General features: G+C 45.1%; 1 protein-coding gene and 3 pseudogenes across 3 annotated transcripts; 3 read left to right on the top strand and 1 right to left on the bottom strand.

The window, feature by feature from the left end:
* Positions 1 to 4,369: 4,369 nt before the first annotated feature.
* LOC118601860 lies at positions 4,370 to 4,488 on the bottom strand (annotated as a pseudogene).
* A 7,596-nt stretch (positions 4,489 to 12,084) lies between these two features.
* Positions 12,085 to 12,631, top strand: LOC107505418 (annotated as a pseudogene).
* An 8,013-nt stretch (positions 12,632 to 20,644) lies between these two features.
* LOC118602557 lies at positions 20,645 to 20,762 on the top strand (annotated as a pseudogene).
* A 2,387-nt stretch (positions 20,763 to 23,149) lies between these two features.
* On the top strand, positions 23,150 to 45,536 carry HDAC11 (histone deacetylase 11). Of its 3 annotated transcripts, none has more exons than XM_016129583.2 (10): positions 23,150 to 23,288; positions 24,241 to 24,389; positions 26,433 to 26,533; positions 38,038 to 38,154; positions 39,100 to 39,142; positions 40,091 to 40,167; positions 41,182 to 41,244; positions 42,252 to 42,348; positions 43,210 to 43,388; positions 43,597 to 45,536. In XM_016129583.2, coding segments are annotated over exons 1-10 (1,044 nt in total). In that variant the 5' UTR covers positions 23,150 to 23,286; the 3' UTR covers positions 43,813 to 45,536. The 3 variants fall into 3 exon arrangements, with proteins under 3 accessions (XP_015985069.1, XP_036075282.1, XP_036075281.1); XM_036219388.1 differs by lacking the exon at positions 23,150 to 23,288 and adding an exon at positions 23,626 to 23,647; XM_036219389.1 differs by lacking the exons at positions 38,038 to 38,154; positions 39,100 to 39,142; positions 40,091 to 40,167.
* Positions 45,537 to 71,653: the final 26,117 nt, after the last annotated feature.

Raw genomic sequence — 71,653 nt, forward strand, 5'->3', positions numbered from 1 at the left:
GAAGAGACATTTCCCAGAAGAGAAAATCCAAATGGCCAATACATATAAGAAAATCTATTTATCCTTTTCAATAACCAGGGAAATGCAAATTAAAACAGCAACAGTGATCAGATTGGGAAAACTTTTTAAGCCTGACTATATCAAGTCTGGGCAAAGATGGGAGAAAATGAGCTCTCCTGTTATTAGTGGAAGGTAAATTGGTTCGGTCCATTTGGAAAGTCTTTTGGTCCATATGTTTGCAAACTCTTATTGAAAGTCTTTGTGACCAGGTGTGTTTCAGATTCTTGTTTGTTTGCTTGAAAGGTAAAAGGCGAAGAGACCAGTTTTACATTACCACTCCCAATGAGTTGAGGAGCATCCTACTTTAAGTGAAACATGAATCTTTACACTAAATGGGCTAACTACAGACTTCGAATAGCCTTAGTTCATTTTAGGTTAGTTTTCACTGCCAAAGGACTTTGTTGCAAACTTATGGAAAAAATGGTTTTAGAGTTTTTCTTTTGGATTTCAGAATTGTGAAGAAGGATCTTAGATCTGTATTTTGTTAATTTCAAAATGGTCTTACTCCACGACCTAGCAATTCATCTCCTAAGTCCAGACTTTGATATAATGGAATTTAAATTTTCTGAGTGTTATCCATAGTAAGAAATAAAATTCATATGTAACCCAATTCACATATATATTTGTATGACTGAAGTAAAAGTTTCATGAAACAGTGTCAACCCTTTCTACAGGTGATCACTCTGATATCTTATATTCTATTTGCTTTTTTTTGTTTGTTGAGTGTTTAACATGTGCCCAACACAGTTCTCAGCATTTCATATATTTTTTATTTTTTTAAGTTATTGGATTGTGACTCAACAATAAATAGGTAAATAACCCAATTTAAAAATGGGGAAGAGAAAGTATCTTAACATAATAAAGGCCATCTATGACAAGCCCTCAAACAACATTATACTTAATTGTGAAAAACTAAAAACCTCTCTTCTAAGATCAGGAACAAGGCAAGGCTGTCCACTATCACCACTGTTATTCAATTTAACATTGGAAGTCCCAGCGAGTGCAATCAGGCAAGCGAAAGATATAAAAGGCATTCGAATAGGAAACAAAGATGTCAAACTGTCACTATTTGCAGATGACATAATACTCTACGTAGAAAACCCTAAAGACTCCACAAGAACACTACTAAAAACAGTAAGCAAATACAGTTAAAGTCTCTGGATACAAAAATCAACATTCAAAAACCCATAGCATTCCTATACTCTAATAATAAAGTGTCAGAAAAAGAAGTGGAAAAATAATTCCTTTTGCAATTGCAACAAAAAGAAGAAAATACCTAGGAATAAATCTAATGAAACATGTGAAGGACCTATATAATGAAAACTATAAGACCGTATTAAAAGAAATCGAAGAAGATACAAAGAAATGGAAAGATATTCTAGGTTCTTGGATTGGAAGTATCAACATAGTTAAAATGATCTTATTACCTAAAGCATTATACAGATTTAATGCAATCCCCATCAAAATCCCATCGGCATTTTTTAAAGAAATAGAGCACAAAATCATCAGATTTGTATAGAAGCACAAAAGACCCCAAATTGCCAAAGCTGTCCTGAGAAAAAAGAACGAGGCTGGAGACATCACTCTGCCCGACTTCACATTATACTACAAAGCGACAGTAATCAAAACGGCATGGTATTGGCACAAAAATAGACACACGGACAAGTGGAACGGAATCGAGGGTCCAGAAGTAAACCCATGTGTATATGGGCAAATAATTTTTGACAAAAAAGCCAAAAACATACAGCGGAGAAAGGAAAGCCTCTTCAGTAAATGGTGCTGGGAAAACTGGAAAGCCACCTGCAAAAGAATGAAACTAGACCTTTGTCTATCACCACTCGCCAAATTAACTCAAAATGGATTAAGGACCTGAATATAAGACCTGAAACAATAAAATGCATAGAAGAATCAACATTGTTAAAATGGCCATACTACCCAAAGCAATCTATAGATTAAATGCACTTTCTATCAAAATACAATGGCATTTTCAGAGAACTAGAACAAATAATTCAAAAATTTATATGGAACCATAAAAGATCCTGAAAAGCAATGAATCTTGAGAAGGAATAACAAAGTTGGAGGTATCAAGTTACTTGATATCAAACTATATTACAAGGCTATAGTAAACAAAAAAGCATGGTACTGGCATAAAAACTGATACATAGATTCACGGAAGAGAATAGAGAACCCAGAAATAAATCCATGACTATACGTTCAGTTAATATAGGACAAAGGAGACAAGAATATATAATGGAGTAAAGACAATCTCTTCAATAAATGGTGTTGAGAAAATTGGACAGATATATGAAAAAAAAGTGAAACTGGACTACTTTCTTACACAGTATGCAAGAGTAAACTCAAAATGCATTAAAGACTTAAATGTAAAGCCCAAAACCATAAAGCTCCTAGAAGGAAAACATGGGTAGTAAACTCTCTAATATTGCTATTAGTAATTTTTTTTTCTGACATATCTCTCCGGGCAAGGGAAACAAAAGAAAAAATAAACAAACGGGCCTACATCAAACTAAAAAGTTTTTGCACAGCAAAGTAAGCCATCAATAAAATGAAAAGACAGCCTACTAAATGGGAGAAGATATTTACCTATGATACATCTGCTAAGGGGTTAATATCCAAAATTTATAAAGAACTCATACAACTCAACAACAGAAAAACAAACGACCTAATTAAAAAATGGGCAGGAGACCTGAATAAATATTTTTCCAAAGAGGAAGTACAGATGGTTAATAGACACATGAAAAGTTACTCAAGATCACTAATCATCAGAGAAATGCAAATTAAAACCTCAGTGAGATGTGATCTCACACCTATCAAAATGGCTATCATCAATAAATCAGAAAATGAGTTTTGGCGAGGATGCAGAGAAATGAGAACCCTTGTATTCTGTTGGTGGGATTGCAAATTGGTATAGCCACTGTAGAAAACAATCTGGAGGTTCCTCAAAAATTTTTAAATGGAAGTACCTTTTGACTTAGCAACTGCACTTCTGAGTATTTATCCAAAGAAAACCAAAATACTAATTCATAAAGATCCAAGCCCCCCATGTTCACAGCAATGCTATTCACAATAGCCAAGATATGGAAGCAATCTAAATGCCCATCAATAGACAATTGAATAAAGAATACATGGTTCATATATACAATGGAATACTACTCAGCTATAAAATAACGAAATCCTACCATTTGCAACAACTTGGATGGACCTAAGGTTATTATGCTGAATGAAAAAGTCAGAGAAAAATAAATGCCATATGATTTCACTTACATGTGGAATCTAAGGAACAAATGGAACAAACTAAATGAAAACGGACGCACAAAAGGAGAGGACAATCTGGTGACTGGCAGAAGAAAGCAAGGATGGGAGACTGGGAGAAAAAGAGGAAGGGTTAAAGTAGTACAAATTAGTAGTTAAAAAGTAGCCATGGGAGTGTAAAGTATAGCATAAGGAATATAGTTAATAGTACTATAATGGCTATGTGTAGAGCCAGATGAGTGATAGAGTAATCGAGGGGATCATATCATAAACTATATAAATGTCTAATCAATGTAATATATGCCTGAAACTAATAAAATTTTAAAAATATCAAATCTTCATTGTTTACTGAAATTCAAATGTAAATGAGCACTTGTACTTTTATTTGCTGAACCCGGTAACCCTAATTTGGGAGAGATTTTAGGGGTCCCTGAGGCCCAGAAAAGGATAGAAATTTACCCAAGATCACACTCAGAGTTAGTGGCAAACCCAGGATTAAACCTAGCCACCCTTTCCGAGGGTGATTGTGAAGTGCTCCCAAGTCTCTGGAGCAGGGGTTGGTGGTGAGAACAGACTCTCTCTCCAAAGACTGCCTGCGTGCCCCTATCCCTTCCCAAGTTGCCCTACTGGGAAAAACCCTGAAGCAAACTCTAGTGCAGAAGAGAGGAGAAGAGCGAGGTCACACCAATTTAGAGAAGATGGTATTGACTGAGAGTTCTAGGCAGGGAGCTCGTGCTGCTCAGGAAGCAGCTAATGAAGGTGGAAACTCCAATTAAGAAGCAATTTGAGTGTTTGCAGCAAATCCCAGCAGCAGTCCAATGTAGCAGAAAAAAACCACAGGCGTAGGTTCTTGCCTGCTGCACTCTGAGACCTCAAACAAGGCATTGAAGCTCCCTGGGCTTCTGTTTCATAGGCTATGAATGAAGAGGATTATGTTGGTTGCTATTTTTTTTTCTTTTTTTAGGCGAGGCAACATTTGGTTGACTTCACAGATTGCAAGGACCTTGTCAGCTTACAATCCCTTACTTTTTATTTTTTACACCTATAGCACCTGGTCTTCCTAGGTGGTCTCCTATCCAAGTACTAACCAGGCCCGACCCTGCTTAGCCTCCAAGATAGGATGAGCTTGGGCTTGTTCAGGGTGGTATGGCCATGGACTGGTTGATATTTAAAGACTCTGCTGGACCAAAAAATGAGCTTTTCCAAGTGAGTTGGAGAATTCTTTCCCTTCAACACTGAACTTTTTTTTCACAGTATTCTGGCATTTTATCTTCTTCTCTTCATTTCACCTAAGGCCAATTATTCTCTCATTTGTAGAGGACTCAAATTCTAGTCTATATACTCACATGTGAAAGAATTATACCTTTCTTGATTTTTCATACCCCAACTTAATTTTTCTTTCAAGATCCCATTTTTCTAGGGTGGCAATTCAAGACTTGCCTTCTTCCTATTCCCAGTATGCACATTTCAAGAGAATTAAATGTGGTACCAAATCAGCATTGGGGGAAGGTCAGCAGCCTCTACTGAGATTTCATTGTTATGTTGCCTGGGCCTCAGAAGTGGTCCTGCTGGTTGCCATGGAGATCATGTTCCCATATGGTGAGGATGCAGCTTGTAAGTTGATTATAATAATAGCCCCCAATTTTGTTTGCTTCCCAATATTCACATCCTTTGGTAGTACTATCGCATACCAGCTATAGGCTTGACCACGTAACTTTCTTTGGCAAATGAAATCGAAGAAGAATTCATACAAGCAGAAGTTTAAAAAAGGCCTTAATCATTTTAGCTGTGTCTCTTGGAATCCTGCCACTTATGAGGACATACCTGGGCTAGCTAATTAGAATGACATGAGAGGTACACTTAAAGAGTTAATGACAGACTAACTCAGTCAAGACATTGTAGCTGACCCCAACTATTATCAGCAGAGCTTGACCCAGATTAGCAGAACCACCCAACTGACCTATAGACTCACAAGAAATAATGACTGATTTCTGTTTTAAGCCTTTAACTTTTGGAGTGATTTGTTATGCAGCAAAGGCTAACTGATATAAGGCTTTTTCCTTACTCCTGTGCCACTCAGGAAATAAGCCCTTTTTCTTAGATCCACCTGGATTGTTGACATTTTTTGTCATGTGTAGGAGCAGCTCTCCTATCAGTTAAGAGCTGTGTAATCCAAGGCACAGAAGGTCCCACTGTAGTGATGGGCAAGGTCCTCTCATGAGGTTCTGGGAAGCGTAAATAGGTCCAGTATTTGCAGAATGTAGTTTGATAATATATGCCGAAGACTTTTAAATTGTTCATATCCTGGGTTTGGTTTAGTTAAGGAAATAATGGGAAATTCAGGAGAAGAAAAACCTATATACAAAAAGATTTTAATTATAGTATTATTTATACTAGCAAAAAATTATAAAATATCCAAATGTGTAGCAATATAGTACATACAGCTAATGATATATTATGTATATCCATTTAAAACAAAGTTAAAAAAATTAATAAACGACATAGGTAAATCTTATGCTATTGGCTGAAAAAAACAAATTATGTAATTGTATAGAATACAATCTCACATTAAAAGTAGTAGGGAATGGTAATGGTGGTTGAATTTAGGTGGTAGGCTATTGTGGCTGATTTTTATTTAATTTATATATGTTTCTGGATTTTCTATATTTTTCACAATAAGCACACACTGTATTTATGATCTAAAAAATAAAACTTCTTATTTTTATCTAGCAATATAAGCATCATCCTGGGTGTAGCCAGGAAAACATAAATTACTCTGACAGAAGCTAGAACTTTTGGAGGAACCTTCCTGATAGGAGCTAGAACCACAAAAGGTCTCAAGGAAGAGGAGAGAGCTGAAGCCAAAGAAGGGAACCCCTTCCTACTTCCAGAGAAGTCACAGAGAGCAGAGAGATGAAGAAACACCTTGGCTTCTCTTCTCTTCCCATCCTTCAATGTTCCCCCACTGCTGACCATTGACTGAATGTGAAGCCAGAGGGCAAGAGAAGAGTAAAGATGTATGTGAGCATACATACGCAGTTGGCTAACATGGTGTGAACGGTTTTTAAGTAGCAGTGTTCAGTGTTTATTTATAAACTTGGATTCCACTTAGTTTTGCTTGGTTAAGGTATACATTTCTAGAGGCATCATGGAATTCATTTCTCTTAACTGCAAAGTACCCCACTTATTGGCTTAACTATTTCTCTATTGTTTGGTATTTGGGCACCTTCCTGTTCTGTGGCTTGTAAAAACAAAACTGAAAACAGCATCTTGGTATTAATAAAGACTAACAGGGACTTTAAACCAACATATTCAGTTGGGAGGGTCTCTGAGAGGAGCTAGAACTTATGGAAGTTCTTGCACTCTACATAATCATGAGAACTCTACATGTGAGAACCCTATAGGAAGAACTCTATGTTTATAATAAAGCTCTATGGTTCTAACTTCTCCTTCCCTTAACTTCCTACTCACTTCTATAATACCCTTCCAACTTGGCGCACAGGTCCGAGTATGTACATGGCTTGCCATGTCTGCATGCACTGGGCAGCAACTCTTCCTTTTTCCTAAAAAAAAAAAAAAAATCCTTTCTGCTGAAAAAACACCTAGTTGCTATTGTTTTTCAGTTGATAGTATACAACGATTTTAATTTTCTCTTAAAGTATCTCTTTCAGCTCAATTCTCCAAGTATGGGTCATTGTATATGAGCAATTTAAAAAATATTTGTGTGCAAAAGTAACTTCAGTGTAGCAGAAAGAGTTCTGCATTTAGAATCAACTTGCTATGTGAGAATACCTCTGAGCTTAATTTATCTCATCTGTAAAAAAATATATCATTCCTGGCCCACCTTCCCTAGAACCTTTTGGAAGATGAAGGTAATGGCTTCTGCCTAAAATACGCACACCTGTGTGAATGGGATCCTGGTGACACTGATGATAGTGATGATGAAGATAATGAAGATTTGGCAGTTTTTGAATGAATGTCCCTGAGATAAGAACCAGTGGACATCACCACTGGTACCAGGAAAGGGTCAATTCTCACCAATTCCTCACCATTGCTGTGTTCCAGTAATCTGAAGAAAATCATGTCTAGGCCCTAACATGGTCAAGTGTGAGGTCAATATGGTCATCAATGTCCCTGAAGTCCACATACTTCTTAACCATGCATAACATGTTTTAATAATAAAAACTCAGACAGTAAAATGAGTGAAATACCTAAATATAAGACCTAAAACTATAAACTCCTACAAGAAAATATAGGAGGAAAGTTTTATGAAATTAGATTTGGCAATAATTTTTTTTTGCTACACACCAAAAGTACAGACAATGAATGCAAATAAATAAATAAATGAGACCACATCAAATTTAAAAAAATGCTGTGCATTAGAAGACACAATCAACAGAGTAAAAAGAAAACATATGGAATGGGAAGAAATATTTTAAAATCATATACCTCACAAGGGCTAATATCTAGAATGTATAAAATAACTACAACTTAGCCACAAAAATAATCTAATTGAAAATGGGCAAAGGACTTGATTGACATTCTTCCAAAGAAGATATAAAAATGGCTAACAAGCATATGAAAAGAAGCTCAACAACACTAATCATTAGAGAAATGCAAATCAAAACCACAATGACATACTTCCTCACACCCATTATGATGGCCATTATAAAAAACAAACCAACTCCCACAAAAGGGCAAATAACAAGTACTGGTGAGAATGTGGAGAAACGAATCATTGTGCATTATTGTTGGAAATGTAAGTGCAGCCACTATGAAAATTCCTCAAAAAATCAAAAATAAAATTAACATATGATCCAGCAATTTTACTTTGGGGCATATATCCAAAAGAATTGAAAGCAGGACCTCAAAGAGGTAGTTGAACACCCATGTTCTTAACAGTGTTATTCACAAGAGTCAAGAGGTGGAAGCAACCCAGTGTTCATCAATGAATAAAGAAGATATGGTGTATACACACAAATATTATTCATCCTTTAAAAAGAAAGAAATTCTGTCACATGCTGCAACATGGATAAAACTTGAGGATATTATCCTAAGAGAAATAAGCCAGTCACAGTAGGACAAATACTATATGATTCTACTCACGTGTTGGCTGAAAATAAGATCAGGGGGCCTAAATTTGAATAATATGCCTTTTTCCCCAAACTAAAAAGGTACTAATAAATCTGGAAAAATACATATGTGAAGAATGGCCAATCTTACTAAAATATGGTTTCTTTGAAGAGAAGATATAGCTAAATAATTCAATGAAACATACAGAGTGGTGGTTCTTGCCCCGGCTTCACATTAGAATCACTTAAAGTGCTTCTAGAAAACAAACAAAACAAAGCGAAACTTGGGTGCTACCTCCAGAGATTCTGGTCCAATGGTGTGAGACCTGACCTTGATATCAGTGTTTTCTTAATTCCACGAGATGATTCTAATGTGTGGCCAGCATTAAGAACCACTGTGCTGGAGAGTCCCGAACATGTAAAAACATGTAATTTGTGGTAAGATGACATTCCAAATAGGTAGTGACAAGAGGGTTCTTCATTAAAGATGTTGAAATGTTTACTTAACTATCTGGAAAGAACACTGGACATCTGCTCTGGAACCAGAATAAACTCCATATGAACCAAAGTCTTACATGTTACAAAAGAAGAGGGAGAAAAAGGAAAAACCATGAAGGTTCTTGAAGAAGTTTTGGATAAATTTATAATCATGATAAGAAAGACCTTACTAAACCTAAAGAGAAAAATTTACTAACTTTGAAAATATTTTAAAAATTATTTCTGAATATCACAAAATATCAAAAATCAAGTCTAAGGAAAAATGAAAAACTGGAAAAAATGTATTTACAACACATGTACTAGACAATGAACTACATTTTGTTGATTAACAAAGAGCTCAAATCAATAGTATGATTCTGACACCAGTTATAATTCTGTTCACCAGTTATAATGTGTGTGAGTTTTTCCCACACCACCAACCAATTCTGTGACATCAGCTGGATGACCTAAAATTCAGCTCAATTCTGACACTATCTACCCAGATATAATGTCAGATCCCATAGGTTACAGGCTCACCCCCACAACACTGATCTCACTTCAGACACCAATCATAAGTCCAGGTTGTCACCTGTGCTTCTGACAAACTGGCTGTAAATCAGAGGTTTCTAAGGCCCCTCCTTGGATTTGAATAATTTATTAGAGTGGCTCACGGGGCTCAGGAAACTACAGTACTTACTAGATTACCAGTTTATTATAAAAAGGATATAATTCAGGAACTGTCAGGTGGAAGAGATACATAGAGCAAGGTACATGGTAAGGGGTGTGGAGCTTCAGATGACCTCTGTGGGTTCATAATTCTCCACATGTTCTCCAACCTGGAAGTTCTCTGAACCCCATCCCTTTCAGTTTTAATGGAGGCTTTATTGCATACCATGGTTGATTAAGTCACTTTGCATTGGTGATTGAACTCAATCTCAAGCCCCTTTCCCCTCCTTGGGAGGTGCGGGTGGAGTGGGAGACTGAAAGTTACTAACTTGTCATCACATGGTTGGCTTTCCTGGCAACCAACCCCCATTCTTAGGTGCTCTCCAAAAGTCACTTCGTTCACATAACAAAAGATAACTTTATGGTCCTCTTCACTTAGGAAATTCAAAAGGTTTTAGGAGCTCTGTGCCAGGAAGGCAAGGAAGAACAAATATATATTTCTTATTAAAAATAACACGCAGGAAACACATAAACAATCCAACAGTAAAATAGGCAGGAGACTTGAACAGGCAATTCATGACATTGTTCAACCTCATTCAAAATGAAAAAAAAAAATGCCTATTAAAGCAATCCAGATTTCTAGGTGTATACCCAAGAGAAATTAAATTCTACATGCACATAAACACTTGTACACAAATGTTCATAGCAGTATATTCACAAGAGCCCAAAACTGAAAACTATCCACATGTCTATCGTCTGAAAAAATGTGGTCTATGCACCTAATGAAATATTATTCTTCCATAAAAAGGAATGAGATACTGACACATTCAACTACATAGATGAACCCTGAAATCATGCTAAGTGGAATAATCCAGATACAAAAGACCACATGATTTCATTTATATGTGATGTCTAGAATAGGCAAATCTATAGGTGCAGAAAATGGATTAATGGTTGCAGAAGGCAGGGAGTAGGGACTTCTGGTTAAGATGGCAGAGTAGACAAACTCTGAGATCACCTCCTCCCATGAGCACATTAATATTACAAAATGAATTCTAGAACAACCATCATTAAGAACCACCTGAAGACTAGATGAACAAAATTCATATAATTAAGGAGATAAAGAAGAGATCATGTTAAGACTGGCAAGAGAGGCAGTCAGCCTGAGAGCCAAACCTTCCCACTGACATGCTAGCAGCAATTGAGGCCCAACTACGACAGGAGGGAACACACAACCCACATAGGGGACATACTTGGAGCACCCAGTTTAGGTGACCAGGGAGACTGCCACTGAGCCCCACATGACACCTTCTATATAAAGCCACTATGTCAAGACCAAGAGACATGGCTGATCTAGCTAATACATGGAAACAAACACAAGGAATCAGTCAAAATGAGGAGACAAAGAAACAGGCCCCAAATCAAAGAACAGGACAAAACTCCAGAAAAAGAACTGAACAGAATAGAGACAAGCGGTGTATCACATACAGAGTTTATAATACTGGTTATAAGAATGCTCAACGAACTTTGGAGAAGACTAGATTAACTCAGTGAGAACTTCAACAAGAGATAGAAAACATAAATATGTAGATAAAAATCATTAAAAAGAATCAATCAGAACTAAAGAATAGAATAACTGAAATGAAGAATATACTAGAAGGCATAAACAGCAGATTAGATGAACCAAGCCAGCAAATCAATAATCTGAAAGACAAGGTAGTGGAAAATTTTCCTAACCTGGCAAGGGAAATGGACATACAAGCCCAGGAAGTGAAGAGCCCCAAACAAGATGAACTCAAAGAGGCCCACACCAAGATACAACATAACTAAAATGCCAAAGCTTAAAGACAAAGAGAGAATCTTAAAAGTAGCAAGAGAAAAGTAATTACTTACAAGGGAAAGCCCATAAGACTATGAGCTGATTTTTCAACAGAATCTTTGCAGGCCAAGAGAATGGCACAAAATATTCGAAGTGATGAAAAGCAAAAAGCTACAACAAAGATTATTCTATCCAGTAAGTAACATCATTTAGAATTGAAGGAGAGAGAGTTTCTCTGACTAGAAAACTGAAAGATGTTCATCGCTACCAAAATAGTATTATAAGAAATGTTAAAGAGACTTTTTAGGTATAAAAGATAAAAAATATGAACAAGAAAATATAGAAATGAAAAAAATCTCTCCAACAAAGCACTTAGAAAAAGCAGTGGATCAATGGATTATAAAGCTAGCACAAAAGTTAAAAGACAAAAGGACGAAGATCATATGTAAGTACAACAGTAAGTCAAGGGACATACACAAACACACACAAAAGAAGTAAAAAACGACAAAAACATATATGTGGAGGGAGTGAGTAAAAATTATAATGATTTTAGAATATGTTTGAACTTAAGCAAACATCAACTTAAAATGGACTGCTATAAACATAACTTGGATGTATATAAAGCACACGGTAGCCACAAATCAAATATCTGTAAGAGATATACAAGAGGGGGAAAGGGTCTTTCTTTTTCATCTGGCAGCAGCCATCAGGCAAGCGAAGATGGGCACTTAAAAGTACATCCAGGAGCTATGGAGGAAGAAGCAGTCAGATATAATGTGTTTTCTTCTTAGGGAGCACTGCTGGCAGTATCGCTTGCTCTCTGCACTCTACAGAGCCCTTGTCCCACCCAGTTCAATAAAGCATGTAGGTTGGGATACAAGGCCAAGCAAGGTTACGTCATATACTGGATATATATGTGTCGTGGTAGCCGCAAATGCTCAGTTCTTAAGGGTAAGACCTACAGCAAGCCAGTCCATCATGGTGTTAACCAGCTAACAGTTGCTCTAAGCTTTCAGTCTGTTGCCAAGGAGTGAGCTGGACACCACTATGGGGCTCTGAGAGTCCTGAATTCTTACTGGGTTGGTGAAGATTCCACATACGAATTACTTGAGGTTATTCTCATTGATCTATTTACTAAGCTATCAGACAGAATCCTGACACCCAGTGGATCACCAAACCAGTCCATAAGCACAGGGAGATACAAAGGCTGATGTCTGCAGGCCACAAATTTCAACACACTATTGCTAGTTCTCACTATACAGCTTGAAGAAGGTGCAATACTCTCCAGCTCCACTATTACCACTAATATAAATATTGTTTGTAAAATTCTTTCCTAATAAACAATTTAAGACTGTCAGAAAAAAAGGTATACAAGAAATAAAGAAAAAGGAATTTAAATATAACACTATAGAAAGTCACGAACATATAAGAAAGTGGGAGAATAAAAAAGGAACAGAGAAGAACTACAAAAACAATCAGAAAATAATTAATAAAATGGCAATAATGACATATCTGTCAATAATTACTTCAAATGTAAATGGACTAAATGCTGCAATTGAAAGATATACAGTGGCTGAATTGATACAAACAAACAACACTTGTATGCTGCCTCTAGGAGACCCACTTCAGATCAAAATGTCTATACAAGCTGAAAGAGAAGGGATGGAAAAAGATATTTTGGGCAAATGAAAATGAAAAAAAAGTGGGGTAGCAATACTTATGTCAGACAAAATAGACTTTAAGACAAGGGCAGTAACAAGAGACAAACAAGGGCATTTTATAACGATAAAGAGATTAATCCAGCAAGAGGATAGAACTCTTGTAAACATTCATCCACCCGATATGAGAACACCAAAATATATAAAGTAAATATTGATAAATAGAGGGAGAGATCAACAGCAATACAACAATAGTAGAGGACTTTAACACCTCATTGACATTGATGAAAAGATCATCTGAACAAAAAAAAATCAACAAGGAAACAGTACCTTTATATGACACATTAGCCCAGATAGATTTAATTGATATTTTTAAGACATTTCACACAAAAGTAGCAGAAGATATAATCTTTTCAAGTACACATGGAACATTTTTTTAGAATAGGCCAAAAGTCGGACCACAAAACAAGTTTAAATAAATTCACGAAAACTGAAATATCAAGCATCTTCTCTGATCCCAGTGGTATGAAATTAGAAATGAATTATAAGAAGAAAATTGAAAAACACACAAACACATGGAGGCTAAATAACATGTTAATAAACAATAAATGGGTTAACAATGAGATCAAGGAAAAAATTAAAAGGCACCTTGAGAGAAATGAAAATGAAAACACAATGACCCAAAAATGTATGGGACACAGCCAAAGCAGTTCTAAGAGGGAAATTCATAGCAATACAGGCCTCCCTTAAAAAAAAAAAACACAAGAAAAATTTCAAATAGAAAAATCTAACAAAGCCTTAACAGCAAACAAAGAAAAAGAACAAAAAACAAAGCCTAGAGTAATAGAAGAAAGGAAATAATAAAGGTCAGAGCAGAAATAAATGAAATTGAGAGGAAAAAACAATAGCACAGATCAATAGAACCAAGAGCTTGCCTTTAAAAGACAAACAGTATTGATTAATCTTTAGACAGACTCATCAAGAAAAAAAGAAGGAAAACCCAAATAAATAAAATCATAAATGAAAGAGAAGCCACAACTTATACCATAGAAATGCAGAGGATTATAAGAAAATACTGTGAACAATTATATGCCAACAAATTTGACAACCTGGAAGAAATGGATACATTTATAAAAATATACAAACTTCCAAGACCAAATCAAGAAGAAACAGAAAATCTGAACAGACTGATAACTACTAATGAAATCAAATTAGTAATCTACACAAACACAACAAACAAAAGCCTTGGACAGATGGCTTTACAGGTAAATTTTATCAATCATTCAAAGAATAATTTGCACCTATCCTTCTCAAACTAGTCCAAAAAAATTCTTCAAGAGGAGGAAAAGCTCCCAAACTCATTTTATGTGGCAGCATTATCCTGATATCAAAACCGGACAATGGCACTACAAGAAAGAAAGAAAGAGAGAGAGAGAGAGAGAGAGAGAGAGAGAGAGAGAGAGAGAGAGAGAGAGAGAGAGAAAAGAAAGAAAGAAAGAAAGAAAGAAAGAAAGAAAGAAAGAAAGAAAGAAAATTAAAATCCAGTATCCCTGATGAACATAGATGCAAAAATCCTCAACAAAATATCACCAAATTCAGTGATACATAAAACGGAACATACACCATATGAAATGGGATTTATTCTTGGAATGCAAGGTGGGTTTAATATCTGTAAATCAATTATTGCGATATACCACACAAACAAAATAGATGATAAAAATCATATGTTCATATCAGTAGATATGAACATTTTGCAAAATTCAGCATCCATTTATGATAAAAAAATGTTCAGGTAAGTAGGAATAAAGGAAACATATCTCAACATAATAAAGACCATGTATGACAAACCCACAGCTAACATCATAATCAATAGTGAAAAGCTAAAAGTCTATACTTTAATATTAGGAACAGGACAAAGGTGTCCACTCTCATCTCTTATATCAACATAGTGCTGGAAGTTCTTGCCATAGCAATCAGCCTAGATAGATAGATAGATAGATAGATAGATAAAAAAAAAGGCAGTCAAATTTGAAAGGAAGAAATAAAAGTTATTATTTGCAGATGACATGATACTACATATAGAGAACCCTAAAGATTGCATAAAAACCTATTAAAACTAATAAATGAATCAGCAAAGTAGCAGGATACAAAATTAATATTCAGAAATTGGTTGCATTTTACATGCCAGTGATGAACTATCAGAGAGAAATTTTAAAAACAATCCCATTTACAATTGCATCAAAAACAATAAAACACCTAAGAATCAAATTAACCAAGGAGGTAAAAGACCTGTTCTTGGGAAATTATAAGTTATTGAAAGAAGAAATTGAAGAAGATACAAGTAAATAGAAGCACATACTATGCTCATGGGTAGGAAGAATAACCATTGTTAACATGGCCATCCTACCCAAAGCAATCTACAGATTCAGTGCAGTCCCTATCAAAATACCAATGGCGTTTTTCAGAGAAGTAGAACAAATCCTTAATTTATATGGAACCCCAAAAGACCTTGAATAGCCAAAGCAATCTTAAGAGAGAAGAACAAGGTTAAGCTACCTGATATCAAACTGTACTAGGCTATAAGAATCAAAACAGCATGGTACTGGCATAATAGTGTTATACTTAGATCAATAGAACAGAATAGAGAACCCAGAAATAAATCCACAACTATGGTTAATTAATCTATGACACAGGAGGAGAGAATATACTGTGAGGGTAAAGACAGTCTCTTCAATAAATGGCATTGGGAAAACTAGACAGATACATGCAAAAAAAAAAAAAATTCAACTAGACCACATTCTTATACTATGTAAAAAAATAAACTCAAAATGGATTATAGACTGAAATGTAAGACCTCAAACCACAAAACTTATAGAAGACAATATAGGCAATAAACTTTTTGACATTGGTTTTTTTTTTTTTTTTTTGATATGTCTCATAGAGCAAAGACAACAAAAGCAAAAATAAACAACTGGGGCTACATCAAACTAAAAAGCCTTTGCACTACAAAGGAAGCCAACAAAACAAGAAGTCAACCTGCTGAATGGGAGAAGATATTTGCAAATGATGTATTCAATAAGGGATTAATGTCCAAAATATATAAAGAACTCATAGAGCTCAACATCAAAAACAAAACAAAACAAACAAACAAAAAACCCACAATGTAATTAAAAAATAGGCAGAGGACCTGAACAGATATTTCTCCAAAGAGGAAATACAGAAGACTAATAGACATATGAAAAAAAATGCTTACTATCACTAATCATTAGGGAAATGCAAATCAAAATCACAGTGGAATATGACCTATCACTTGTTAGAATGACTACTATCAATAAATCAACAAAATACCAATGGCGTTTTTCAGAGAAGTAGAACAAGGATGTTGAGAAAAGGGAACCCTCACAGACTGTTGGTGGGATTGTAAATTGGTGCAGCCATTGTGGAAAACAGTTTGGAGTTTCCTCAAAAAATTTAAAATAGAACTACCTAGCAATTCCACTTCAGAGTATTTATCCAAAGAAATCCAAAACACTAATTCAAAAAGATATATGTACCCCTATGTTCACTGCAGCTTTATTTACAATAGTCAAGTTATGGAAGCAACCCACATGCCAAAAATAGAGAATGGGTAAAGAAGACATAGTGCATCCATACAATGGAATATTACTCAGCCATAAAAATGAATGAAATCATGCCATTTGTGACAACATGGATGGACTCAGAGGTTATTATGCTAAGTGAAAATCAGACAGAGAAAGACAAATATCATATGATTTAACTTTTGTGTATAATCAAAAACAAAATAAACAAAACAGAAATGAACTCATGGAGAACAAATTGATGGTCACTGGATGAGAGTAGGGTGGATGGGATGGGTAAAAAAAGTGAAAGGGATTAAGAAGTATAAATTGTCACTTATAAAAAGAGTCATGAGGATGTAAAGTACAGCATAGGGAATATAGTCAGTAATATTGTAATAACTATGAATAGTGTCAGGTACTAGATTAATCTAAGTGATCCATTTGTAAGGTATGTAAATGTCTAATCACTGTGTTGTACACATGAAAGAAATATAATATTGTATGTCAACTGTAATCTAAAAATAATTTTTTAAAAAATTGTTGTCAGGACTGGAGTGTGGGAGGAAATGGGATAGTGTCTGTTAATGCATACAGGGTTTCTTTTGAGGATAATGAAAATGTTCTAAAACTGATTGTAGTCGCACGACTCTAAATATTCTCTTGACTAACTTACTTTAAATGGGTGAATTATATAACTGTATCATGAATTATTATCTCAATAAAGCTGTAAAGAAAACACTGAAATATTACTTTTTACTCTTTAGATTTGAGGAGAGTATAGGGAGGCAATGTGTCTTACACTTTGTTGAAAAAAGTGTAGATTAGTGCCATCTTTTAAAAGAGTGTTTTTGCAATCTCTACCAGAATTTTAAAAAACACATTCCCTTTTACCCAGTTCTTCCATTCCTAACTGACCCGATGGAAATACTTATAGTATGTCCAGGTACACCAAGTTGCTGTTGGAATATTATAAGAGCAAAGACACTGGAAATAAATACATATCAACAGAGAATGCAATCATACAATGGAATAAGGCACAACCATTATAAAGAAGGTGGTAGATTAGGCTTCGTTGATATGGAAAGGTCTGTAGAAGTCTATTTTAGGTAGAAAAAAATTGTGAGGTAAAAAACAGTGGGCAGAGTTTGATTCTCCTTTTCTCAGTAAATATGCTGGTATACAAAGTGTTTGGGAAGGAAATACAGAGTGCTCTCCAGTGAGAGGAACTGCCATAGGCAAGAAAGTGTTAGCTTTAGTTTTATTATCTTTTGAAACTGTCTCAATTTTCTAAATGTGTGCATGCATTAACTTTCTTTCTAAAATGCCACTGGGATTATCTGTGCAGCGGCATTACAAGTCATTTTTGTTTTCTTCATGCTTTTTTTATATTGAAAAATAAATGCTTTTAAAATCTCCTGCATTCCAGAAAAATGTGTGATGGTTCTGTGTGTGCATGCTATAGTGTGGTTTCCTAAGAAGACCCACATAAAGCCCATGCTCTCTCCCTTTGTGCCTGGGTCTCTCAACCTCAAGAAAAACAGTAGGATGGGCTGGGGTTGTTGCTGGCTCTGACAGCCAGAGGCCGATACTTCACTGAGTGTTGGCTTGAACCTCTCTCCAGAGGCAACTCCCACCTTCTCCCCATTCCTCCTTGTCCTGTTAATCTGGTGTGAAGGCAGCTGATACTGGGAAAGAGGGATGTGGGGTTAGGGGTCTGAGTGAGGAGGCAGGAGAAGGGTCCACTCCTCAGAAATAGCGAAGTGCACATACCAGCATGTGTCCCAGAAGATGCTCTATGGGTGTGGAAGCTGCTGGCTGAAGCTTTTTTTTTTTTTTTTAAATGAATGTATACACATTTTAATTTGTTCTTAACAATATGTTTATATTTTAAAAACAGCATACATATACATATGAGTAAAGAGCATGGTTCTTTACTCACTGACCTAGTCCACACTGGTAAGCACTTGAGAACTATTTACTGTGCTGACAATGTGAAGCCAACTTTCTAAGTGAGGGCTGCAGGGGTTTCCAAAGGCTGGTGCCTAGGTGGGCCCAGCTCCTGATTGCAGTTGAGGCCTGGAGCCACATGTGCATGCCTGTCTGGGAGTTAGTGGTACCTGTGTCTGTGCTCCCACATGCATTTGTGGGCTTACACATTTGTGTTTCATGTGACAGTAGCTTTACTGTTAAGCTCTCCAGGGCTCTCATTTACAAAGGCCCCTTTCAAGGCTCTGTCTTTAATTTGTATTCATGGTTTTAGTCTTCTGTTTTTGAGAAACAACTCCCTTTCCCATTGAATAAACATCAGGCCCAATAAAACCTTAATCTGTTCATGACATACTTATATCATACTGTCACGTATTTATCATATCTATATGTTTCCCTCCCTCCTTCCCTCCTTTCTTTCTTTCCTCCTTTAATATTTGTGTTTCAGGAACTTCCTCTCTGGGAAAGAGGTACAGCAATGAGAAAGACACCATTCCAGAGAGGTTCAGGGATCCGCAGGAGCATGTTATGGGGCATCTGACTTTCATCTAGGGACAATCAGAAGAACGAAAACTGAAAAAAATTAAAGAATCGGCAGGGGCAACCAGACCTGGGCTGAGGTGTGGTGGCAAGCACTGTGGGTGTGTTACTGTGAGCATCTGTGATATGTTCTGTGCCTGTCTATGCATTTATATATGTATTTGGATGTGATGAGGTTGGTGTGTGCCTGTGGTTGTGGAGTATTTGTGTCTCTCTCTGTGGGTGCAGCTGAGGGGAGGACCCAAGTGCATGTGTGCTGTTTGTTGTTGGCTTCACATGCCTTCGAGTAAGAGGCCTGGCAGCACCTTGGGCAAATGAGTTCCCTTGGCTGTGGAACTCCCTCAGGGCCAGTCTTTCCTGGTAGAGCAAACTACTGCTAGGAACCCAGAAATGGGAGTGATTATTTCATCCTGCCCAGGGCATACAAACATTCACACTGGTTCAAGAGGCCCTACCAACCTCTGCTGACTAAGGGGGTTCTAACAGATGCAGTGATTTCTCATCCTTTGGACACTAACTGCTCACAGGTTGGACTAGCTCTTTGATTTGGCATATGGTATGGATGATAGGCAGACACCAAGCCTGAGTATGAGGTTTCCACAGTGGCAGGCCCTGTGAGCGCTATGGGCCAATAAGATGTTTGTAGACAGTAGTAGGGATAGGGTCAGTTTTCAAGCCCAACTCACTTCTTTCATGAGAGTTGGCTCAGAAAGGGCTGGAGAAATCTCCAAGATCACATAAAGCACCAGTGTGTATTCTCTACTTACCCTCCACCCTGTAGATTTGCTTGCCACAGTTTTCTACCCTGCTCTGTGTCCCCTAATAAAGCTGACCCCTGTGGACACCGTCACCTGGGCTTACTTGATGTTGGCTCCCAGTAGGCTTCAGCCAATGGGGGGCACTAATGGGAGAGAGCCAAAGGAAGGCACCCATGGGCATCAGAGGGTGGGAGGAGAGAAAAGTTGGAATATTTTTCCCATCTACCTCCAGTTTTGGAAGTGACTGTGGTTCTCTCTAGCCACTGCTCTTCTCAGGGGACCCCCGACCTATAGGCTCTTCCTGGTTTCAGGAAACCACTTCCCTCCTCCTCCCTTCAGGCTTAATGGGTAAAGTCTCCCCACTATTGCCAGCCCTGGTACTGCACCATACCCTGTTGATTTCCTTAACTCCCACACACACATTAGGTAAATTGCCACTTCATTAAACTCTTTTCAATAAACCCTATTGAGTCTTGTCTCTCCTCCTGGGATCCTGGTACATACAATTTCCCACTGTGGTAGAAATAAAATATACACTCTCTTTTTCTGCTCCTTAATTACAAGCTCCTTCTACCCTCAAGACTTTTACATTTAAAATTTCCTCTGCTTGTTTAAAAATCACCTCTTTATCGATAAAACAAACAAATCAGAAAAGACATTTTACATATTTAGCGGTGCTTGATACTCGTTATGGCTTTAACAAATACTAGTTAATATCATTATTATTGTTGCTGTTGTGTTAAATATATATAAAACTGTCTACGGCCATGCCACCTTGAACTTGTCTGATCTGTCTGATCTCAGAAGCTAAGCTGGGTTGGGCCTGGTTGGTACTTGGATGGGAGACCACCTAGGAAGACCAGGTGCTGTAGGCATTAAAAATATATATATATAATATATACATATATACACATATACATAAAACTGCTAGGTACTAGAGTGGAAATAAATGTTTACTTGAACTTAAAGAGCATGGTTTTAATACTGTGTCAAATTAATATTAACAAATATTGAAATATTGGATGTGCCAATTATTATTCATCTTTGCTGCATTTCTACAGTTAATGTCCTTTGTATTCCTGTATTTTTTTTTAAAGCAAAGTGTTAGTTTGGGGGGTTTCTTATTCATTTTAGTTTGAAATGTATTACAAGATTGCATGAAAAGGGGGAAATAATAAGTATACAATGTTCAGTAAGTCAGTATCTTGTTTTATCACAATGTCATTTTAAAATAAGATATACATGGTTAAAAAGCAAAAAACAATCATCTTTTCAAAGTGGACTTCCTGACCACTGTCTAAACTAAGTAGTATCATCATTCTCTATTGCCATCCACCTTCTGCCTTTTGCAGTACTTATGACATTTTGTAATTATGATTGTTTCCTAGTTTCCTACTTTAAAGTCTCTCCCAGCATACTGTGAGTTTGACAAAGGCTTTTGGATCCTGCCTGCTGGAGTATGTCTCAGGAGTATCTTAATGAGTAGACATGCTAGGATTCTGTAACAAAGAGGCCCCCAAACACGCAGCATGAATAATAGTTTATTTCTCCCACAGGTGATAGTGTGGGTAGGTGACCCAGGTTGACATGGTGGTTTAAAGGTGTTTCCAAGACCCTGGGGTTCCCCAGAACAACTTCCCCCTCAGCCACACCAGACCAAACTTTAAAAACCCTCTTACTCAGAGCAATCCCACTTCCTTTGGTCTCAGCTCCTGGATCCAGCCTGCCCCAGATCCCTGTTCTCTTGGCAAGGGGCTTGTCTATATGGCTTCCCAAACCACAGAGCAAATTCACTGAAATGAAGTTGGCCTCTCACAATGACACAATACACTTTCTTCTTATGGTTGTTATTAAATGTTACTTTTTTATTACTGTGAAAATAGTTTACATCTGTCAACATCCCTGACCTTTGAGCAAATTTCATTCTGTGCCTCAGTTTCTTCATCTATAAAATGGCAATGATCATAGTTTGCTTCCTAGGAGCCCTATAAGGATTAAATGAGCATAAAGCAAAAAAAGAAAATGAGCATAAAGCTTGTAGAATTGAACCTAACGTATGCTATGTCCTCTTTAATTAGCATTACTATGATTCTCTCAACTTTCCCATGAGGTAGTTGGGCAGGTATCACATTTTCAGATGAAGAAATGAAGGACCAGAAAGCTGAAGCAAGTTACCCAAGGCCACTGCACTGGTAGGTGGCTGAGTCTGGGTTAAACACACACCTGAATCTCAATTATCTCATGATAAAATTGGGATGACGATGGCACTCACTCATAGGATTGGATTGTAAGAATCCAAAGCCATCATGCAATCAATTGGCAGGCACATGGAGGGCACTGTTTAAATGCCTGTGCCCTTCCCCTTCATGGTGGCCCAAGCTGTCATATTGATGTCTTCATGGAGCCATCAGGAATCCCAGCTACCTACCCCTCTCCTGGCTGCCCTGGAGTCAGCTGCTTCTGTTTGGTTAGCAGGGACAGCTGGGCCCACAGAGAGATCCATTGTCTCTGTCCTCTGGGGCTCTGTTGTTGGGGCCTCTTCCCAGGGTCCAGCTCCAAGACACCATCAGCTGTCGCTGGGGGTAGTCTTGGCTTCTCAGGCTGAGGGAGGGGAGGGGGTGAATATACACAGATATCCGGCTGTACCCGGAGGATTGGATCACCAGCCCAGTTCTATCGATGAGGAAACTAAGGCTCAAAGAGATTAAATGGCTTGTGTGGGGAGTGCTTGTCTCAAATCAGAGCCACCAAAGACGAGGTTAGGGGCTTCACTCCCTGAGGGAGGGGGCGCATGTGGCCTCAAGTCAGAGAGGTCATGGATCCCATTAGATTAGAGATATCAGGGCCAGAGAACACGGCTCCCAACCTCCAATTTTACTCGTGAAAAAGAGAACCCAGAGCGCAGACGTTTGCTTAAGTTCATAATGCAACTCCCCTCCGAGTCCGCGGGGAAGCCAGGGTTATCGAACTCCCAGCTCCCCTAGCGTTCCAAGACCGCAGAAATGCTGGACGGTCGGGGACGTGGCACAGAATGGTCCCGCCCCGGGGCGGAGCGATTCCACAGTCCCAACTCTGTGCCTCGCCGTAGTGAAAACTTCTGCAGCAATCTCCCTCTAGTGGGCGTAGCTTCCCGAGCCAGGCGCGAATCCACTGGGTATTTCTCTAAGGAAGGCGGGACTTCGCGCTTGATGGGCGTTGAGAACGTGTCCTCCTTCCTGCGCGGGCTCACATCGTGGGACTACAACCCTCTGTGACGCAGGCGCGGGTGCGGACGCGGACAAGGCGGAGTCCTGGTCCCGCCCCCAGCGGAGACGGCCGGGGGCGTGTCCTGGGCGGGGCCGTGCCCCGTCCCGCCTGGTTGTGGAGCGGTAGCCAACGCAGGGAGTACCCGGCCCCGGGATGTGAGTGTGGCGCGGTTGGGGACACCGGGCCAGCCTCCAGGGTTTCCAGGGGTCCCCGTGGGTGGAAGTACAAGGACGCGGGCGGCCGGGCGGTCCCACGAGGTTTCGGGCCCATGTATGGCGAGCCAGGGGGCGCTCTGGCTGGCTGTGCCCAGGCTGTCCCCGCGCGCCGCGCCAGCCCCGCGCCATTTCTCTGCGGCCCAAGGGACGTGCGCCTGCCTCGGGACCCCGACCAGGGCGGCGGCCCGCGACAGGCGTGCGTCTGACGTTTGCCCTCCGGCCCCGCCACTGTGCGAAAGCCCCCCGCAGTAGCTGCATCTGGAGCCCTTGTTTCTGGTCCCTGTGTAGCCGCTGAGGAGGTGTGATGGTGTCGGGCGGGGAGTAAGCTGGGCGGCGGGCCCGTAGTTGACTCCCATTTCTTGTCTCCGCGTTGGGCCACAGCCTGCGCGGGCCCCTACCTGCTGTTTTTGGGACCCCAGCTCTCACGGACAGCACTTCCTGGGCCCAGCTACTTAGATACATTATCTGAATCCTCGCAACACTCACACATTTTATAATTGAGGAAACTGAGGCCTAGGGCTACACAGCTGTTTGCTGTAATTGTTATAATGTGAAAGTGAGGTGCTGAGGCCTTGCAGCCAGCACACTTGGGTGTATATCCGGGCTACACAGACCTGCTGTGTGTGCTTGGGCATACCTGGTCTTCTCTCCAAGCCTTTGATGAAATGGTGGTGCCTACCTCCCAAGGGTGCTATGAAGATTGGGCTTAATAATGCAGGGAAAGAGTCAGTGCTCAGTAAGGATCCACTGTTATTGCTGTTGCAGGTGAGGGAGGTACTGATACTAGGTCAGGGCTGTCTGGTCAATCAAAGCCAGCTGGCCCAGAGGGGGAGGCTGCTTCCCACACTGAGGCTGTCCCTATCTGTGTATTCTGTCCCTATGCACATGGAAGGCCCCACTCAACTCACCTGTACCAACATGTGCCGGAGACACGCTGGCCCATCGTGTATTCTCCTCGCTACAACATAACCTTCATGGGCCTGGAGAAGCTACACCCGTTTGACGCAGGAAAATGGGGCAAAGTGATCAGCTTCCTAAAAGGTATGAAAGGCCTTACCCTGGACCCTACATCTGCTTCCCCCAACCCCTCTCCCCACTTTCTTTCCCTAACACAAACTTTAGATTCTCCTACCTCCAGTCTCAGCCCTCAGCCCGCCCTCAAACCATTCTATTAAAAGGATCTTTCCAACACAGACTTCTAAGTATGTTTCTGTCTCAAACCATCCCTGGCTCCCCATCACTGTGGACCTAAGTCCTGTGTCTTCCCCTAGAGACCCAGTGGAAAGGGAACTGATTAATGATGTACACAGGAGGCTGAAGTTTGGAGGTATCCAGTGTCCATCCCCCACAAGCTCAGAGTCCAAAAGGGAACATTTGCTCCAACCCCACTGATTACAGATGGAGTAAACTGGAGCCCAGAAAGGTTAGGGAACTTGCCCAAAGTCACATAGTTCTGAGTAGCAGGGCAGGGCGGTGAGGGGGGGGGGGGTACTGAAACTCAGAGCTCTAGGTTCCCATACTTCATGGCTCATCCCATTGAGCAAGATGGTGCTTACACTGTTTCAACTGTGCTCTATAATCAAGGAGTCTAGTTTAGATGGGAAATTCAAGCATCACAGTAGGCTAGTGCAAGAATATTTTCCTTGTTCCCTTGTTCTCTAATGGAGGGAAGTAGGAAATGTTACCTGAAGTGTTACCTGGCATAGGATGACACAGTGATATCTTTAAATCATACAGTCCTTCTGATCACATTATGGAGAAAGTCTCACTTTGGGGCTAGTCCATCTTTAACTCCCAAGCCCATCTCCCTTTTTAACAAATCCAGAGCAAGGCTTTGGCTCTGCACGTTGCAGAAAATAGAATCAAATTAGAGATTAATACTATTTCTATTGTTTTTGTTTGTTTGTTTTATTTCTGATTAACTTCCATTTATGGCAAGTGATACTGACCTTCCATTTGCAGTAGTGGCCAAAGTAAATATTAAAAGAAAAATGTTGAGTGGAAAAGAATACTAGTGACATGTAGTAATGGCGAAAACTCTGGCAAGGTGAGCAGAGCCAGCCTGCCTTTCACCTTGCAGTTCTCTTGCCTTCCTGAATATGGTCCTTCATGCTCTGTTTTCAGTCTGAGTCATTCCCCGCCATTACCCTTTTTTGGGCTCCCGTGTTCCCCATTAGCTCAAAGAAGGGTTCCTTGTCTCCCTCATCTCAGAGCCAACAGTCCTCCTGAGTTCTCTCCTTTCTCCTCTGAGGATGTGGGTGGAAAAGAGTCAGGGGCCACATGGTGAAGGGCCTTGGGTGCCTCCAAGAAAAGAAATGGCCTGAAAGTCTTTTCTGGTGTATGTGAGGAGTGATGAAATAATACAGTGTTTCCTAAATGTTGGTCATTTGCAAACCAGTCTTGGGACTTTGCCATTACTTCATACCACTTGTTCCATTATTAACTTCATATTTTTATTGACCTAGCCTCTGTTTTTAAAAACTTAAAAAACTTTTTTTAAAAGGAAACATTATGTCACTTAAATGGGAAAAGCCAGTTTCACTCACCATAAACAGAAAGTCACGGTAAAATATAAATCTGAAGAAAAGAGTATATTTCAGTTCAGGCCACTTACGGCTGCTGCAAGCTGTGAAGCTGCTTTTGGGTTAAAAAGGGAGATGAGCAAGGGCCAGGCAAGTGTTAAAGAGATGCCACGGACACAGTGAGCCTCCCATGATGTTATCAGAAGGTAGAGAGACAGTCAATCAAAGAACTATTTTCATCTTGAGAATCAACATTAACCTATTTGTCACTTGCCTCTGAAAGTTGTCCAGTTATGCCTGAGCTCACCTCATGGCCGCCAGCGGCTTGGGAAGCACAGGATCACTGTGTGCACAATGTTTGATGTTCTCTGGTCTGAGGGCCTGCTGTTGTCCACACTGGCCAGGGAGGCGGCCCGTTCTCAGAATTCCCTTAATTATGCCAGCAGTGCCCACTTTCTCCTGGGGCAGGGCTGACAGAAGCCAAGTCTGCAGCCTGTGGGAGGGTTTGGGCTGGGCCTGGCCTTCCCAGCAGGGAAGCATGGTGCCTGATTTATGGTTTCAGAAGAGAAGCTTCTATCAGATGGCATGCTGGTGGAGGCACGGGAGGCCTCAGACGAGGACCTGCTGGTGGTGCACACAAGACGCTATCTCAACGAGCTGAAGGTACAAGGCCGAAGGTCTGGGGACTGCCACGGGCCAGAAGGGCTGCCAACCAGGAGGAATGGCCAGAGGAGGGGCAGCTCAGCCTGGGGAAGTGCTCCCTTAAAGGGGATCTGTTCTGTCCCTAGTGCAAGGGGAGCATGTGAATCTGTTGTTCCCAAGAGGAAAGAGGTATCATAAAAAAATAGACACCAGGGATGGGCTGGACTGCTCCAGGGGTAGTATGCTGCCCATTTCTGGGAGTATGAAAGCAGGGATGTCCATTTGGTGGAGATTGGACATTCACAGGGATTTGGGGGCTTCTACATTAGTGACTTTCAATCTGTGCTCTATGAACAGGCCTCAAAGACCCCTGCTAGGATATTGGGCAGGGGTATCTCAGCCCCTGTCCCCATCCAACCAAAGTTCTTCCACTTCGACCTATTTTTATATTGGACTGAAGTTTAAGATTTTCTTCTAAGGGCTTCTACTACTAAAGATTTGTTCAAAACTCTTAGGCTGAAAACTAGTTTGAAACTCCCCAGGGCCCAGTAGGGAACATAAACAAGTGATCAGGTAGGTGGTATAAGTATAGGGGGTGAACTGGAAAGCTGATGCCCTTCCTGAGTGGGTGGCTGCTACTCAGCTCCACTGTAGGCCTACCATGACCAGAATGCCTGGCTTGAAAGAAAAGCCAGAAATCCAGATTATTAAGTGACAGCTCCTGATTTCTTAATGTGGCAACTCATTTTAAAATTTTTAAAATTCCACCTGCAGACCGAACTGGGCCTACAGGCTGCCCACTCATGACCTCTTTCTAGAGGAGCCCACAGCTCTCATCAGTGGCTGAGGTTCTGAGGATGGAGGCATTCAGTCAGTCTTCTTTGTGGGGACAGAGGGGAGGCTGGGGCAGAAGGTTGCATCAGAACCTGTTGCTGTCAGCCTGCCCTGGTGGTATCAGGGATGCCACATGTTCTCTCTCCCTAAGAGTGTGGGAGTCCTGCCCCTTGACACCTGGGCTTCCCAGCTGGACTCAGACTCAGAACCATAGTGGATGCCAGAAGTTACCAGGCTCTACAGCTGGAATAGCCCAGGCCCAGAGAGACGCCACACCTGCTAAAGGTCACCTAGGAATTCAAGCCCAGAGAGACCCCAGGAAGGGATCTCCTTTTAGGTTCCTAGTCGCGGGTGCTGCACTCCCTTCTCCCAGACTCCAGCCTAGCTGTGAGAATTCTAAATGGAGCTGTGACAGTGAGCTCATGAAAGATTACCAGGAAGAGGTTGAAACCTGGCTCCTCAGAGAGAGAGGTGTGTGAGGGCTTGGCAGGAAACCTAGCACTTGGCTGTCCTGGTTTCCTGGGGCCTGGACATGCATGGTCACAGCCTATAGCCCAGGGTCTGGGTCAGGAGACATGCCAGCCAGAGTCCAGAGGGTGAAGGCAGAGTGCAGGGAAAGGAGGCATTTTTGGTTGGCCGTGAAGAGACCAGAACAGAGTGGGCCCCAAGTGCAGTCAGTGAGCATGCCAGCATAAAGCCAAGAATGGGGGGACAGGCTTCAGGGACCTGCCCATTTGGCCTTTAGGACAACTGTGTGAAGCCTACTGCATGCTCTCTGGCCTTGGGCCCTTAAAAGTCTGAGGGCAGCTTACTATGTGATAAGCAATAATTAAACTATTAGCAAGTAAAGTCCCAAGTAAAAAATTGAGGTCAAGTGCAGAAGAAGAATTTAGATATGCCAACTGGAAGGATTAACCAAGATAGTGTGATTGAGCTACATATTTGGCTTGGAGCTCCCTGCAAGCCAGAGTGAAAGAAGAAACATGAAATCCATAGCACCTAGTAAGTTTAGGAAGTAGTCAGTCATTTATCACATCTGTATCAAATACAGATGTCTGATTAGTCACACACAAAAAAGTAAGTTTCCCTTTTCCTGTGGATTTTCATTTTCATTGTGGAAGACTAAAAATAAAGAAGTAATCAAGCAAACATTTCAGAGAGCACCAAAGGCTATGAAGGAGAAAAAAATAGAGGATAATGGGGCAGAGGTATGCTCATTTAGACTGAGTGGTAAGGGAAGGGTTTTCACAGAGGAGGTAAGATTTGAGCTGAGACTAATGAGGAGTAGGTAACACTCAGGTGGAGCTTTGAAGAAAGAATATTCCAGAGTCTCATGCTGGAGTGAGAAGGGATTTGGCATCCTGAAGTGGAGAAAGGTACTTGAATGGCCAGGTTGAAAGGACTAAAACACTGAGGTGGCATATGATGTGGTCAGGGAGGCCAGCAGCACCAGGCCACACAGGGTTTTGCAGTCCAGGGGTTTGGGGAGAGGGCGGGAGGAGTTTGGATTATTTCCGGTGTCATGGGAGAGAAATATGGTGTGATGTGTCCTTGATGCTCAGGCGAGACCCGTGTCCATTTCAGGCATTGTCTGGCACCTAGGTATTGCAACTCAGGAACAGCATCCCCACCCCACAGAAGTATGCAATGTTTCTTTTCTTTTTCTTTGCATCGGACCACCAGGACAGTGCCCTGGAGAGTTCCTGGAGGTTTCCCAGGACTACTTCTCCTCAGCTGTTGTGTGTGGGCTGTGGAACATCTACTCTTTCCCCTGCCCCACCTCTCTGCCCCTCACTGGCCTTTGTGCCTGGCCCTGCACTAGGCTGGCCTTCAATGTTTAATAAACAGGGCATTGAAGGAGATGCCGTAGCCTGATATTTGACAGATGATGTTCATTCAGGGAAGCAAATGTTTATTGAGCATCTACTGTATACAAGGCCCAGAAGTGGCCTCACTGAAGGTGGTGGTTGTGTCTGGCCAGTGCAGAGCTCTTGCCTTCTGCTGACCCCAGTAACAGTTTGCCACGGAGTGTGGATAGTGCCATTCAGATCTGGCATCTTGTCTTTGTGTAGCCTGAGCTGAGCAATGCTCAGGACATGTTTATCCAGCAAGTATTTAGTGAGCACCATGCTCTATTCTAGGTATGAGGAGATGAGATTAAACAAAAGAAACTAAATCCCTCTCCTGTGGATCTGACATTTAGGTGGGGAGTCAAGTAATGGACATAAAAATCAAGTCAATTAAATGGCATGTTAGAAGACTTTAGTGTCCTGGGGAAAATACAACAGGAAAGGGGGTGGGGAGGACTTCAGTTTGAAATAGGGGAATTAGGGAGGGGATTACTGACGTGTGATCATGAACTGAGAGCAATGAGGGAGTGGACTATATGGCATCTGGAGGAGGGCCTTCAAAGCAGAAGGATAAGTAAGTGTACAGGTCCCAAGGCAGAGGTATCTCCAGTATGTTCCAGCAAAAGTGAGGAAGTCAAAATGGCTGAATCCAAGGGAATGGGAGGAAGACTGATAAGAGATGGGGTCAGAAGCTGATCAGGGGCCAGATGACATGGGGCTTTGCATGCTGCTATGGCTTTGCTCTGAGGGACGTAGGAGCCAAGGAGTTTTTAAAGCAGAGAGATGTGATCCGAAATAGGTTTTAACTGAGTTGCTTGGCAACTTTGATACGAATAGGTGAGACTAAGCTGTCAAGACAAAAGTGGAGAACCATGAAGAAGGAGGTCGTTGCAGCTGTCATTGTGAGAGATCCTGGGTTCTCAGACTAGGCTGGAAGCAGCAGCTGTGGGTTGAGGGAAAGTGGTAGAATTTGGGGTTTGTTATGAAGTTGAAACAGGATTTTCTGTGAGTATGGGGCATGCAAGAGAAAGAAGCCAAAAATGCCTCAGAAATTTTGACCCTGAGCCCCAGGAAGTCTGGGCACTAATTGGACCTGGTTGCTGCCCTAAACATGCTTGGTGTCATGTGGGAAGGAGAGAGGCAGAGATGCTAGCACCACAGAGCACTGGGAGGCAGGTGTCCCAGGAGAGTTTCAGGAAAATGGGACTCCCAGAATCTCTGATTCTCTTCCTTTTATTTACCTCTTTTTACCCTATGGGGGCCCCTTTCCTTTCTCTCTCTCTCTCTCTTTATTGTTGTAAAATTCACATAGCACAAAATTAATCATTAACCATTTTAAAGTATAAATTTAGTGACATTTAGTTCATTTACAATATGATGCAACCGTCACCTCTGTCTAGTTCCAAAACACCAAGTCACCCCAAAAAGAAAACCCATACCCACTGAGCAGTTGCTCTGCATTCCTTCCTCCCCGCTGCCTCTGGTAACCACCAATCTGGTTTTGCCTTTTCTGGATGTTTAATATAGTACACATGGAATCATAAACTATGTGACCTTTTGTATCTGGCTTCTTTCACTGAGCATAGTATTTTCAAGAATCATCTACCTTGTATCGTGTGTCAGTACTTCATTTTTATTAAGGCAGAATACTATTGCATTGTGTCGATAGACCACATTTTGTTTACCCATTTATCAGCTGATGGAATTTTGAGTTGTCTCTAGCTTTTGTGTATAGTGTTACTAAAAACACTGAGTTACAAGTATTTGTTTAAGTACCTGTTTTTAATAATTTTGGTCCTATACCTAGGACTAGAATTGCTGGGTTATATGGTAATTCTGTTTAACTTTTTGAGGAATCACCAAAATGATTCCCACCATAGCTGCAAATTTTACATTCCTAACAACTACGCTAGGGTTTCATTTTGTCTTCATCTACACCAACACTTGTTATTTTCTGTTTTTTTTTTTTAAATGTTTTTTATTGTGGCTAGCTTAGTGGATGTGAAGTGGTATCATTGTGGTTATAATTTGCATTTTTTTAATTAATTTATTTTTTATGGTGACATTGGTTAATGAAATCCGGTAAGTTTCAGCAGTACATTTTAACAGTAAGGCATATGTATATTTACATTGTGTGTTCACCTCCTCTAGATTTCTTTCTGTCACCGCATATTTGACCCCTTTTATCCCATCTTCCTCCTCCCCCAACCCTTTGGTAACCACTAGTCTATAGTTCATACCCACGAGTCTCTGTTTGTCCTGTTCATTTGTTGCTTTTAGGTTTATATTCCACATATAAGTGATATGTGATTTTCAACTTTTTCTGTCTGGCTTATTTCACTTAGCATGATTATCTCAAGGTCCATCCATTTGTCACAAATGGCAGTATTTCATCTCTTCTTATGGCTGAGTAATATTTCATTGTAAATATGTACCACAGCTTCTTTATCCATTCATCTATCATAGGACACTTCGGTTGCTTCCATTTCCTGGTCACTGTGAATAGTGCTGCTATGAACATCGGTGTGCAAAATATCCTTTTGGATATGAGTTTTCAAGTCTTTGGGGTAAATACCCAGTGGAGAGATTGCTGGATCGTATGGTAGATCAATTCTTAGTTTTTTGAGGAACCTCCTTACCACTTTCCATAGTGGCTGTACCAATGTGCAGTCCCACCAGCAGTGTATGAGGGTTCCTGTTTCTCCACATCCTCTCCAACATTTGTTATTACTTGTCCTTTTGATTATAGCTATTTTAACAGATATGAGATGGTATCTCATTGTGGTCTTGATATGCATTTCCCTATTAGCTAGTGATGTTGAGCATCTTTTCAAATATTTGTTGGCCATTCGTATGTCGTTTAGGGAGAATTGTCTGTTCAGGTCCTCTGCCCATTTTTTGATTGGATCGTTTGTTTTATTTTTTTGGTCGTTTTGGATATTAGGCCTTATGAGAGGCATGGCTTGCAAATATATTTTTGTATGAATATCTCTTTACCTGTTGACGGTTTCTTTTGCTGAGCAGAAGCTTTTTAGTTTGATGTAGTCCCATTCGTTTATTTTTGCTTTTACTTCCCTTGTCTTTGAGGTCAAATTCATAAAATCTTCTTTGAGTCCAAGGTTCTTGAGTTTAGTTCCTATGTTTTCTTCTATGCATTTTATTGTTTCAGGTCTTATATTTAGGTCCTTAATCCATTTTGAGTTAATTTTGGTGTGTGGTGATAGATAACAATCTAGTTTCATTCTTTTGCATATAGTTTGCATTTTAATGGTTAATAGCATTGAGTATTTCTTTTTTTAAAATATTACTGTTTTATTTAATTGAGGAAATGATTTAATTTTTTTTTTTTTTTTTTTTTTTTTACTTTTTTGGTCTACATTGAGCGTTTCTTCTTGTGCTTATTGGGCATTTATATATCTTTGAAGAAATGTCTACTCAAGTCATTGGCCCATTTTAAAAATTGGGATGTTTGTCTTTTTTATTGTTTTGCAGAAGTTCTTTATTATGTTCTGGATGTTATACGATTTACAAATAATATTTTCTCCCACTTTGTGGATTGTCTTCACTTTTCGATATAGTTTCCTTTGATACACAAAATTTTTAAATTTTGCTAAAGTTCAGTTTATCTATTTTTTTCTTTTGTTGGCTTTGTTCTTGGTGTCATATCTAACAATACATTGCCAAACTCAAGGTCATGAAGGTTTTACCCTTGTGTTTTCTTCTAAGAGTTTTATAGTTTTAGCTTATATTTAAGTCTTTGCCCCATTTTGAGTTCATTTTTGTATATGGTGTGAGGTAAGAATCCAAATTCATTCTTTTTCATGTGGATATCCAGTTCACACAGCACCATTTGTTAAAGAGACTGTTCTTTCTCATTGACTGGTCTTAGTACTCTTGTAGATGCTCAATTGGCCATAGACATATGGATTTATTTCTGGACCCTAAATTATATTCAGTTGATCTATATGTCTGTCCTATGCCGACATCACACTGTTTTGATTACTGAAGCTTTTTAGTAAGTTTTGAAATGGGGAATTGCCAGTCCTCCAACTTTGTTCTTTTTTGAGATCGTTTTGGCTATCCGGGGTCCCTTGAAATTCCCTATCAATTATTGGATCAGCTTCTCCAGTTTTGTAAGAAAGGCTATTGAGATTTTGATAGGGATTGTGTTGAATCTCTAGATGAATTTATATAGTATCGCCATCTTTACAATATTAGGTCTCCCAACCCATGAACATGGAATATTTTCCCATTTAGATCTTCTTTTGTAGTTTTCAGTGTGTAAATCTTGCATTTCCTTGGTTAAATTCATTTCCAAGTATTTTATTTTTCAGATGTTATTATAAATGGAATTGCTTTCTTAATTTCCTTTTGGGATTGTTTGTTGCTAGTGCATGGAAATACAACTGATTTTAGTATATTGATCTTATATCCCACAACTTTGCTGCATTTGTTTCTTAAGTTTAATTGTGTGTGTGTGTGTGTGTGTGTGTGCGCGCGCACGTGTGCATTCTTTAGGATCTTCTATATATAACATTATGACAACTGTGAATAGAGGTAAGTTCTGCTTCTCCCTTCCCAATGTAGAGGCCTTTTCTTTCTTTCTTTTTTTTCCTAATTGCTCTGGCTGGAACTTTCAGTGCAAAGTTGAATAGGAGTGGTAAAAGCAGGCATCCTTGTCTTATACCTCATATTAGGTGGGAATTTTTCAGTCTTTTGCTATTGAATATGATGTTAACTGTGAGATTTTGTGTGTGAGAGAGACAGAACGATAAATGCCCTTTGTCGTATTGAGGGAGTTCCCTTCTATTCCTAATTGGTTCACTGATTTTATCATGAAAGGGTGTTTAATGTCAGAGGTTTTTTCTTCATTAACTGAGATGATTGTGTGGTTCCCCCCATCCCCCACTGCATTTTCTTCTTTTGCTCCCACTTAATACTGGTGGAAAGTTCTGACCCAAACCAAGCAGTTGGGGCTCCAAGTGGGAATGCAACCAGTCTCTTCCCTGAGAGCAGTTCTTGGTTTGGACCGCTGAGAGTAGGGGGTTCACCTGAGGAAATCAGGCAGCTGGAGAGTAGCATCTTGCAAAGCTGAGAGTTTGGGGGAGTATGTCCTAAAGGTTTTGCCAGCCCCAGGTGTGTCCTGCTGTCTGTGACAGGACAAAAGGCTCTCTGGCCATGGAAGCTAAGATGGGGGAGCTCACAGACCAGGCCCTTTAGTGGGATTCAAGCTGGGTTAAAACTCTCAGGTTTAGGTAGCTCATTCATTCATTTGTTCAGCACTGTCTGAGGTCAAGTTCTCTGGAGCAGTGACTCCTGAACTTACTTAAGCATCATATTTTCTGGAGGGCTTGTCACAACACGGATTGTTGGGCTCTACTCTTAGAGTTTCTGATTCAAGAGGTCTGGGTTGGGGCCTGAGAATGTGCATTTCTAATAAGTTCTCAGGTGCCACTGCTGCAACTGGTCCAGGAACCACACGTGGAGAAGTACAGCCCTAGAAGCAGAGCCAGGAGCGGGGAGTCACCTGGGACAAACTTTCAGGTGAAATCTGTGAGAAAGGGCAGGAGGCAGAGGACAGGGGAAGAAGCTGGTCACACATATATGTTCACCAGGAGTGTGGCCTCACCTGATCCCACAGGTGTGTGCTATGTTCTGTCTGCAGTGTTCTGTCTCAAAAGCAGGAGGCCAGGCTCTTACAGGCTCTTCTGGGATGGGACAGGTGAGGTGGCCTCCTTGGGAGAGGGTATAGGTAGGGATCTTGGGGGAGGACTGACAGCATGTGTTACAAATACTTGCTATGTACCAGGCTTTGTTCTCAGCATTGTCTGTGTAGCAGGGGGCAAGCATGCACCTATCCTCCTGGAGCTGGCATCCTTCTGGGAGAGACAGACGGATTGTTATTATCAGGTAGAGACAAGTGCTCTGCACAAAGATGAAGCAAAGGCAGAGGTTGGAGGGCCCAGGTGAGGGTCCTTTAGATTGGGTAGTGAGGACAAGCCTCTCTGATGGGTCGAAGTCCTCATTCGAGACCTAGTTGGGAGGAGCTCCTGTTTCATAGATGAGGAGACAGGTAAATGGAGGCACAGGGAAGTAGAGGGCCATGCCCAAATTCATGTAGCAGTGGCAGAGCCCAGAGTTGGACTAGTTTGACTCTGAGGAAGACTTCTGAGCCTTATCCCTGACCTGCTCCCATCCAGCCTATTCCTCAATGCCCTTCCCTGGGTCCAGGCTGTCAGAGGACCTAACCTGCTGGCAGATGTGGGCTTCACGTTTGCTGTGCATCCCAGATAAAGTATCTGTCCCTGGCACTGGAGCACCCATCTGTCTATCTGCCCCATCTTCCATTCCTCCCCATCCCCCAGTCCGCCCCACCCTCTTATTTTTCACCCTGGCCACCGATGTTTTTTTCTAGAGTAGCTATATCCAACAGAACTTTTCTGCAATGACGGAAGTATTCTAGAAGGGCTCTGTCAGGTTGCCACTAGCCACATGTGGCCATTAAGTACCTAAAATATGGCTAGCATGATTGAGAAACAAAATTTTAATTAAAAACGCAGGTAGCCCCATATAGCTGGAGGCAACTGGATTGGCCAGCGCATATCTAGAGGGTGCCATACTACTTGCTTATGCAGCAACTACAGCTAGGCCAAAGATCAGGCTGCCTGGCCCCATCCTTCACATCCAGAAGTCACGAAACATTGGCAGACAGTCACCTCCTGTGGGAGCTGGTCCCCTTGGCTGAATCCCATACATGCTTCTGGTGCCTTTATGCTTGGCCCAAGTAAAATTCAGTCTCTAAATTAGAGGTTCCACGTGTGTCCCACAGAACTGTATCTTTGCTAAGATCAGTACAGTATGTTATATAAAAAGCAAAGTGGGCAGGTAGAGATTTATAGTTGGGAAGTTTGGGAAACAGAGTGAAGCAAGTTAGCAGATTCTGTACTGGAGAACTTCTCACAGCCTTTAACATGCCAGAGTGGGCTGGGCATTTCCAAGGGGTGGACAATATAAGCAGTGTTTCCCCAACGTATTTGATGTGGAACCTTTCTTGATAGAGTGCTGTTGTGCCAGATAGTTGCTGTGGAACACACATAGAGAAATGCCATTCTCATCATTTTGTGTCCATATCAGACCCCTCAGGAGGCTGGGGTATGGCTTCATTTCTTTTCAATCTGCATCCCCTGCTGGCTCGTGAGGGTAGGGGGTAGTCACTTAATGTGTTTTTTCATTTGTGTGTTCTCAGTTATTGATAGAAAACCGTGGTCCCAAGCCTCCCATTTGCCAGGCCTGTGTTGGGCAGTGGAAATAGGCAGAGCTAGTTACCTTCTCCTCTCTGGATATGTCCCCTACCACACACATGCATGCATGCATGTACATATGCACACACATGCATGCGTGTATGCAGGAGCATGTGCATGCATACACACATGGGGTGGTCCCAGCTCTAGCACCTCTGCCTCCTTCTAGGCCCTAGGGTGCCTCCATGTTACAGCTAGTGGGCCTGGGCTGGAGGAAAGCCAGATGGGCACCTCTTCTTTCAGACAAGTGGTATAGGCCCTGTCGGCCTTGTTATGAGCTCCTTCACTTGAGTGTGGGAGCAGAACAAGCTTCCCCGGGCCTCAACTGTCCTCCGCATTGCCAGCCTGGGAGGGGTGGCACACAGGTGCTCAGTGGCAGTATGGGCAATCTGACAGAATGTCTCCCCTGTTGGCCAGTAGGTGACATGGGTCCAGTTCTGCTCTCCTTCCCTGGCCTCATGGATGCGCCTCCTACCCGCCCTACTCTTCCCCCCGCCTCCCCCAACATACACTTTCTTGAATGTACTCAGGCCTCTGCAGGCCTAAATCTCTCCTGGTTGGTGAGCACGGTGGCTGCGCTTCACAGCTCTCTTACAGGATGCCTTGGCAGCCTCAGTACCTCACTTTGTTCACAACTTCCTGAACCCTTTTCTCTGCCTGAGGACCTCTGACACCTCTGCCATCCCTCAGGTTCCAGACCTGCCCTTGCTCTTCCCAGTGGGCTCTGCTCCTGGGCTTTGTCCTTCAGTGTTCGAGTCCTGGGGTTCCAACCTTGCATCCTGGACACTGTCCCCTACATACTGTCTGTTCACCATCTCCAGCTCATCTTCCCCAAACCCCCATTGTCTCTCGCTTCCTCTCTCGGGCTGCTGTTGCTTCTCTTCTCATTCCCCTAATTGCTTTTACTGCTATAGCTACAGCAGCTTGGGAAACCACTGCTCTGATGGTGACGTGTGAGAGCCTTCTCTGGCAGACCAGACCTTATGTGTTGAGCACGGCCCTCTCCCAACTGCATCCAACTTTCCTTCTCCTCTAACAGCAGTAATTTTTTTGTCTTGACCCCTAGGACTAAATAACTCCTGTTCACCTGTGCCAGTTCTGGTCTGCACCTCTGTGACGGAGTCCCCCTCAGCTCTCTCTCTCTTTTTTTTTTTTTTTTTTTGGTTCCCTCCTTTTCCATCCCCAGTGTATTTTTTATTGTATTTTTTTTTTTAATTTTAATTTTTTTCAATTTCAGTTGATATTCAATATTATATTAGTTTCAACTCTTGTTCTGGGCACAAGAGGGCAGCCAAGGACTTTGGAGTGCTGAGGAATGTGGGCCGACTTAGCTGTGTGAATTGCTCTTTACTGAACCCAAAGCTTTGTGAGAACCAGACCAGTGAGGAGTTTTCGTTTCTTACTGAAGAAACTGCACTTGACCAGGAATTCTCCCAGGGCACTATGAACTTGGCATTAGAGGAAATCTGATTTCCTAGCTGCTGCCTCTGCCCTCCAGGCACAGCAGTAGGAGGCCAATGGCTTGCGTCTCTTTCCACAGTGGTCCTTTGCTGTCGCGACCATCACAGAAATCCCCCCTGTCATCTTTCTCCCCAACTTCCTTGTGCAGAGGAAGGTGCTGAAGCCCCTTCGGACCCAGACAGGAGGAACCATAATGGTAGGTGGGGAGGCAGGCGGGATGAAGTGCTGGACGGGGGCCTCCTACACTCAGTTCTGTCCCACCTCTGGGCCTTTGCCCACCCTAGGCTCTCCATCTGGAATGCCCTTCTCCCATTTAGTAGTTGAACAATGACTCTTTCTCCCAAAGCCTTTCCCTGGACATTAGAATTTATTGTTCCTTCCCCTGGGACTTCCAATTGAGTTACTATATTTGCTGGTATGTAAGATACATCCCTATACTCCAGAGATAGATTCTAAAATGATTGCTCTGATGTACCCAAATTTAAGATGGAAAACCGAATCCCCATGACTTCAGTGATGGATGATATTCCCCTCTCTCCCCATCACAGGTGTGGCAACAAAGAACATTTTGGGCAAAATTAGGTTTGTCCTCTGTGTAGTTTTCTTTAAAATCATAGCCACAGGCAGCTGAGTTGATTGGAGGTAGAAAAACATTTCAGATTTCAGTGTACAATGATCTAATCTAGACCTGCATCAATACCTATTGATCCCTATAGTTTTCTTTTTGGCTCGCAAATTTGTATATTTTTTAGTTTATTAGAATATTACTGCCAACCCCGAAACTATGATTTCCTATGGGATTTCAGTATTCAGTCTACTATATTTCCATGAGCAAAATATTGTTTATTTTTCTTTTGAAAGCCATATTAAAGTCATTGTCAGCTCATGTATGATCTTAAGCACTTTTATTTCTTCCAATTTCTTTACAAAATGGCAAAGGGGCTTATGCTAGCCAATCTGATGCTTGCTTCTGGGACTGAGTTTGCTGGGGAAGGGGAGTACTTTCTGTACCCCCACCTCATAGCTCATCCCCACCCCAGAGTAGGCTAGAAACAGTATTTCTGGGATGAATGAGCAAATTAGTAATGAGTGAGTGAAGAAGAGGACTGCTCAGATGCCTCACCCTGTGCTTGTCTCCCAGGCAGGGAAGCTGGCAGTGGAGCGAGGCTGGGCCATCAACGTGGGTGAGTGTCCCACTGCCTGGTCTGGGGGAGCTGGCTTTCCAGGGCCTGAGGGTTGGGAGAGCCAGGAGGAACCTAGAGGAGACTGTCATGAGGTCGGAGGCTCTGGTGTCTCCATAGCCCCCTCAAGCCTCCTTGTAATGGTCTGGAGGTGGATGTGCAGCCACCACGTACCTGGGAGGGACCACTGAGTGCCTCCATCTGGTATGGCGTCCTTGTCTAAAAGAATTCTTCAGACGGCTCCCCAGTCCTGCCTTTGCATATTTCCAATGATGGGGGCTCACTCTCTTATCCAAGAAAGCTTGTGCCATCCCCTGGGCAGTTCTGCATGGGGCTTAAACTTGCAGTTTCAGAGGCTCTCCCAAAGACTCCATCAACTTCCTGGGGCCCAGGATTGCCTGCAGGGGCTTGGTCAGTGGGCGCTGAGGCTGTGAGGCTGTGGTCTCAGGGTTGAGGGGCAGAGGGGCCTGGACCCTGGCCTTACACATTGCCATGAGCAGCCGTGACCAGCAGAGGGTGCCCTTACTAGCCATCCCCTTCTACTACCTGCAGAATCTGGGCAGTCCCAAGGTAAACCTGCTCTCATAGTCTCACCACCCCTTCCTGGCATGAGGACTCAAATACAGGCAGGCCCAACTCTGTGGAGACTTTCTGCTCTAGGAAGGATGAGCTTCCGTTCCCTAAGGGGTGTGAGCGGGCCCTGGGGGCGGGCTCGTTGGGACAGTGAGAGGCTTCTTGTTCTGGCAGGGGTGGCTATGATGACAAAGCCCCCTCCTGACCTAGGAATAGTGACATGCCCTGGCACTTAGTTCACTTTGCCAACCTGAAGTCCCAAGAGCCTTTCTGGGAGCTGAGCAAGGAGGGTCCAGTGGGAGGGCAGGAGGGGCGGAGAAGGGTCTGGGCCTCACCTTTGAGCCTGGCCCTGACTACACCATGTCTGCCCTTCCACAGGTGGCGGTTTCCACCACTGCTCCAGCGACCGGGGTGGGGGTTTCTGTGCCTACGCGGACATCACACTTGCTATCAAGGTGCGCTGGAGAGCACATCGGGCTTGCCTCCAGGGCCCTCCCTGGAATTCCCCTGCCACTCCCTACTTCACCTCACCCTACATTACAGAGAAGGGAATTAAAGTTCAGAAAGCAAGGAAGGTTGCCATGATGCTCAGCTAGGCTGGGGCTCAAATCCAGATCTGACATTTTCTCTTCTGTGTTGCCTGTGACAGAGGGAGCTATTATAGCTTTCAACAATGTCTGGGAACTGGGGGGAGCAGAATATAGATCAACAATATAAGAAGGGCATTGCCCCAAAAGAGTGAGGAGAAGATAGAAATAATAATGATCACAATAGTACTGATGGCATTTACTGCAGGGTCAACCCTATGCCAGCCACCATTCCCCATGGCTCACCTCAGTTAATCCTCACATATTATAGATGAGGAAACAGGCCCATAGAGGTGAGGCTACACAGCCAGAGAGTCTGTCAGACCCCAGAGATACCCCTGATTGCCCTGGCCTTGGGTGATCAGGCCATAAGTGTCCTTGTTCTCACAGGGCACACAGACTATTAGTAAAGAGGGCAGGTTAGCAGACCCTGGCCATTCAGAGAGGAGGGTGAGGGTGGGGGGAGGGGCGGGAGGGCTTCCAGAGAAGGAGGCATGAGGATATAACTTTGTAGGAAGGCAGATTACAGAATGAAGTTCCAGGCATATTGGAGGGGAGGTTTGTTCCATCCTAATCACCACATGTTCTCCCAGTATTCCTAGGCTGTCACTGAGGGCCAGCCCTACTGCCCCACTTATGTTTTGAATTCTGGTCCTTCAGGGCACAGCACAGGCCCCCTCTTCCAGGAAGCCTTCCCTGACCATGCATATGCTTCTCTGTAGCTGCACAGTTCTCCTGGGCATGTGATGTCTTTACCTGGTGTCCTGATAGTTCACAAGCATAGATGGCTTCCTGCCCTGGCCCCTTACCAACTACAAGTCCCTGAGGGGCTGCATCCTCTGGCCCATCTGGGTCCTCATGTCTCCCTTTTCCCCTTGGCAGTTTCTATTTGAGCGAGTGGAGGGCATCTCCAGGGCTACCATTGTTGATCTCGATGCCCATCAGGTGAGTGCCCTGTGGGGTCAGGGGTCTCATGCGCCCCCTTCCCCAGGATCCCTCTGCATGCTCCCATAAGCATTTGTCACACAACTCTACACTGTGGGACTCCCTGCTGCCCTGGGAACATCCCTGAGCCCCAAGCTTGATCTGCCATCCCCATCTTGATCTCTTGCCTCATTCCCTGCTTCCCACCCTCTGTGTCTCAAGCTTTAAGTGGAGAGTCCTTTCTCCCTCTGCCCCTCATAGCCCAGCCAGGGTGGCTGGTCTTCTTTGTTGCTCCTGTCAAACCTGAGGATCCTCCCTCCCTTCTCCTGACTGCCCCCACAAAGCAGGCTGATGGCTCTTTCTTAAACAATGGCAGTGCTATCTTGTGCTCTACTCTTTGTGGACCTCCTAGTCAGTTTGCACAGAGCTGAGGAGCTCTGTGGACCTGCCCCTCTGGCAAATGCTCACTCACATGATTTCAGGGTTGCTCAGCCCCATGCCAATGCTTAACTAACTTCCTGGAGGTAAAGCATCAGAGTGCAAAGCCTCAAGACCCCAAACCCAGGGCTTGCTCCTCTGATCAGAGACAGAGCAGGTTATCCAATGGGCTCGTGAAGGCCCCTCCCATACCTCTGCTGCTGTGGCTCTGCTGCTGGGCCCTGCTTCAAAGTCATGTGACACTGAGCTCCTGAACCAAGTCACATGAGTACAGCCCTTTGCAGTTTACATTGCACATCCATGATCCCAGCCAATCCTACCAGAGTTGAGAGAGTGGTAAGGCCAGGATTCCTGCTTTGTTTCATGGAGAGGAAACTGAGAAGGCTGGAGTTTGCTTAAGGTCACTCTAGAAGGTCATGGGGCCAGGTTCTGAGGTTGAATCTAACTTTGTTACTTAATAACCATGAGACCCTCTGCCCCGATGGCAAGTTGCACTACTTGGGCAGAGGCATGGAGAGTGTTCCGGGATTGGGGGGTCCTGGCCTTACTGAGGGCACCTGCCTGAGAGTATCTTCATGTCCTTCCCACAGGGCAATGGGCACGAACGGGACTTCATGGGTGACAAGCGTGTGTACATCATGGATGTCTACAACCGCCATATCTACCCTGGGGACCGCTTTGCCAAGCGTAAGCTGCTCCCATCCCTCTGCCCTAAGGGCACTCTTGCTTGGATTGAGCTCTCCTTAGTATTTTCTTCATGCTAGGCCCTACAGAAGTCACTTCATTTATCCTCAGCATTCCTGCAAAGTGGGAATCTCGTTCCTATTGTATAGAAAATGAAACTGAGACCTAAAAAAATCACTTGACCCACTCAAGATCACATAAGTCTATCCAATAAACACACCTGTGGGTCTTTATATTAGGGGTAACCATCAGAAGAATAAAAGTAGACTCTTCTAGGTATGCATCTGTCTGGGAATGAGGAGCAAGGAATAAGAGGGAAATGTGATAAACAGGATATTCAAAATAAGATGGCAGAAAAAAATCAGTTCAAATAGAATAGTTAAAATAAATGCGGGCAGGTTAAACTTATCAGTCCAAAGGCAGAGATGCTCAAATGAGCTGTGAAAACACAGGGGCATGTCCGTTTATGCAGGAAGGGCCAGTGAGTCTGCTGTGGGTACTCAGCCACAGCATGACCCAAGGAACCAGTTTCTGAGCTGAATCTTGAATGTGCTGGATTTGGGCATGAGGTCATGGCAAGGTGCCCACATGTCTGGGTAAGGACTCATGGAGGCAGTTCGACCAGACAGCACTGACATAGGTCTTTTATGTCCTCAGGGCAAAGTGTTTCATTAGCAACCCCCCTCCTCTCCTTTGGGTCCCCACTTTGCAGCTCTTGGTGCTCTTTGTAGCTTAGTTTTATGTGAAATGAGAGGCTGAGCAGTGCTGAAGTCAGACTGATTTCCAGTCCTGCCTTGGGCACTAATAGGGACCCAGGTAATCTTTCCCCTTCTGAGCCTCAGTTTCCTTTCTCTGCCCTCTCAGAGGCCATCAAGCGGAAGGTAGAGCTGGAGTGGGGCACGGAGGATGACGAGTACCTGGATAAAGTGGAGAGGAACCTTGAGAGAGCCCTCCAAGAGCATGTACCCGATGTGGTAGTGTACAACGCAGGCACTGATATCCTCGAGGGTGACCGCCTTGGAGGGCTGTCCATCAGCCCACAGGTACGTACTGATCTCAGGCAGCCGAAGAGGGTTTGCTCTGCAGAATCGGCAGCAGCGGAACAGGTGGGCCACACTGGTGCTGCTTCTGCTGTCAGAGTGGGAATAAGCAGAAACAGCAGCAGTCGGAGCAGGGCTAGACCTGCAGCAGGGCTTCCTGATGCCACAGGATCAAGGCCTGCCCGAGTCACCCTTCTCCATCTCCCTACAGGGCGTCATAAAGCGGGATGAGCTGGTGTTCCGAGTGGTCCGTGGCCGCCAGGTGCCCATCCTCATGGTGACCTCGGGTGGTTACCAGAAGCGCACGGCCCGCATCATCGCTGACTCCATCCTTAATTTGTACGGCCTGGGACTCATTGGGCCTGAGTCACCCAGCATCTCAGCACAGAACTCAGACACTCCTCTGCTACCCCCTGAGGTGTCCTGACTGCACTGTCCTTCTGAGTGGCTCCCTGCCTGCCTCCCGCCCCACCTATCCCTTAGTAGTTCTCCTTTACTAATCACATGAGACAGTGATGGTAGGGGCCTGTCCCTTGCTGGGCCTGCCTTAGGGGCCTGGTGGGCAGCTCTTCTACTCCCCACTGGTATTGGAAGGTCTTCCAGGCCCCCCCTGTAGGTGGGGGCAGAAGGCAGGGCCTGAGTCCCAGGAAGGACATTCATGGGGTCATGGGTCTGACTAGACCTTATAGAGGCAGGCAGTTCAACCAAGGAGGGAGGAGGGCAGGTAAGGCTCTGGGGGCTGCAGGAAGGGCCCCTAGGGGTCAGGGTGCTCTGGTTTTCAAAAAAATCAGATCCACATCAGACCAGGGAAGTTTCTATCACTACCAAGGTTGGGCTTCTCCCTCTTAAGTCTTGCAATCTGCTCCCTCCACCTTTGCCTCAGGCAGGGCATGAAGACCTAGGGATGACCATCTGGGTGGCCTGAGAGCTGGGTACCGGAGCCAGACCTCTTAGGGGGGTGGGGGTGGGGGAGTGCTGGATTCCTAGTCAGCAGGCAGGAGCCCTGATCCTGGATATGAGGTGCCACAGGGAAGGGGTGGAAGTCAGTTTTCTAGTCTGGTATTCCGTTTCAAATAAAGCAAGGACTGGACCCACTCTCCCAGAGCTCCTCAGTGGTGGTAAGTGAAGGGGAGGCCTGAGGAGTCCCAAATTGCTGCTTCCACAATAGGCTCACCTGTTCAGTGAGAGGGGCAGTTTTGGAAAGAACACTTGGCTCAGGGCCCCAGCATCTGAGGCTTAATGGGGCTGCTGACCCCAGTGGGGAGGGGGCAGGGGAAGATAAGGTCCAGACAGGGAAATTGAGGATGGGGCAGGTGGCCAAGCTAGGTCCTGCAGGAACTGAGGCCCCAGGTAGGGACTGGGACACTGGTGAGGCCAGGCTAGGGTTTCTGGAGGGAGAGCAGAGGATCTCCATCCCGGCCTGCAGGTTGTAAGGGTAGGGATTGGGGGTGGGAACTTGGTGGGGCTGCAGCCTTCACTGGCCTCACCCAAAGTGCGCAGGGGGCCTAATTGCGCTTTGTGTCTAGGGTCCCAAGTAGGCCCTAACCTTGTCCACATCTGTACTCTAAAGTGGACACTTACGCTTCCCAGGGTGTTAGGCAGGGGGAGTATCCACTCCATTGCCTGGATATATTCTGAATGGACAAAAGTGGGACTGGGGAGGGAAAGTTGGTCAGCTGAGGTGTACTAGTCCCAGATCAACCCCACTTACGGGACTCATGTTCATTACCATCTGGGGGTGTTCTCTCATCCTCCCCCTTTCTTCTTCATACTCTTGCCCCTCTCTCTGCTGTAGTGGGGGTCGGGGGGCGGGGTAAGTGTTCCAGGATCACAAACTGTCAAAAATGCTGACTTGCTGGACCAGACCCGAGGCACTAACTACACACTTGGACACCCCCTCACCTGCTCCCTGCCCTTGCCTTTGGTTTTTGTACCTGCCTTGAGGTCCCTAACATCCTTTCATCTCCAGTGTGGGCCTGTGACATCTGGGGAAAGGCAGTGGACGCAGCTGGTCACTGTTGAGTTTCTGTTTGTAGAGAACCATAAAGGCTCTTCTTGATTGGACTAAGCCACTGTGTGTTCTTGAGATGATGAATCCCTTCCTCCTATGGATTAAAGGAAATAAAGATTTATTTAGCATGAGGCCTGACATTGGAGCTGCCCAAGAAATGCTAGTATTTTATTCCATCCTCAGTCCTGTGAAGTAGGTCATTCCCATTTTACAAATGAGACAAGAGACTGAACAAACAATTTGCCCCAGGCCACACACACGTAGTGAATGGTAGAGCCAGGTTTGAACCCATCTCAGGTGGATTTGAAAGTATGCATCTCAGGTGCCTCAAATTTGGCAGGGATTAAAAAGTGGGAGAGAGGGGTGCTTTCCAGACCAAAGAGTGTCTAGGGTCTTGGAAAGTGGAATGGGAAGGCAGTGTGGGAGGCAGCTGGGGACCCTGGCAGGTCAGAGGATGTTTGGGGGTTTTCCAGTCCTGGGATTTGGTTGGAGCACATATAGGGAATGGGCTGAATGAGCCGAAGGGATCCAGGCAGATGGGAGCAGGACCTTATTCTCATCTGGCAGAGTGACTGGGACATCTTCAGGGTTAGTGGCACAGCCTGGATAGGAAGCAGAGTCCTTAAGGGTCAGTGCTAGGACAAAGACATAGGCGCAGGCGTTAGGGGTCCAGGGGAGCCCTGTGTTAACGTGTGAGGAAGAGGAGGAAGGCTAACAGGTGACAGGCCCTGTTCAAGGCTCTTGGTGGGAATTACATGTTGAACCTCATAGTACTCAGGTAAGAACTACAGTGTTTTTATCTTTGCTTTACAGATGGTGACATAGGCATAAAGAGATTAGTTACTCATTCAAAGCCCATAGCTAGTAAGTGGAGGAGCAGGGTTTGTACCAGGACCCCAGTTCTGGAATCCATAAGCTGTTTCCTCATCTGTAAGGGGCCTTTAAGGGTACTTACCTAAAGGGAGGTTCCAGGAATAAATGCTTTAATACATGGAATGCATGTAGGGAGGGAACCACGTTGCATTTCCTTAGCACCCAGGAAATGTTAGCAATGATGATGATGTTTCTTGTGTAGGTCACATTGAAGAATCAAAGACAGTTGAGGTGAAGTGTTTGGAATCTGTTCTTAAGGTCCATATGTTTTGCTGTTAGCAAATTATACCCCAAGTTATAAAAACCCAAGGGGGACATGCCAACTTCGTGAAGTGGCTGAGGGGCCCGGATGGAGCTCTGGCCATTGAGGTGGGTAGTGCAGCCCAGAGGGAGAGTGGGGATAGGCTGAGGGGGGGTCTGGGGTCAGATACCTGCTATGGAGAGAACGTGGGAGGCAGACAAGCTTGGGAAAGCACTGCCAAATAGCCCACCGTGGGCCAGCCCTGATGCCTGGTGGGTATGTAGCTTCTGGAAAAGGCTCCAGCCAGAGTCTCTTAGAGATCTTGAGAGTGAACATCTGACTGGGAGGCAGAGGCCCCTGTGTGCTTGGGCAGAACTTGGAGCCCAAGCCCACCACATGGGAAGCCCTGAGTGTGGGGGCGTTGGGCAAATAGAACCTCGCAGAGCCTCCTTTCTCAGCTGTCCTGGTGGGTCATAGTCCTGAGCTTACATGGCTGGAGCAGGTGTGCAAGACGGGGAGGGGCTGACACTGGTGGCAGTTCAAGAGTCTGGCACCAAATAGGTGCTGTATGAATGCAGCCATGCTTCTTGCTCATGCCTGGCTCATAGGCTACCTGAGCCCTAGGGAAGGGGATTTCCTCTTCCAGTGTCACAGCTCTATTCTCCACTTGGGGCCAGTTGAGGGAGTCTCATAGGCATTGGATATAGAACCCTCTACCCCATGGGACCATGGTTGAGGCTAGGCTAAGAGGGTAGGTGGCAGAGGCAGGAATGATGGTACCCAGACTGCTGCCTTGGCATGAACAAAGGTGGTTGGCTGTTGGCACTGCCCCCGGCTGGACTCATAGGCAGATCTAAAGGAGATGTGTGAACTGCCTAGCTGCTCACCAAATGCTTCAGGAGTCTAGGGCCAAGAACTCCTCTAGGGTAGCCTTCTCTTGAGTCGGCTTCATTTACTCAGCCAACACTGGCTGGGGACTCCCTGCTCCAGGCCCAGGGCCAGTGCCTCCTTGGGAACAGTGTTGTCCTGTGATTGTTGCAAGGCTATAGGGTGCAGTGGTTAAGATATGGGCTCCTGTCCCTCAGCAGCCTGGCTTTGAGTCCCACCTCCTGTCCTTGGTAACTAAATGACTTTACCTCTGCGTGCCTTAATTTACTTACCTATTACATGAGAATGATAGCACCTACCTCATAGCGTAATGAAAATGATGTGTAAAGTGTTTAAAGCCATGGTCAGCATGGAATAAGTACTTGATAACAAGTTACCCGTCATCAGCATCACCGTTTTGCTGAAAAGGAGACAGAGTCAGGTGAATTGACTTGCCCAAGAGCACATAGGCAATGGAAAAGCCAGGGAATAGACCCAAATCCATCTGACTCCAAAATGAGTGTCCTTTTCCCACAACCAGACCTTCCAGCAAAGGTTTGGAATGAGAGTATCTTGGGGAGCATACCCCACCTGGATCTCTCAGCGCCCCCCTGGTTCACACATTTACCAGCAATTTTGGGTGAGAGAGGTGTCAGCACCAACGTCCAGATGAGACAGGACCCAGAGGCGAAAAGCAGCTATCCTCAGTCCCTTAGTGGTGGTACCAGGGCTAGGTAGAGGGAAATATGGCAGTTGTAAGTGAGTGAGTGGCTGGCTGCTCAAGCTGGGGCTTGCAGAGACTGGTAGCTTCCATGACCTGCCTTTGAAACACTCTTCAGCTGGAAGAGGCATTGAGCTTTCTGAAGGGCCATCCAACTTGCAACTTCAATTTTTTAAATACAAAGCGAATTAAAAAAAAAACACCCAAAAAACAAAACATCACGGATATGGTTCCATAGTATAGTGGTTAGCACATTTGCTTTACGCACAGAAAGTCCTGGGTTCACGCCCCAGTGGAGCCACGGTCCATGGTCTACAGCCACGCCACCCTGAACAAGCCTGATGTCTGATCTTGGAAGCTAAGCAGAGTCAGGCCTGGTTAGCACTTGGATGGGAGACCACCTAGGAAGACCAGGTGCTGTAGGCATAAATAATTATGAATAATAAAAAAAAAAAACAGGTGGCTGAGAAATGCTTTATGGATTTGCATGTGCACCATTAGAGCTGAGGGCCCCTAGGACCACCTGTTCCACCTTCTAATGCTGACAACACATGGAGGCCCAGCCTCATGCCACTGCAGCTGCCTGGGGCATGCTGAGGATGGAGGATAGGGAAGGCTATCCTTCATGGAGGGCCTGCCGAGATCCTGGCTCAGTGTTGGTGATCAACATTGTCAATTTGTCAATACAGACAGTGAGGACCAGGGAGGGCTGTTAAGGAGCTTGACACCACTGACAATCCTGGCCGCCTGGCTTTTTCCCCTTGTAGTCTTCCTATTAGGGTGCTGGGAAGGAAAGGGGAGGTGCCATGGTGGCATGTACTGATGTGGCATCAGTAAGAGGACCTTGAAAAGCCTTTTACATCAGCAGCCACACCACCCTGCATACTCTCACTCTTCCTTCACCCTTATAGCAGACTCCCTGGGCAGAAATCTGGAGCCTCATTTTGCAGCCTGGGAAACTGAGGCTCAGAGAGTTACACAGCACTTTCTCAAGGCTGCACTAGGCTGAGTGGCAGAGCATCATCTCTGCCACTACCCTAGGTGTTTTCTTTACATCCCCTTGTCACTATTAGGGTAAAGGCATAGTTAACAGAGTGAGTAGGAGCCATGATCTCTGCTGGGGTAGGGGGGTTTCTCTGGAGAAAGGATATGCAGGTTTTGGAGGTGGACAGCCTGGGTTCAAACCTGCCTTTGTCACTGGCCTGAGGAGTGACCCTGAGCAGGTGGCATTCGCTTTCTGAGTCTTGCTGCTCCCTCTACAGAAGACGGTAAGACAACAAAAATGGAGTTGCCATATGGTCTGAGTCTTTTGAGGAAAGAATTAGGGTGAAGATGTGGGAAGTACCCTCATGGCTCACTGTCCAACATCTTGTTGCATAGACATTGAAACAGAGACCTAGAGAGCCAGGAGGCCTTGTGGGGGCAGTGTTGAGAGCTTGGATTTGTTGTGTGGCCTTGAGTAAGGCAATCACTGAGCCTCACTCTTTTCCCCAATAAGGTGCCCTGGCATAGGCAAGTGCTCAATTAGTATTAGCTAACAATATTATTCAGGTGGGGATAAGGCAAGAGCTTGCCAAGGGTGATCATAATGGCGGCCAATATAATGCGGTGTTTCTAGGTTCCAGTACAGTTCAAGCACTGGCACGTGTGAAATGGCTTCATTCTCACACTGTGTGCACGTGAGGACTGGAGGTGCAGTGGGGGAGGGGTGGTTGGTGTCTCAGTCAGGATACGCCCCCTGCCTCACCGCAGAGCCTAGCACTGAGCCGTGGTGTGCTCCACTCTTGGTGCCCATGGGTGTCACCTCCTCCTAAAGCATGGTCGCAGAGAGTCAGCATCAGGGTCCAGTCTGACCAGGCCGCTTCTGGGACTTCCCACCCCCTTTCCAACTCTGAGTGTGAGATTCTTTGTCTGTGCCCTGGCCTTAGAACCCTGGGAAAGGTGTCACAAGCAAGGGGGGTTCCTGCTGGGGCAGAGGGAGTGGCCAGGGGCCCAGCCAGAGGCCCACTCCCTTCTGGGACCCTCCAGCCAGTGCATGCAGCCTGCCGGTCGTCTGGGTAACCGATACCCAGGCGGCCAGACAAAGTTATGGTGTGTGGCTGGGAAGCTATTTTGTCTAATACACTAAAAGGCCTTTGGAAATTCCTGAGGCCCATCTGTTCCTAGTTATACCACAACATTGCTGTCTCTTCAGCTCAAAAACAAGGGAACACTTTTATTCTCTTTTCAGAGCTCAGGAATGTGCCTGAAACAGGCCCGTAGACGTCCGTCCACGTGGTTCCTCAAGTTCCTTGATCACATGCTGGAACCATCATCCTTTTAAAGGCCCACCACTCCTTCCCCTCAGTTTCCCCCACCCCAGATGACCCCCCAGGACTCCTGAGGGTGCCATGGGGAAGACCGAGGCTTTGGAGATAGGCCTGCGTGTCTTCGCAACGTGCCACTAACCTCTCTGCTTCCTCACTCCTATAACAGAGACAGGTACTCCTGAGAAATGAACACAGCCTGACACATGGTAGGTGCTTTGTAAATGCAGGTTTCTCAATTAGCTCCATGAATTGAGAAACTTCCTTGACTGATCCAAGCACTGGTAGCCTCTGTAAAAATGGGGTCTGTAACTCTAAGAAATGTTGATAATCATTCTTTACTCATCTGGAACCTCTGCCTACCCACAGCCACCCAAGAACCAGAAGATAATACAGAGATTTCAAATCTAAAACATCTCTGTGGAGTATGGGCTGGGCCCCTCATGTGTTTTTCCCTGGGATGAAGTCGTGTGTGCTTCTCTGGAGTTCTGGTCCCTATAGGTCCCTTGGGGTTCCTGCTGGATGCAATGTCCAGAGGCTGGGTGTGGCTGCTCTTTGCTGTCTCACTCACACATGACACTCCCACTTCAGCTGGCTGACTCTTGGCTGCTGCCCCGGACAGTTGTTTGGGGCAACTGGCCCCGTCCTCACTTCCTTGAGGAACTCTTACCCTTCGGTCCCAAGCTGTAATAGTCATGGTCCCCTGCCCAGCTCCTGTTGCTCCAAGTCAGATCATCCTAGTCCGGGCCCCTTCTTCCATACTAGGCCAGGGCTGCACCTATCTGCCCTTTGATGTTGAATGTGGCCACAGACTTGCTTTGTGAACTCTGAGCTCAATGGCTTTTGTATCTCTCAGGAGGTAGCTTTTCAAGCCAGTGGATGATTCTCCAAGTGACCTCCTTTTGCCATGGTGATGGCAGGCACACATTTAGAGCCGTAGCATGTTAGTCTGGGGCCCTGAAAGTCCAAGGTGAGTAGAGCCCGCAGTCAAACTTCAGTGTGAGCAAGAAATATTTGTTTTTTAAGCTACTGAGGTTTCAAGTGGTTTGTTACATATGTTGACCCCAAGAAGGAAAATACCACGAAAGGCTCCTGGTGGCTAACTGGGCTCAAAAATTAAAAAAACAAAACAAACAAAAACAGAACTCAGTATTCTTGCGAAACAGAGGCCTTTCACACAAGCCGTGCTTCAGGGAGAAGCCTGCACTGAACTGCCTGCCTGCACTGTGTTCCTGCCAGCTGAGCCAGCCCTTATAAAGGAGTTCTGGGATCCTATTTCAACAAATAAGACAGACTTTCTAATCTGAGCTGACCAATCAGAGCAACTCCATTCTGACCAATTAGTGCAGTAATTTTGGGACCAATCAAACTGTGAGGATTTGGATGAGAACCTCATTTGTATGAGAATAGACCAATCGGGGACAAGAGACAGGGGCTTCTCTATATATAAGTCAGTTGCCCTCTGGCTCAGAGAGTACAATTTCTCTTTCCATTGAAAATGGCCTCTCCTAGGCTAGAGCTGTAGCACAGAGAAGTTGTTTTGCTGGGATGGAGCAGAATGGACCAAAGCAGAGCCATCCCAGCAGACCAGATTAGAGCAGAACAGAGCTATCTGGCTGGTAACACCTATCTGGCTGGGCTCAGGGTCACCTCACTCCCAGAACTGCCTCACACCCTTGTTTTTTCATAATCGAGCTGTGACACTATTGAGTTACTCCACAGCCATGCTGTTTTTCAGCCGTGTTGTATCACAATTGAGTTGTTTTCATTGACTAAGTTCTCCTCCTCCCCTCCCTTAACACACCCCAAACTGGGGATTCATTCCTATTGGTGTTGAATTGGTGCTGAAGACCATTGGTTGATACAGCATAATCTCACCCATCCTGATCGATACATGTCCTCTTTCACTGATCACAAAGATGGTTTAGTGGTGCAATGTGACTCAAGTGGAGCCAGAATCCTTACCTAGACTTTTTTATTTGGGTGTAAGAGGGGAACTGACCTTGTCTTATAAGTTATAGAGCAGCCATATTTTATCACAAAGATAAAAAACTTGTCTAAGGTATGAAAGAGGAAAATGGAAAGAGAAAAAGATAAAACATGCTTGGGAAAGAGGGAATCCTGGTGACATCAAGACAGGACTGCCATGATGAGCTATACAAGTTGTGTACTACACAATTCTATAGAGTTTTATTCACACAGTAATCTTGGTAGATTTGTGTATTTATCAGGGCAGTTTTCCAGCAGATGGCAGTAAAGTGTCTTGAGGAACAGGAGCCTTTTTTGACTTGGCACAAAATTGCTATACAGGCTAGCAACCTGCTGTGTTAAGTCCCCGATTTTAGTCCTTGAATCCCTAGAGCTTCCCAAGCTCAAGCAGTACTTGGTGGAATTTATTCTAATGAAAAGTCTCTTTGTTGTTAAACTGCTCACAGCAGGATTGTTGACAATCTAGTCACTAATGAGATGCATCAAGCTTGTTTGCCACTTTCTAGAGCAAACCGTATATGCTTTTAGAAATAATAGTCTAACAATAAGAGACGAAAGAATCATTAATGGACGACACAAGAACAACAACAAAATATCAGTTTGGGGGCCAATTGGGTAGGTACAAGTCACCTTTCCCGTCTTAATAAGCACCTAGATTCTTACTCTACTAAGCGGTGGCCTGAAAATGGTTGGCAATGGTAGTTTTTAAAGATACAAAGAAGACATCATGTGGACTTCATCTCCTCTTAAATGGTTAAATTATAACTGTATTGTTCTTTAAAATGATAGACCAAAATTATCTAGAGAGTTCACATAGGTGGGGCTTAAGCTAAAGAAATAATTCATCATTATAAAAGAACCGATGGTGTCGGCTGAGGTCCAACCGCCCAACTGCCCCCAGTGCCAGAAGAGGCTGTCTGCTGGCTGGGGGACTGACCCCACTCTGCCCTACTCAGGATAGCTCCCTCCCATGACTCTAAATGTCAGTAATTCCCAAGAGAGGTTTTGGAGAGGCTGTAGGCTCTGACATTAATGATCTGGAGTGGGATCTTGGTGTTGCCTTTTTCAACTAGATGACCCTGGACAAATGCTTTCTCATTCAGAGCCTCAGTTGCCACTTCTTAAAAATGGGAATGCTGACATCCATCTGAGGGGGTAGTTGGAAGAGTCACATGGGCATGGCAATGACCCTGTATATAGTAGGTGGTCAATGTACAGCAACTGGAACCTGGGTGCTGGCTGGCAGGGATCAGAGCATGGCCACAAGGTCCCGGGCCCCCAGATGTAAATGAATCTCATCGCAGCCTCATTGAGTGCCTGTGGCAAGTCACTTCACCTCTTCCCAGGGTGCTAGAAAACAGACACTTTCTTTTTACTGCCCATTTCATTGTCTGCTTTCTCTGCCAAACAGTAAGGGGGCAGGGAATGGGTCTGTTCCCCCCGACTCTCCCCAGAACAGGGCCTTTTGGCACTCAGTAGGTGCTCCATAAACACTCCATCATTGTTTCAGTTGTGAAGGAACCTGGCTGGTGCCTGTTGGGGCTGTCCTGCTTTCTAGGTGGAACCAGGCCAGAAATAAGTCTTTACCAGGCCAGAATGGAGACTAGTTCCCCCACTTCTGGGAGGGGTGGGCCCCCACTTGCCCCCTGAATCCATGGGGGCCCTTCCCACTCCTGAGCAAGAGCCTCAGTTCCCAGCCCTTTCCAGACCCTTCCCGATCCTCTCAGTCAGAGCTGTTTGGCATCAGCGAGATGTGGAAAAGGGAGCTCCCAGCCTCTCCAGCAGCCCTGGGCCAAAACCACAATTGTTTTTCCACCTGGAGCTTCCAAGGAGCTGCTGGCAGCCAGGCTGGGGGGCTAGGGTGAGATGCCAGTGGGTGTGGGAGGAACAAAGCTTCGCCTTTCCATCCGCTGGACAAGTCCTGGCGTGAACTGGATGATAGTAGCTAGGGTCCACTTTCCTTTGACCTTAGGTGAGTGATAACCTCCCTGGTTTCATTTTTTTCATCTGAAAAATGGTGTTAATATCAGTACCTACCTCTCAGACTTGCTGTGAGGAATGAATAAGTTGGCCCAAGCAAAGCACTTAAAACAATGTCTGGCATACAGTCAACGTTCCAGAAATGAGTTGCCATGATTATTATAAGTCATTGCAGCCAGGGTTTTAGTCTTCACTCTGTCTTGCAGCTGCAGTGAAGCAGATCTGTCACTGTCTCCTAGCTGCAGTGAGGCAGGTCTGTCACTACCTGTCTCTTAGCCTCAATGTACCTGTATGTATATGGAAAGCTATGAGCCTATGTGAAGTCTACTGTATGCAGCAGCCCCATACAGAGGCTGCCAGAAGAAGGCCCAGAGTTAGGGGATGCTTCTTTCCTCCTCCCACTGCTCTTCTTTCTCTCTTTCTTCCTTCAGCCCAGGGAATGCCCGCAGAGGCAGGGGCCAACACCTGACTTCTGGAGGACTTGCCAGCTCTATCAGCCACAGAAACAGTAGACCTATGGGCCCCTAGATATTTCTGTGTCCATCCTGCTTTGTGCAGAATTAAAAATTAAGTTGATCAGGGATGAGGCTGGCTGCTGAGCAGATGTCAGGTTCAGCATGGCTGAGGCATGGTCAGCCAGGTTCCCTTGGGCCCAGCTATGGAAACAAGCTGTCCTGGCCTATCTGGCGGCTGTTCCTTGTTATTATTTGGAAGAGAGAGCAATTGTCAGCCCAAGCCCCAGTGGCCACACCCATCCCTTGGCTCCCCTGGCTCCTTGGCCTGGTACAACCCCCTGGCTGACCAAGGTCATGTACTAGGTGACCAGAGGTAGGCCCTGGAGCTCTGTGGCCTTTCATCAATTGCCTCCTCCTAAAAATTAGAGGATGGAGCTATCAGTCTCTGACTCAAGGCCTGTGAGAAAGAAGATGAGAGGTATATCAGTGGGGAGCACAAAGAAGGGGGCCTATACTGGCCAAGTGCCCACTGGGCACCAGGAGCCACTCAGGACTTCACATTCCTCGGCATTTTAGGAAAGAAGATGCCCAGGCAAATGTGCGCATCCAATGGTAGAAGCATCTCTCCCAAGCCCCTGCCTTCCTGCCTCCTCTACCTCTACCCTTCTGCCCTGACCCAGGAGGGATCTGTGCTCAGGTGAGCAGCTCCAGAGCTATGGATGGCCCATGTTCCCAGAATGGGACAAGGGCCCTCAGGAAGGAGAAGGAAATTTGTTACATTGGCCAGGGGAGCTTGTTCTTGGCCAGGTAGATCCTAGAGCAGGGATAGGGCCCAAGTGGGGCCTCAATACTGTCTGCTGGAACCAGGAGGAGCAGCAGGGCCCAGCTTCCTAGGCAGCAAAGGCAACTGAGGGAGGAGCCCAGTTATGGGGCTTAATAAACGTGACCCAAGGGGAAGGTGGCAACTACATGGACACTCAGGCCCAGAGTCAATGCCAGTCCAGAGCCCAAAGCCATCGACTCTAGCCTTATCTGCTGAGGGGAGGGAGGCTGCTGCTGCTCCCTTCCTTGTTTGGTCAGGCTCAGGCCCCAAGCAGGAGAGGTGGGCTTTAGTGGCATTGGAGACTGGGATCTGGGTTCAAATCCTGTCTGTGCCACTTGCAGGCTGTGTGACCTTGGGCAAGGCTCTTCTCTATGAATCCCTATTTCCTCAGGAAAGTAAGGCCTCCAACATGTGAAATTTGGCCACTGGGAACACCCAGTGTGCAGCTGGTGCTCTGTGCCTTTGTCCTCTACCACTTTCCTTTCTCTGTCCGTGGGGCCTGGGGAAGCAGGCCTGGGCCGTGCTCACTCTGGCACTAGTTCCCAAGGCCCTGGAAACTTCCAGGGCAGGCCTCAGTGGCCTCTCTGTGGTGATGCCAGCCTGGGCACAGATTCTCTGCTCATGGGAACTTGAACTTGGGTACATCCCAGAAACGTGGGGAAAAGAGACGGCAGGGTAGAGGCTCGACCAGAGCTCTGCCAAGGTCTCCTGGGCCTGAGATGGAGAGTGGGCACTGCCTGCAGAGTCCAGTGCCAGGGACTGGCTGCCAAGGTCTGGTGTAAATAGTGGTGCTCCCCACCAAGGCTGAAAACTGGAGCCCAGGGAAGCCTGCAGGCAGTGAGCAAATATTTTCCCAAGAGATGCTTACAGCAAAGCTAACTCAGGAAGATCCCTATGGCATCAGGTCACTCAGACTGCTGGGTGGAGGGAAGACAGCAACACCTGCTGAGAGTGAGGACAGAGCATCTAGCCACGGTCGGTGGTCAGAGTACAGAGCCAGGGGCCTAAGACCAGGTGTTCAGGCCTGAGGCCAAGGCTCCAGGGGCCACAGCTCCATCCCTGGGAGAGCTGGCTAGAGCCAGCAGGCCCCCTCCCAGGGCCTCACAGACCGGGGCTAGAGCTCAGCGTGCCTTTGAGCAAGTTAGAAGTCTCCTCTTGCAGACAGCTGGCATGCTCAGGCTCGGTGAGGGAGCATGGGCTCTTGGTGCCCAAATGTCTTCTTGTCACTAGCTATGGCAGCCCTGGGTCATTCTCAGAAGTGGTGCTTCCCTTCCCCAGGCTGGTCCTGGAGGGGCAACCTCCTCGATCAGGGAAGCTGGATCACAGTGCTTCCATCGACCTTAATCCCAAGTCTCTTCTTTCCCTTCATCAGGGATTTCAGGCCTTGGGTTGGGATTCGGGGGTTCAGATGAGCTATCTCTCTTTGATACCCGGGTCTGAGTGAGCTGAGGCTCATGCCCTGGAGTCCTGTTTAGAAAATTTTGTGAAGACTTAGGGGCAAGAGTGAAGTACACATGGAGAGTCACAGGAGTGACACCATAAAGCTCCCTGGAATGACCTGTAGGCACCCCCCCTCCCCCAATCCCTGTCTCTATACTTGCAGGCTCAGGCTCAGGCTGCATTCTTCTTGCATTTTTCTTGCAGCCACATTTTTGCCTATGTCCCTCCACTCACCCCTCCTCCCTGACAGGGGAGCTGAGATGGGGCAGTCTTCCCTCTTTGGCTTCCCACAGAAGCCAGCAGAATCTCTGAGAGGTAACTGAACCTATACAGCCTGAACATTTTGGAGATGTACAGAGTCCATGACACTTCTGGGCCTCTATTTCCCTAACTCTAGTTCTTTGCTAGGCTGGCCCTGGAACTTCTCATCTCAAGGAAGCCCCCACCAGCAGAGCACCCCTTCCTACCAAGTCAGCTCCACAGGGAAGGTATCGATCAGAAGATAATGCTGCCTGAGCCAAGCCAAAATCTTTAATGGGGGGAAGCTGGCAGTGTGGCCAGGGACATCCATGTGGCTGCCCAGATGGACAGATTCCCCAGGAGGGCCCAGTGCCAGCACCCCTTCCTGATAGCCCAGGACACTGAGCTGTGGGTTTTTGGGGTGGGAGCCTTGTAGTAGGCACATGGTAAGAGCATTATACCATGCTCTCTACTTCTGCTGGGAATTATCTATAATAAAAAGTCACCAAAAAATTCTAAAGAATGATAAAATTCTTTGTCCATGGTAGCATGAAATCTCTCACTTTAAGGCCTCAGCTCATGGCTATTTTACTTATGACTATAGGAACAAACCTCTCAACCTTTGTGTGAATATAGACGTGACAATATGGTTTTGTAGTTTTGTGCATATAAATGTGTGCCAAAAAGTAGAAACAGCTTAAATGTCCATCTAAAGATGAATGGATAGACAAAATGTGGTTTATCCACACAATGAAATATTCAGCCATAAAAAGGAAAGAAGTACTGATACATGCTACAACTTTGGGTGAACCTTGAAAATATCCTGCTGAATGAAAGAAGCCAGACACAAAGACCACATATTGTATGATTCCATCTATAAAAATGTACAGTATAGGCAAACCTATAGAGACAGAAAGTAGATTAGTGGTTGTCAGGGGCTGGAGGAAAGGAAGAATGACTGCTAACAGGCATGGGACTTTGTGAAGTGATGAAAATGTTTTAAAATTAATTGTGGTGTTAGTTGTATAAGCTCATAAACATGCTAAAAACCACTGATTTGTATACTTTAAATGGTCAGATTATATGGTATAAGAGTTTTATCTCAATAAAGATGTTTTTAAAAGGTCTGCATTGATCACAACCCTTAAGCACACATCATTTTAATGTTCTATGTGATGAAATGAGAAGTGCACAGAACACATCCCTAAGTCCAATGGTCGTGTCAGGGACCCATGTAACTATTTGAGTTGTCAGCTCAACTAGCCCCTTTTCATGAAACACTGGTTTTTTACTTGAAAGAACAACCGGCAATAATATTTTAATAATTTTTCCATTTTAGTTTCTAAGACAGTAAATATCAGAGTTTATAATCCCTAAAACTAAAGCTCTTTGAAGTTCTCAATAATTTTTAAGAGTATAAAAGATAGGTTTGCCAGTAAGCAGGGTCGGGCCTGGTTAGTACTTGGATAGGAGACCACCTAGGAAGACTGGGTGCTGTGGGTATTAATAAATAAAAAAAAAAAGCCAATAAAAGATAGCTTTGCCAGATAAAATGCAGGTACGTCCTATGCAATTTTGGGAGCTTACTTATACTAAAAAAATTATTTGTCATTTATCTGAAATTCAAATTGCACTTGGCATTCTGTGTTTATACTTATATATAATCCCCCTTGGGTGTGATGCCACAGCCTATGCTTGGCCTTTCTAGCATCTTCCCCAGCAGCAGGACAAAGGCAGAAAGCACAGGGCCTGGCAGTGGTAGATGCTGGACAGAAAGCTTCCTTTCTCCCTTGCTGGAGGAAGGTCTTCCCTGGAATAGGAGGCCAGGGATAAGCAGCAGCAGAATAAAGGCCTTTTGTGAGAGGGAGCCTGGCCCTGTCTGTGCATGGGATTAGGATCAGCAGTCTGGCAGAGCAAGGCTGGGCTGTGGAGGGGTGTGCTGAGGCGCAGCTTAAATGGGGGAGTGTCAGAAATCTCAAAATGAGGCAGTAGATGGCCACACAGGGCATGGGCAATTATGGTTGGGAGGAAGAGTTTGCCAGAAACCACCCAATACTTCCACTTTCTGCACATCGTATTTCTGTTAACATGGCTGTTCACTGCTTCTGCATGGTGGACAGCCCTGCCACTCTGGTTATGCAAATGATCACTGTTCTGCCCAAGCCTCACCTCTTTCATCTTTGTTTGCAAGCATTTGTCTGATCCCAAGGGCAGGACAGTATGGAAGAAGGGGGACTAAGGACAGGGAACAACTCCTGATCAAACACCTGCTGTACTCCCTCTCAGCTGCCCACTGTAGAGACTAGGCTCCTCCAGGGCTTCCCAATCCTGCTCTCCTCCAGCCCCTTCCCTCTAGAGGGTTTCTTCTTGGCTGGCTCTGCTTCCATCTTTTGCTTTTTCCACCAAGATTTTCTGGCAATTTCTCTCAATACCACTTGCTTCTTTATCCTGTCTCATGAGAAATTCCAAGCGTGGATGTGGTCCAAATGGTCTCCTGAGCTCTGCCCCTGCTCCTGGATAGTTGCCCAATAGGCGGTCCTCATTCTCTGCACATTCAACTCATGGTCACCGCTGTTCTCCACTTCAGGAACATAATCCCTTCTTCTTTTCCTTGATGCCCCTGGTTAACCAAACCCAGTTAGTTCTTTCTCTATCATAGCTGTTCAATGTCTCATTTCTCCCAGCCCCTACCCCTGCCTTGAGCCTGGTGCCATTATCACACAGGACTGCCCCATCCACTGCACCCACTGGCCCCCATTCCTCACCCTAAACACCACTCCCAATGCATTCCATATTTAGCTCATTGTCGGTTTACTGAGCTCCTGCTGCACACCCACTCCTGTGCAGGGCTCTGTGGAGAACCCACAGGACAAAGAAAGACTGCCCTCTCCTCTGTGAGGGCCTAGCTACACAGTGGGGTAAGGAGATACATATTATCTCATTCCTCCCTCCACTGGTCCCTCCACCCTTCCCTCTATCCATCTCTCCCTCCCTCCATCCATCCTCCATCTCTCTTTGTATCCATCTCTTTGTGCCTCCCTTCCCCTCCCCCTTCACTCTATTTATCCTTCCCCTCATCCATTCATGCTTCTGTCTCTCCTTCCTTCCATTCCTTCATCTTTCTACCCATTCTTCTCTCCATCCTCCTCTCTATCCCTCCATTATTTATTTTTCCCCCCACTTTGTGCCAGGCCCTAGGCTGGAGGTGGTGGCTTGGACATGACTCAGATATGGTGTCTATTTAATGGGAGAGGGACAGTAGGAATACATGGCGATCAGAGCTGTAATGGCAGAAGCACAGAGGGCAGGGCAGAGGGGACCAATGCCTGAGCTGGGTTCTGGAAGGTGAGTAGGGGTTTACCAGAAGAAAAAATGAGAGAAGGGCATTGAGGCAAAGGAAATAGTGTCTGCAGAGGCAGAGTTATGAATGGCGTGATGTGCCCAACAGTTCTGACTGACTGGTGGGGCAGATGTGTGGGAGTTGCAGCAGGGAGTAAGGGGAAAGCTGAGCCAACTCCAAGGTACCTTGAAGGCCAGGCCGATACCTTCAGACTTTATCCTACAGGCTCTGAGGCTGAGAAGGGCTTCTAGGTACGGGAGTACCACCAGCAGATGCATGTTTCCAGAAGAGCCTTCTTGCAGCCAGTGTCTGGGTAGATTGCAGGGCACCTGGCAGTGGCAAGACAAAGTGAGGGAAGGCACAGGGGTCCAGATGATGGAGGAAAGAGGTGGCGGGGCAGAAGAGTAGGGCCACATTCCTCCCGTTGGCAGTAGATGGCATGTGGGGCTGGGCAGACAGTGGTGGGGCCTGAAAGCACGGGGTAGGGGGCGGGTGAGTCACCATATCCAGCCTCCACCTATACAGTTTAATTTCCATTCAGTGTCTGTTATTTAGCCCTAGAATCCTGGGTTCAAGTTGGGCCTCAGCCACTTAACCTCTCTGCCTTATGTCCCTTAGCTGTAAAATGGGAAAATCCATCCCCAGCTAAGGGCTCACAAATTTAAGTGCTTATGGGTGCCAGCTGGGAGGGTTGTAGAGAACTGTGGAGACCTGGAGGGCCCAGGGTCTGTCTAAAGGGGTTGCCACTTGGCTCCAGCTATGGGAAGGCAGACCGAACTGGACTCTGACTTTTCAAAGAGAAATCAGAAATATAGACCTCGAAATATACTAATTTAAAAAATTATTCTGGGCAAGCAAGATACTTTTGTGGCCCAGATCTTGGCTACTGTGAGGATTAGTTGAGATGGCATATGTGAGTACTGCCCATGAATACATCCCCTTCACATCCTCTGCTCACCTCAAGTCCTTCCTCTTCTTGAATATATTCTTCAGTTTTTCCATGCAAGTCTTCTCTCCTGTTTCAGCATCTCAGCTGGGTGATAAAGGGCCTGGAATCCTAGTGTTTGAGGCAGTGTTTCTTTGTGCAGAAAGTAGGAAAGATATAAATACCCTAAAGAATCGAAAGCAGGGCTTCAAAAAGATATTTACACACCCATGTTCATAGCAGCATTATTCATAATGAACAGATAAAATGTAGTCTATACAATGGAATATTTTTCAACCTTTAAAAGGAAGGAAATTCTGGCATATGCTGCATCACAGATGAACCTTGAGGACATTTTGCTTAGTGAAATAAGCCTGTCACAATAGGATAAATATTGTAGGATTCCACTCACATGAGGTCCCTAGAGTAGTCAAATTCATAGAGACAGAAAGTAGAATGGTGGTTGCCAGGAGTTGAAAGGGTGGCAAGGGGAGTGGCTGTTTAATAAGGACAGAGCTTCAGTTTAGAAAGATGAAAAAGTTCTAGAGATGAATATTAGTGATGGTTACACAACAATGTGAATGTAATTAATGGCACTGAGCTGTACACTTAGAAATGGTTGGGATGGTAAATTCTACGTTATGTGTATTTTCCTATAATTAAAAAAAAAGTTGCAGAGCTGTACACATAGGGAAGGGAAAGGCAGGCTGGGGAAGCTGGTGATGCCTGGCAATCCTGCCTTTCTCAAACCTCTGGGGCAGCTACCTCTGCAATAAGATGAGGGTTCTGCACCCCCAACGGCATGTTTAGTTTTCTATGCTGTTCTATGACCTCGGCACGGTGATGGGTCTGGTGTAGGAGGTACTGAGGGAGGCTTGTTGTCTGGAAGAGCAAATGGGCATTGAAATGAGACTGGCATATGCAGCTGGTTCCCCTGGCTCTGTCTTCAGTCTTCTGCAGGAACGGCATTGATATACATACACAACCTCCTCAGATTAAGGAAGTTCCTTTCCATGCCTAGTTTGTGAAGAGATGTTGATTTTATCACTTCCTTTTTTTTTCTTTTCTGTACTTATTGAGAAGATTGAATGATTTTTCTCCTGTCATTTGCTAAAGTGGTGAACCAAATGACTTGCACTTCTAGGGTTAGGCCAAACTCGAGTTCCTGGGTTAATCATACTTGCACATGAGGCATTATCTTTTAGAGATAAATGGATTCGGTTCATTTTTTTTTTTTTTTTTTTTAGGATTTTTGCATCTGTGTCTTTGGATAAAAATGGACTGTGCTTTACTTTACTTATGGGAGAAATTGATTTCTCAGTCCCCCTCACCACTGCTGAACACCCTGGCTGTGTTCACAAGTTCAGCCTAAGCGGGTCTTGGCTGGGGGCAGAGCTTCCTGGGCCCTGGGTGGGTGTGAGCCCATCTGTGCTACACAGGGGGCTCTGGACAGGAAGGGGAGAGTGGTTCATGATGTGTGAAGTTGATGTCTGCTGGAAAAGTCATGGAATGGGTGGAGACCCCCTTAGCCTGTATGGTGGATCGGGGCCTGGAGTGGTAGATGGGGCTTGAGGCCCCTTCTGCATAAACCCCCATTCTTCGTTTTGTGCAGCATGGCTTTCTAATTCAAGTGCCACCAGTTTATTGAGCAACCTAGACTTGCTGAGAGGACAAAGGGGAAAGAGTTTTCTTTTCCTTCCATCTGCGATGTCCCCTAGGCTCTATGGACCCCCTATTCCCCGATGGTCATCTCTAGCAAATCCCAAAGTCTTTAGGCCACTGTGAACTATGAATCTCCTCCCCTTCTCTCCTCTCCCCTCCCTCCAAGGGACTGGGTGGGGAGGGTGTAGCTTGTTTTCCCCTGCTCTCTGTGCTTCTTCTGCATTAACATGGGGAGGCAGGAGGTTGCAGGGAGGAAGCCAGAGTCTGACTATACTGTCCTCTCTCTGTCAGTCTCTATAGCCTCCTGGGCTACACTGACAGGCCATCAATGCCAGCAATATCCTTGATGTGGCCACAATCTCCACTAGCCCATTTATGGGCATGTGTGATTCTTCTGGAAGCACTACTAGGGAGAAACCCCTCTGCAGAGAGAAGGCCCTGACCTGGGGCACCTGGCCCCATTTGGACACCTTCACATCTGCTCAGTTCTTGCCTCCAGCAGGGTTCCCTACTCATGTAGTGCCCCCATTGCCAGTTTCCCTCCAGGGTGGGGAACCACCAAGACAGCCCCTTTCATGACCATCAGTGGGCTGCCAACGATCCCTGTGGCTCTCTCTGTCCTGTACTCTCTCTTCTGTTCTCTTCTCCCCTCCCCTGTGCATACGGGCCCAAGACACAAGGCCTCTGACCCACTGCAGGAGATGGCATCCAAACTAAGAGTGAAAAGCCTGTCTCCTCTCCTCACAGATTCATCCAGTCTCCTAGATGTTTGGAGATTTGGCTTTTGGGGGCTTTACTTTGACCTTTGGGTGAGTGAGGGGAAGCATTGCTCCTGCCCCATAAGCAGTAGTTCACAGCCCTGATGATTATTGAGCCCCACTCTATCCTCATGGTGATCTATAGGTTCAGACTAGGTGGTGGAGTATGAGGTTCCAGGGTGAAGACTGCAGGGCAAGCCCCCACTGGCTTTCTTTGGAATGCAGGGTTGTTTTGTTTTGTTTTGTTTTGTTTTGTTTTGTCCTCAGCTTTGGGTTCTGGTCACTAGCTCTTGAAAAAAGCAAAAGTCTCACTCAATACCCTGTGCTACTAATAGGCTCATATAAGGTGGATGACTTGCCCAAGACCATAAGGGGTGTTCTAATTAGATCTGGAGCTGCCTTCCTGGCCTCTTGATTCTCAGATCAGGACAATCCCTCTATCATTCCCTCTTGTCTTGACATTTAGTGCGCAAAAGAGACCTAGGGCAAGGACTTGGGTGCAAGGTTTATTTGGGAGGTGATCCCAAAATCACAGTGAAGGAGAAGGACAGCCACCAACAAAGGTGTGTTCACCGAGTCACCAGTGGGGGTGACTGGGGCTCCAGCCAAGCTGGATCCCCAAAGGGACTGTGTAGAGCACACCTCAGCAAGAGCAAAGGAAGCTACCACTGCCCACCGATGTTGCCCCATAAAGGTGGAGGCTGCACCTGAGACATTTATCTCACAGGACTCCGGCTGCCTTGCACACAGGGGCCAGGTGTGTTCTGGCAGCCAGCGGCTGTCTGTGTGTGCAGGCTGACCACCCAGGCTGCAGCGACCTTCTGCATGGACTGAAGGATGACAGGTAGGGCTTGGACATTGTCTGCCACAAGACCACTTTCTGTCATCCCTTTAAAGACTTAATAAAAACAAAAACAAATAGACCCGGGGGAACATCACAGCTTACCACAGCCCTGTCTTTCATTAACTTCTTATGCCTCTAGCATAACTGCACATGCTGGATTTTCACGAATCAAACATACTTGTAAAATTGGCACCCAGATCAAGAAACAGAACCTGACTAGCCCCCAAAAAGTCTCCCCTGAGGCCCTTTCCAGTCACAACCACCTGAAGGGTACCCAGCTCCTAACTTCTAAAAGCACAGATTAATTTTGCCTGTTCTAGAACTTTTTAAAAAATGGATTCCTACATGTGCAATTTTTTGTGCCTGACTTCTTTGGCCCAAAACTGAGTTTGTGAGCATTATCCATGCGGCTGTGAGCTATATTTGTGTGGCCATAAATTATTTGTTTTCACTGCTATACGGTAATCAGCTGTGTGAATATACCATGGCATGCTCCTCCATCCCTCTGCCCATAGACATGTGAGTGGTTTCCACTTTGGGTAATGATGAACAGTGCTGCTGGGGATCATCTTATCCGGACTTCTGGATGACACATGCTCTTCTCCTCTTGAGTAGCGACTTAGGAGTGGAATTTCTGGGTCATTGTATGAACATGTATTCAGCTTTAGACAGTTTCACCCAACAGTTTTCTAAAATGAGTATCTTGTGAAATTCCCACCAGAGCAATGGACAAGAATTATAGTTGCTTCACTTCCTTGCCCACACTTGATATTTCCATCTTTTTCCTTCTACAAATCTATTGGGCATGTAGGTTGTTCACATGCACTATGTTCTTCCATCCTCCCCATAGGCCTCATGCTTAGTTCGCAGTTGAGAAGATGGAGGCTTAGATAGGGGAAACTCTTGTCCCATGGCATACACAACTTGCTGGTGGCAGGATGGAGACTGGAGCCAGAATTCTCCACAGCAGAGGTCTCCAACCCCTGAGTCGCAGACCAATACTGGTCTGTGACCTGTTAAGAGCCAGGCCGGACAGCAGGAGGTGAGTGGTGGGCGAGTGAGCTGAGCTTCATCTGTGTTTGCAGCTGCTCCCCAGCTCCAGCATCACCGCCTCAGCTCCACCTCAGATCATCAGGCATTAGATTCTCATAGGAGGAGCACCATTCCCTGGTGCCAAAAAGTTGGGGGTCACTGCTCTACAGGAAACCTGTTGCTGCAGGCATGTGGGTGTGTTGGAGATAGCCAGGGGTAGATGCTCAGCAGATTTCCTAATACAAAGTGGTGAGTAGGGCTGAGGCCTGCTCCTCCCCTTAAAACTGTCCAGCAGGCCAGGCGATGCCATCTGTCCCTGTCCATTCCCTGGGTTGCTGAGGGAAGGCCTACACTGAGGCAAGCTCTCTCATGGGAAGGCCAGGGTAAGGTTCGGTGGAAGAGGATCCCTTCCCCGACCTTAATTACTGAGAGTGCTGGAGGGCAGTACGGTCATGGCGGGGAGCCTCAGGGCAGTGCAGCAGTGGAATCAGGCTGCCAATGTGTAGTCCGCCTCTCCTGGCTGAGCCTGAGGGGTCATAACTATGATCTCCAAGCCTCTCAAGTCCTCATTTGTTAAATGGGCCTGGCAACAATGCTTGCCTGGAAGGTGGCATGAGCTTTGATTGAAGCAAGGGAACATACTTTGACTGGCTCCCTCAGCCCTATGAGAAACTCAGATGAGGACCTGGTGCAGCCAGGCAGGGGTGGGGATGGAAGAAATCGGGAGGCAGGGCAGAGGGCAGTAGAAGGAAAGCTCTCCTCAGAGTCTCTGGCATCTGGCATTTGGGGAGGGCCTAGATGATGAGAGGGGTGCTGGGATGCTGCCCGGCCACCCAGTCCTCCTATGTGTTGTTATTGTTTTGTTCAGCTACAGCCAAGCTGCTTTGGGGGCAGGTCCTGTGAAAGAACCTGAGAACATGGCCACTTTATCTGGTCAAGGGTCTGCCTGCTCTCTGGGCCTATAATTATGGCTCAGACCTCAGGCTGACCTTACAGGGAAGAAAGGAGGAAGGCCAGGGCTCCCCTCTGTTCAGTGGGGAAAACTCAGGAGGAGAAGACAAGAGACTCGTCCAGAGGTCTTGGTCTGTCAGCAGTGGAGGCGGGACTAGAACACAATTCCCTGATTCCCAATGCAATACATACCTTCCTTCACCATAATGCTGACTCCTAGGGATCCTTGGGTCCCTCCCTAGGTCTGCGTTGATGCAGCCACTTCTTTGTAATAGCCCCACACTGCCCTTCCCATCCTTCTTTCCTTCCCAACCTTCCACCGAGAGTTTTAGAGAGGTGACTCTATGCAGCCACATTCCAAGTTATAAGAAATATAAGTGTGAGCAAAATAGTTATGGTCTTGGCTTTTGTGGACTTCGCCATCCGGTAGCAAAGGCTGATGAGCCTGCTGACAATTATGGCACAAGAGCAGTGCCCCGAGAGAGTGCACAAGCACTGTGGCCCTACTGTCTGGGTGGGGTTGAAGAGAAGCCAGTAGGCTTCCCTGGAGGAAGTGAGACCTAAAGGCTGAGAAAGAAGCTGCTAGGCAAGAATGTGGGGCCAGTGGGGGGAGAGAGGGTGTTGCTGGCAGGTTTCACAGCACAATCAGGAGCTGGAAGTTTGCACAGAGCAGGATATGGGCAAGCAAGTGGAGGAAGCCCTGTAGGAGCAGCCCGGAGGGAAGAATGTGAGAGGAGGGAGTCAGGAAATGCTCCTATTGAGATTGGGGACCTAGACCAGAGCCAACCCACTATAGGGGCTTGCAGCCAGGCTGCCGGGTGTGGGCTTTGCTCTGAGCCCCCAGGGAGCCATGAACCGGCTTGAAGACAGGGTGTCACATGGCCAGACTATGCTTTAGAGATCAGTGATTGCAAAGAAAAAACAATGTCTTAAGGGGAAAAAAACACAGGCAGAAATTTAAGAAAAGAAGGAAAACAGATGGCTGGTAAACAAAAGTTAGGATGCTCATCCACATTAGAGACAAAGGACGTGTAAATTGAAACCATACCTAGATACCATTTCACACCTACTATGTATGTGAACATGGTTAGTGAGAAGGTGCGGCCCCCATCAGCAGTTGGCAGGAATGCACACTGGTGCCAACACTCTGAAACAACATTTTGGCATGAATTGGTCAACTTGAAATGTATATACCCCATGATCCAGTACTCCCTCTCCTGGATGCTCATCCTAGAGGACGAATATAAACTTCACCAGAAGACCGGTAAGAGGATAATTGTAGCAGCACTGTTTGTAATGGGGAGACGGAGCCGAAAACAACCTAAATATCCATAGACCAGAAAAATCAATCAGTGTGTTAGAGTCAGTCAGAGCACTATATTATACAGTGCTAAAAAGAAATGGAGGACAGCTATAGGGACTGACAGGGTTGCTCTCATCAGTTCAAATAGGAACATTTACAGTATGTCTGTTTGTATGAAGTTCGAAAATAACCTAAATTAAACAATAGTTTAGGGATGCATTCAGAGCTGCTAATGCTTTTAAGACAACTCGGGGAGGCAGAAGAACTGGGGCGGGGCTCAAGAGATCTATGGATGTGGCAGCTCCTGCCTTTCATGGTCCCCCTTCCTGGTATTTTCACATAATGGTGATCAGCCCCTGGGCTTCTGCTGCATTTCCTCCTCTGGTTTAACATTTTTGCAATGGGTGTAACCTGTTTGTTACATTATTAGTCACCAACCACAGACAAGGATTTTCCCATCAGACCCACATTGCTTCCAAGGCGCTTTGCCTGGCCTCTGAGTCAATGACAGGGTGAGATCTGGGAATCTCTAGGTTCTCATTGGCTGGACTGGTCAGTGCTCCCTCGGCTGAGAGCCAATCACTGACAAGCTTGATGAAGTCCCCTTTTCCCTGTTGGGATTTTATAGAGAACATGTTTTCAAAATGTGTGCTATTATCTTGTTGTGTCTGAATCTGATGTAAAAGAAACTGATTTCAAACACAAAGCTGCAAATATACCTACCTCATCCGGGACATTCATGAATTCCTCTCTAGCATCTGGCAACAGTCCTCAGTTTCCACTTAGAGATTTACCCCACCCCCTTGGGCTTTTCAGAGAGCATATGACCAATCAGTACAGCCCTTTCCCCTAGCTGCAGTGATTGGTTCAGGCCTGGGCACCTGACTTAATTAGAGAGAACCTTAAGATCAGCAGACTGGTGCTTGAAGGGTTCTGGGCTGGAGCTGCTGGGAATTTCAGTGCCCAGGAGAGGTGATTTTGATTGAAAATGGAGAAGAGACAAAGAGAGCTAAGGGACTAGGGGGTAGAAACTTGTTCTGGAGACATTTGAGCGCCTGGATCCCGCTATGCTTGAAGTCGACCTCTCTACTCTTTCATTGTGGCATTCAATATCTCCCTTTTTTAACTTAAGCCTCTTTGAGTCAAGTGTACTGTGACTTGCAGCAGAAAGGCCAGACTGGCAGCTCTCTCCTGAACCAGAAATAAGGAGTCATCCTGCCCTTCCTCCCCCTGGCTCCCATCATCACACAAATCAGCATAGTCTCTTTCTCAGTATCTCTACAATTCTACCACTGCCCCACTCAGCTATTCTAGTCTCAGTTTCTTTGGCTCCCACCTGGACTCTAGCTCCAGCCTTCCCTGTTAAAATCCTCTGATAGTTTCCCATAGTTCTCAGAATGAACATCAAATTCTTCCTGCAGCCCACAGACCCCCCCAAGTCCTTTTCTCCCACTGTCCTTCCTTCAAAGAACTCAGCCTCCATATCACTAATTTACTTTCCTCAAGCACTTACTGTGTGTTAGGCCCTGCGGAAGTCCTTCCCACATGTTTTCATTTATCCTTCATGAAAGCCTATGAGGTAGGCAGTCTTATCCCTATTTATAGAAGAGGCATTGAGGCCCAGAGAAGTTAAGAGCTTCCTTGAGTTATCATGCAGCTAGGATCCAGGCATTCTGGCTCCAGCCTCTGAGCGTTAACCACTGCCTCATACCGCCTCCCCTGCACCATTTCTTTAGGGTGCCTCTTACTGTTTGCTTGTGAAGCTGTTGGATTTATATGTCTCCTATTAGAATATAGGATTGATGTGGGAAGGGGCAAGTCTGCCCTCCTGCTGGACCCCCACTGGGATGCACAATGCTTGCACAGAGTGGGTGCCCAGGAAACATTTGTTGAGTGAATAGTGTTAGCTAATACTCATTGAGCACTTATACTGTGCAAGCTGCTTCCTAAGTACTTTCCATATACTAGCTCACTTAGTCCTCCTGATCACATGCTGAGGTTGGCAGTTACTAAATAGCTGGGAACACTGAGACACAGAGAAGGAACTTCCCCAGGTCACATGGCTAATAAGTGGCAGAGCTACGACGCAAACCCATGCAGCCTGACTCCAGAGTCTGTGCTCGTAACTAACTATACACCATACCTGTGTGGATGGGTTGATGGATGGACAGATGCTGAGGCCATGTTCCAACAAGGTTCAGAGTGAATGGACATCAGGAATATAGAGCTAAGACTGAACCCGTATTCTGAGAATGTCAGGAGACTAGGACTGAACAGATAAAGATGTAGGATTAGGACACACCTTACTAGGGACCATCTCTTCTTCCTAAGGCTGAAGCCAACTGGTTGGTGTGCTTCAGAGGGTGTAGGGCCCCACCACCAGCTGCCTTTATTAGGACCTTAGTGAGAAGGCTATGAGGAAAAAGAGGCTGAGGCAGGGAGAGCTAGGTGAATAGGAAAGATACCAGAGGGCAACTCAGTGTAGATGCCCAGGACAGAAGGACCGGCCTGCCCATGGTTCCAAAACCCAATTGGTTTAGCACAGAGCCAAATAGCTCTCCATGTTCAGCTGGGAAGCTGAGGCACCATGGAGTTGGTATGTATTGGTACTTCAACACAGTTATCCCAAATAGCTACCTTTAGCTTGGGTCAAACTGCAAACCCAAATTTAAGGTCAGAATATGGAACACAACACTTCTCTCTGAGTTGTGCAGATCTCCTGGAGGTCCTGTGCTCAGCCCCTGGCCCAGCCCTGGGAGAGTGATGAGCTGAGTTGGTCTCAAGGCACTAGAGGAGCTGGGGTGGATCAGCATGGAAAACAGCAGCCTGGGCCCGGACCGAGGAGGAGCAGGAGGGTCTGGATGACCAGAGGGCAGGGCTGAGACCCAGATAGAAGTCGTCTCTCCATGTAAAGACTTTTCTCTCAACACATAGAGTTGCTCAAGAATGGAAGGTGCTGCTCTCCTACCCAATAGCTGAGTTCCTGGCCCTTTCCTCTGGGTTCAACTAGGATATGGGGGGACCTGGTCTCCTTTCATGCAGGTAAGGGGACTCTGGGCTCTGTCCCTTGACATTGCTATGGCCCAATAGGACCCAAGGGTCTCAAGATGGATGAGGAAAAACAGAGCCTGTTTGCTCCAGGGCAAATGCTTAGGATAGGCAGTCCATCCTGAAGAGTTGTGTGGGGAGGGACATGGGGCTTAAACAAGCTGCCTAGTGTGTGGTGACTGAAAACACTGACTCCTACTAGAAAATTACTGCTTGGCTATGTCCATGAGAACATAGGCTGTCACCCATAGGAACATAACATTTTAACAATAAGCTTTCTGCTTTTGTATCCCTGCTTGCACACTCAACCTGTGGGTTGACAGGTAGTAAATAGAAGAAAAATAGACCTTTGTGTTTAGACAGAATAAAGAATGGGATTTTGGGCTTAAAAACCCTGTACCTCTACATTTCAGGGCTGCTTAATTTGGGGTCTGTGTACGCCTGGCAGACCCAGCTGGC

Source organism: Rousettus aegyptiacus, unplaced genomic scaffold (assembly GCF_014176215.1).
Source record: "Rousettus aegyptiacus isolate mRouAeg1 unplaced genomic scaffold, mRouAeg1.p scaffold_m13_p_4, whole genome shotgun sequence".
Taxonomy (NCBI): Eukaryota; Metazoa; Chordata; class Mammalia; order Chiroptera; family Pteropodidae; genus Rousettus; species Rousettus aegyptiacus.

Excerpts from the sequence above, each read along its gene's own strand:
- HDAC11 (XM_016129583.2), top strand. Across the intron at positions 24,390-26,432 it reads AGTGATCAGCTTCCTAAAAG|AAGAGAAGCTTCTATCAGAT; the intron begins GTATGAAAGGCC and ends TTATGGTTTCAG. Across the intron at positions 40,168-41,181 it reads ACATCACACTTGCTATCAAG|TTTCTATTTGAGCGAGTGGA; the intron begins GTGCGCTGGAGA and ends TCCCCTTGGCAG.